Raw genomic sequence first — 72,089 nt, 5'->3', positions numbered from 1 at the left:
CTTATGAGTTCTCTCTCTCTGAAAACCCCTCTCCTAGCAACAAAGACAACATTGTCACTTGGTCTATAGAAGAGATAGCCAAAAGACTTCTGTGGGTAGCCGATGAAATAACACTTCTCACTACGAGGTTCTAGCTTGTCGTGAGTCTCTCGTCTTACGAAAGCTTCACAACCCCAAACCTTGATATGTGCTAACGAGGGAGCTTTCCCTGTCCACATCTCGTGAGGTGTTTTGGCAACCTTCTTGGTGGGAACTAAGTTAAGGATATGGGCGGCAGTCTCTAAGGCATACCCCCAGAATGAGATTGGTAACGAAGCACGACTCATCATAGAACGAACCATGTCCAACAAGGTTCGATTACGTCTCTCAGCCACACCATTCAATTGTGGCGTTCTAGGAGGCGTCAATTGCGAAACTATTCTGCATTCTTTTAAATAGTCGTGAAACTCAAGACTTAGGTACTCTCCTCCTCGATCAGATCGAAGCATCTTGATTTTCCTGCCCAACTGATTCTCCACTTCATTCTTGAACTCTTTAAACTTTTCAAAGGTTTCTGACTTCTGCTTGATTAAGTAGATATATCCATATCTGCTATAATCATCTGTAAAAGTCACGTAGAAGCGACATGCGTCCCTTGTGGTGGATCTAAATGGTCCACATACATCTGTATGTATGAGATCCAATACACCCTCACCCCTTTCACATGAGCCAGTAAAGGGTGACTTGGTCATCTTCCCAAGTAAACAAGACTCACACACGTCATCGTCCCTAAGGTCGAATGACTCCAAGACTCCATCCTTTTGGAGTTGGGCTATGCGTTTCTTGTTAACATGGCCAAGGCGACAATGCCACAAGCATGCTTTGTCCAAACTTGTGGACGAATCAATATTCAAAACATCATTTCCTAAATTATCTATAATTAACACATATTCATAAATCCCATTACAAGGTAATGCATTGAAATAAAAGACACCATTCAAATAAGTATTAATAGAACCATTACTATTATCAAACGAATATCTGAAACCTTGTCTAAACAATCCATGAAAAGAAATGATGTTTCTTGCCATATCTGGCGAATAGCAACATTTATTTAAATCTAGCCCTAACCCATTACTCAACACTAAGGAATAAACTCCGATCTTGGTTACTGGTGAAGACTTCTTGTTTCCCATGATCAAGTTTATCCTTCCATGCTCCACTTCCCTACTTTTTCTTAGCCCCTGCAAATCAGAACAAATGTGGTAACCACATCCAGTATCAAGGACCCATGAAGTAGCAAGTGATGAGTTATTAGATTTAATTAAATACATACCTGCGAAGGTGGGCTTTATCTTCCCATCCTTAATGTACTGCAGATATTTTGGGCAGCTTCATTTCCAGTGGCCCTTCTGGTGGCAATAGAAGCATTCTGCTTCCTTGGGGTCAGAAGAGGGCTTAACAGAACCTGCTTTGGTCCCACTAGAAGAGGAACCATCTTGGGTCTTACCCTTATGGTGGCTCTTAGAAGGAGCCTTCCTCTTCTTTCCCTTTCCTTGGCCAATTGCCAACACAGGAGCAGCTACAGTAGAGGATGATGCAATAGATTTGTCCTTGAAGTTGCTCTCAGCTGTCCTCAGGAGCCCTTGAAGCTTACTTAGGGTGACCTCTTCCTTATTCATGTGGTAGGTCATTCTGAACTGGTTGTAGCAGGAAGGCAAGGAGTGGAGGATGATGTCGATAGCCAAATCCTCATCAAACTTAACATTAAGTTTGAGAAGACGATCAACATACCTTTGCATTCTTTGCAAATGAGCAGTTAGGGATTCTCCACTCCCCATCCTAGCGGTGATCATGTTGGTGATGATCTCATAGCGCTCTTGCCTCGCGCTCTGGTTGTACCTGTCCAACAAATCTTGATGCATCTCATATGGATACATGTCCTCATAGGACTTTTGGAGTTCGAGGTTCATGGTGGCCAACATGATGCAATGAACTTTCGTTGCATCACGCTCGTGGGCCTCAAAGGCGGCCATTTCTTCAGGAGTAGCTTCTTCTGGGTTGATCTTCTCTAGCTTCTCGTCGAGGACATATTCTTTGTCCTCGTAACGAGTTATCATGCGAATGTATCTCATCCATTCGTTGAAGTTCGAGCCATCAAATGTCACCTTTTGACATATGTTCATCAACGAGAATGACCCAGAAGTGTTGTTGTTTGCGTTTGCGTTAGACATCTGAAATAGAAAGAAACAAAGTTTGATTAGAAATGAATCCCCAATTAAACACCCAAATGAGAAATTAGGGCTAGGATCCAACAACATTATTTACAACTTAGAAAAGGGATGTCGTAATCTAAAAGTAAATAATTTGAAGGTAAGTGAATGACGATTCACTAATTTTCACCATGAAAAACGAAAAGAGATTAAGTTTTAAATGTATTTGAAAATTCCTAGATTTCTTTTGAGATTCATTGAACATTTCAATGGCATGTTTAAATCTCGATATGCACTTCAAATTTGCGACTGGGATGCCGAGAATCGCAAACAAGTTGTGAATAACCATGCGAATCAACATGGTGCACCCAATGTCTCTATCACCTAATCAATGTGCCGGTTAGCCACGCACGCTCCATTGAACTATGATAAACATCGAGCCACCCTTTGTCACCAATATTAATCCCAAATTAGTGTGTCGGTTAGCCACTCACGCTCCACTAACGTTTGACAGGGGTACAAAGTGTAATTCCATGGAATAGCATCATTTTCACATTTTACCCTAAAGTAACTAAGATTGGGAATTTATAAAACAATGTAGTTACTTTAATATTTCATTATACTTATAATGAGGAATTAAGTGCCCTATCCTATCCGTTCGGCTAACGACCCTCCACCAGTCAAGCAAGCGGTAGGTGTGAGTGTACACCCATTAAGCGCCATTTTATAGGCAGCAACCTTATACCCACCTTATAGACTGGCTTCGTAAATGAGGCCTACTAGCGATAAGACTAGCTTATTCTTATACATATATATTAATTAATCTTGTAATAATATAATAGTATAGGGTTGAATTTTAAACTTGTAAAATTCTAAGGGTTTGAAATTTAAATCATTCAAAATTAAACTTTTAATCACAAAATTTAAATTTCAAAACTTGAGGACAAGTTTTGAACTTTTCAAAACACAAGGGATCAAATAACAAATAATATAAATCAAACAATTAATTTAGTGATTATCTATATTTGACCTAATTCAATTCTTGCAAGATAAGTTACCCAATTAATACAAATAATCAATTTTAATCATATAAGGAATTTATTATCTAATCAATTGGTAAATATCTTTTGTTTTTGGCAAGGATAGTCTCACAAAATCATTAAAATTCGAATTTTATCAGTAAAAACAGATTAGGCAACTATTCCATAGCAAAAACAGCAAGAAATCCTGATATATCCTCTGTCAGACGATCCGACTCGCCGAGCCACTCATGGACTCGCCGAGTAGGGCCGACTCGCCGAGTGCATGAAGTGACTCGCCGAGTGCCTGAAGTGACTCGCCGAGTCCAGTCGAACAGAAGCCAGAAAAACGATTTTCAGCATGCAAACAGTTAAAGCATCACATACAACAGAAACCAATCAAGGCTCTGATACCACTGATGGGTTTTATGCATACGAACAATCCTATGTGTTCATACAAACCCTAATGCTTGGATCTAGGTTTCTCTATTGTACATGCTTTGAATCCAAGACTTGCAAACCCTAATCTAGCATACATAATATCAAAATAACAAATAACATCAGATCTAGATGTTTACCTCTTCAATCATAGCTTGAATCTTCTTTTCTTGAGCTTAGAATCACAATTGTAATTCCTCTAATGGATCACAAACACCACACAAGCAAGAAGGTAACTTGAGAGAGGAGGGAGGATGCTTAATTTCGGCCCTAGGGTTTCTCTTGGGAACAAGTGGCCGAAAATTGAAGCCTTTGGGTCTTATTTATACTGTAGGGTGCTAGGGTTTCAGTCTAAACCCTAATGGATAGCTTAGCCACCAAGCAGCCCAAGGAACCTTCTGGAATGAGGCCTTGGACGAAAATATGATGATCCTTCATCATAATTTCGTTCCCCCTTAGTCCATTAGGTTTCCAAGCCCAAAACTCAACTATCACACATTTGACAGTTTATGCCCCTTTATTTAATTAATCTCTTTTAGTCACCAAATTAATTCCTAATTAACTTATGACTAATAAATGTGATTTCTCCTTTAATATATTATTCTTATAATATATTAATAAACCATAATATCCTCTCTCTCATATCAAATTACCTTGTCAAGTTGCTTTGGTGAAGGCAACCCAAAAGGACCATGCATAACCGGGTCACGTACATACCAAATATAGTTACGGGCTTAGACACTAATCCAACAGCTCCATGGATGCTCCATGGTGTTTTTGTACCCATGGATCATGGAAATGAAAGGCCATGACAAATAGGGTTTACATGGTGTAACCCTAATTGTGACACATTATATAAGCATCTTATTCTTCCCAAAAATTGGACACTATGAATGAATGGTGAGGGCTAGCCGATTTCATGAAGTGTTTCATTTCTCTCTAAGTTATTCCAAGTGCATTTGATGTTGTGTGAACCATTTGAGGTGTCACACTTGATGCACTAGGATCTTAAGCTCCATGGAATCAAGTTGCATCAAAAGGTATGTCTTCTAACGTGATTTATTACATATGAATCAATGTTTTGTATGCTAGTTAGGATAATACCTTGGAATATTCATATTTGCATGTGTAATAGAGAAAACATAGATCCAAGGTATTTAGGGTTGCATGTACACTTAGGAGTGTTAGAATGCTCAAAACCCAACATTATAAAGTCTCGAACTTTATCACTTTGGACGTCCAGAAAGTTCTTAACACATGGTCTTAATCCATTAAGACCTTCCTACTTCATGCATGAGACAAATCTAGCTATTGGGACACCATCTTTATCACTTAGGACCTCTTCTAAGGTCTGAAAGGACAGCTCATTTCGTCCAAATCATAACATGCACCATTTTGGGACTTTTGGGACAAGAAAGCTTCCATAAAGCTAAAATGGCTAGATCCATCTCATACAAGTATAAAGTTCCAAGTTTTTTACCTTCTGGAGCTTTTAGGGCACAAACCAACTTCAGATCTACAAGGTTGATCTTCTTCTCCAACTCCTTGATGCAACACCTTCTTCTTAAAACACTCAAGAACACTCAAAAGCTCAAACACTCAAGGAAATGGCTAGGGTTTGGGGAAAACGACTCTAAGCAGTGGAGGCTGGGGTACGGGAGGGTCTTGTGCTCATATATTACCCTAAATTTTACAATACATATATTACCCTAAATTTTATTTTCTTTTAAACTAATCCATTTCCTTTAATCATATAAATTGATCTTCCGTTTAACATATTATTCCAAGTTACCTTTACATCCAAACTAAACATGTATCATAACCATCACCTAGGGGATTCATTCAGTTGATTTACTTGGATTTTAGTTTTTCATTTGGTTCAATTTTGTAGAATTTTAACAATTTTAAGTTACCACATCCAAGCCTAATATATTTGGTATAATTGATTTTGGATTATTCGGTTTTGTTTATCATTTAAACCGAATAAGCTCTCATATATTTTAGACCAAATGGTTTTAATGTTAAAAGATAATTGCTAACCACAATAGAGTTTAATCCAAATCGAGAAGATGTTTGGAATTTTTTAGAATGACTTGGTAGATTCTAAAATAGACTAGAAGACCTTAGAATATCCTAGACCTTTCTAGGAAATGTTGAAATGTCCTAGAATCATATTTATCCTTATAGATATTTATTGAGTAAGAACATTTTAGAGGACTTATAAATGTACCAAAATGGTAGGAAATTCTAGAACCTTCCCTTAAGGAAGCATAAGACACCTATAAATAAGATGGGAACTCATTCGCTCGTGCCATCTATGAACCAATCCAACAAAGCACAATGTAGTTGCATCTTTGAATATAATTTATTCTTATGTGATCTTAATAAAAAAAATATTGGTGTTTCCAACAAAAGAGTTGTACTCAACATTTCATTTACAAATGAGTAAATTAATATTGTTTTTTTTGTTGAAGTATTATGTTTTATGTTATAGTAATTATTCAATTGGTCACTATATTAAGTTGATACTTTATTAAGTAATAATACTTTACATTTAATCAAGTTTTTCTATTTATTAACATTATTTAGGATTGATTCGGCTTTGTAAACTTATAAAATTAATATTAGACTTGTTATTTAATCCAAAAAAAATCAAACCAAAATAAAACACAAGTTTATGTTTTAAAAATGTTAATTTATAAAACTAAATTTTAATTTTTTTTATTTGGATTATTTGATTAATCTGAATAAAGATTAAATTAGTCGAACTCAAACCAAATAAGGTTATTCTTTCTCAGTTAACCGAACTGAATAACTCAAAAATCGAATAATCCCAACCAAATAACTCAAACATCCTGTAGTTCGGATGGGTTATAAGATTTAGTTTTTTATGACACTTCTACCACCCCTTGTCTAATTTCCCATATCATGGAAACACCAATACTCCACATGTTACCCTTAATATGTGATGTATAATCGTCGCTTTCCTAATACTTTGTCTTCAATATCCCATATGGGTGAAATTTACATAATTTATAATGAATAAGCAACATAGAGACATTAAGAACATAATAAATGAAATTTTGGTGATTGTAGAAGACAAATAAAATAAGAGAACAAAAACTACACTGAATGAAGATTTTATAAGGTCATGGAACAATAATAAAAAATATTACTTGTTTGTATGCATAACATTTTGTAAGTCATAAAATACACAGTATTCAGGTCTACTTAATTTAATGCTCTTATCTCCCAAAATACGTATCATAGTTTACCATCCTTCATCAGATCATTGTGGTGGTTACTCATTCTCCATCTACATAATTGAGAAGAAACGATGATAAGAGATTCTTATCGATGCAATTATAGATATATTAGTATGGATGTATACAGATCAATTACCTTGTCAACTTGTTTGCGTGATCTCTCATTCTCCACTGGTTCGTCCGCAATCAACTGATTCTCCACTAGTTTAATCATCATTAACTGATTCCCCTTCCCAATTAGTTTTCGTGATGTCTTACTCTCCCCTGCTTCAACCTTCAATTGCCTATAGAATGAGCTACAAATCGCTGTAACTCCCATGGATTTTGCTCGGAATGATAAAGGGGAAACATGAAGCATTTTGGTCTATATTTGGAAAACCGAATCGATAGAGTAAAATAAGAAGCTGGAAGAAAACAAACTTAATAGAGAGAAAGTTAGGAACTTAGGCATTTAGACTTTCCCTAAATAATCCAAACTTTTTATAAAAAAATTATTGTTCATTAATTTCTTCAGTTCCCCCCCCCCCCCATGTGGCAAGCGTTTCAGTTATTTCTCAAAGAATTAAATGTCTTATTTTAAAAAAAATTACATATATATCTAGCACTGGTTTTTGAAACTCAAAGTTATAAAAAGGAATGATGGCTACTCAAATGAAGGGATTACCTTTGTATAAAATAATGCAAAAAGTGACTATTTAGATGATTATAATATTAGGACTAACACATAGTGGCAATCATCTTCCTAGAAAATATTCTAAGTTCCAACTATTATATATGAAAAGTAACAATTCATTATAGATTGTTTGCTATGTAAGCACTACAAATATGAAGTCAAGAAACACATATATCCAACAACTAAACAACAATGAAGTTGTAACATCCCAATGTTAAGGTACTTCTAATTTAAATCCTTTAAATTTATTATATTGCATTTTGGTCCCTAAGCCCAATAAATTGTGCATTGGAGCCCTAGTAGCATTTTCGTAATTCTGGCAGGGAGGAGTACGCCATGTGTACTAGTGTGTACGCTGAGCATACTAGGGCGCGCCCTAGTACACTGGGCGTACATCTATGTACGCGGGGCGTACTTGCTAAATCAGGAAACCCTAATTTTTAGGGGTTGGGTGGTATTTAAGCATCCTTATGGCCTCATTTCCCTTCACCTTAACATCCTGCACCCTCTCTTTCGTGATTATAGCCCTAGAACCACCTTGTGAAGCCATTTCAGACATTAAAGTGTGTGTTTGTGTGGTTAGAAGAAGAAGGAAGGAACCAAGCTCATCTTGGAGGGAAGAAGCATCTTGGATCTGGAAGTTTTGCATCATTCTCCATCATTTCAAGGTATAAAGTTCATACCTTCATGGCTAGTTTGCTAGATCTTATTTATGGGTGTTTTTGTGTTACTTTTGGTCCCAAAGGTATCATCTTGAGCATGCCATGTTCTGGATGTTTTGAGTTGTCCTTTCAGTCCCTAGGAAGGGTCCTTAGCCATAAAAATGAAGTCCCGTTGGTTAGAATTGCTTCATGCATCTTGTAGAAGGTCATACTGGATTAACACCTCGAGTTATGCTCTTATTAGGTGTGTAAAGTCATAAAGTTGGAAACTTTATGACTCTAGATTGTGTTTTGGCCATGGATCTGAAGTTGGGACGTAAGAGCTTAAGCCATTAAGCTCTTAATCAGGTTTTAGACTTTGCGAGGGTACGCCTCGCGTACTCGGAGTACGCCCCGCATACGAGGTCAACCACCCCGTTGGTGGTCAACTGCGAGAGTTGGAGTACGCCCCGCGTACTCGCATTGAGTCAGCTCGGTTGGGTTGACTCGGTGGAGTTGACTCGGCTGGGTTGACTCATTTGACTTAATGGGTTTGACCAGTTGACTTTGGCCAAGTCTGACCAAGTTTGACCTTAAGGGTATTTTGGGTATTTTGGAAATTCTGATTGGTTTGGTCACTTGGTTGGAATAGGAGGCAGTCGGAGCTAAGATTCGGAGTCGGGACCTTATCAGCTTCTGTTCAGTTTGCGAGGTGAGTTTTCCTCACCGTACTTACGGTTCGAAGGCACCAAGACCGGCCCATTGGTTTGATAACCTGATATTCATTGATATGCTGAGTAGGGAATCGATATGCATGCTAGTTTTGGTATGCTAGTCTGGTAGATTGGTAGGAATACATGTGATACTGTCTGTATGATTATCTGTATATGTTAGTATATGTTATATGTCGACATATTGTGTGGGTTGGGCCGAGGTTGTACTTCTCCGTGCGGTAGCCAACAAACCCTGGAGCATTCCAGATATGAGCTGAGGGTCGGGTAGGGCATGTCAGACTCATACTAGGGGAACATGAGCATTCTAGATGCGAGCTGAGGGTCGGATAGGGCATGCCAGACTCGTATTGGGGGCTTGGTGGTGTTCAGTCTGAGGACTGATCTGGTCGGGGAGCAAGCTAGACATAAGATGTGGGCCCCGAGGGCATGCCAGACTTATGTTGTGGGCTCAGGGGTAATCCGGTCTTTTAGCTGTGGATCCATTGCATGCTGTTATTGTATATGTGATATTTGATTATGTGTTGGTACTTTGGGTGAAATCACTAAGCTTTGGGCTTACAGTTTTGGGTTATGTTTCAGGTACTTCAGAAGATCGCGGGAAGGTGAAGGTGTGACCGTACGCATCCTCGTGTTTTTGACTTATGATTTTGGGACCTCTGAAATTGAACATGTTTTGAAAACTATATTATAAAAAATTTATGATTTTAGGTTGGTTTTAAAAGTTTAAATTTTTGATGATTTTTATGGATGTTACAACTTGGAAGTCATAACTTCTAAAAGATGGAAGAAATGAATAAATAGAAAACCAAACCATCCCATTACAAGTTTACAACTTCCTGCAATCTATTACCGACAAAGAGATGCATTCATGATTCACGAAATTTTGGCCAAGAACTACAATGTATATATGATTTTGTACTTGCAATTTTCAAATAACTATAAAAGGTGGGAAAGAAAATCATAAATACACATTTCAAGTCTCATCTTTATGAATCTTGAATTCTTGATGTGTAAATTCATACTAGTATCCCTTGAAAGTTGAAACCCTTTTCTCTTTTACATATCAATTGACATAAATTCATTATATAAACAAACATTTTATATGCATTACATACAAAAGCTACATCTTTCAAGGATTGAAAAAAGTAATAAGTGATATAATGGTCAAATACATGACTAAATGTGATTTCACTACAAAATGAACACCATAAACCTAAATTCGGGCCAATAAACTCATCAAAAGCTGAAAGAGTAAACAAATAGAATTATCACCACGATTCATTGAAATAAAACTAAAAATGAGACCCCGTCTAATTTTGTCAAAATCCCATCAACAACAATTACATCTGAAACTAAAAGTCAGCCCAATAAAAAAATCAATAGCATGAACAAAATCGAAACTCAAATCTAATAATATGTTGCAGATGCAGAATAGAGTTTGGAGTTCCTATCATTCTTGTTTCCTTTTTCATAATCGCTCCAAAGTCCAAACCGTGTGAAAAAACTATGTTTGATTTTAGATCCCTTCCGTTTTCCGATGCTACATGAAAACCATTCTTACGAATTTGGGCCCTCCTACGAGATTTGGGTCCTATGCGGTTGCACACCCTCAGGGTCGGCCAACGAACTCGAAGAACATGCATCACAGAAGACGACCCACGTTTCAACCCCCTCATAAATCATAGTTGGGATGATATAACTCAAAGCTTCGTTAGGTGATTATCAACTGAAAGAGAACATTTTACCAATGAAGAGAATAAGGATTAAGGGAGAAAAGAGACGAACATAAAATATAGAGGAACATCGAAAATATCCCAAGGGTGTCCGGATCCTAAGAGAATTCCAACCGGGTCCAATATTTCAAATGAAAAAAGTTGATTCCCAAATTTAACATACAATCTTGGCGACTAAAAGGAACCATTTGATCCATTCAGTGACAATTAATTAAGAAACTTTTCATTTCATGTCTATTCATAACTTACTTAAATAGCAAAAGCCACTTTTTTTATTGTGATATTCATATATCTTTTTCAATTAAGACATAATATTTTCTGATTTGTTTTAATTGGTAGAGGCTTCGTCTCTTAGATTGGAGGTCTCGAATTTTAATCCAAACGTTGATGGTTTCGTGATACTAAGTGCTTTCGTGATATTAAATGCTAACCAATACCCCCGCCGTTCAAAAAAAAGCTACTTTTTACTTTTTTTTTTCTTGTGATATTCATATATCTTTTTCAGTTAAGACATAATATTTTTTGATTTGTTTTAATCTTTGACCATATAATCGATTATCCGGTTGTTAATTTCGTAAACCTCTAATACACCCTTGCCAGATCAGTGATGCTCATTAACCCCTCTGTCTCATTAACTTGTTTCCCAAATAACTCCACTGAAGCATCGTATTGAATACCCTAATTTATTAGGGTTTTTTTTTCATTATGGTAGAATTAAGAGAGGATCAAGTGAACTTGACGCAGGTAGTAATGGAGGAACCAACATCTTCCAATGAGTATACATCTCCTATCACTATTTTTGACATATGTCCTCTATCGCTATTTTTAACATATGTCTCCTATCATTATTTTCACATGTATTTTTTTTATTAAACTTATATGGTGGTTGTCAAGGACAACAAATAAATAACTCAAATAATCTAACACGTAAAATGTGTATACCAATTATAAGGGATCCACGGAAACTGACTTAATTTTCAATATATGCAATCTATTTGCAAAAGTGAATTTTAAACAAAATAAGACAAAGAGTTGGGTTTGTTTGATTGAAATCTAGTCTAAAAGTCAAGGATGTTTGTAGAACAAAAAAATGGAATAAGTTGTAAAAATATATTGAGTAAATTACATGAATGGTCCCTATGGTTTGGGGTAATTTGCACGTTTGGTACTTATCTTATTTTTTTAACTCGGAAGGTCCCTATAGTTTGTTTTTGTTGCGCGTTTGGTCCCTGTCTTACCTAAAAAGACTATTTTGCCATTGATTTTTTAATTTATTTAAATAAACACACACCAACCTCACTTCCACCTCACCTTACCTTACCTTACCTACACCACATTATTTAAATAAATTAAAAAATCAAGGGCAAAATAGTCTTTTTAGGTAAGACAGGGACCAAGCGCGCAATAAAAACAAACTGTAAGGACCTTCCGAATTAAAAAAAAATAATAAGTTAGGGACCAAAATGCAAATTACTCCAAACCATAGGGACCATTCGTGTAATTTACTCAAATATATTATGAGAGATGATCTCTAACACTGAGCATTCTTCATAAATTCAAGTAGTTAATTAGTCATTAAGCCTTATGGTGCAATGGGTTTTAGTTTATTTTAATTTGGCTATTGTTTAATGAAAGCTCACAATAACATATAGGTTCTTCGTTAGTTTAAGGAATTTGGATATGTTCTCAAAGATTTCTTAAGCATACAGATAAACTAAATAAGCTTACATAGAATGATTAACATTAGTTTCAAATAACCACCAAATCTAATTGTAATTTCAAAAGCTCAAAAATTAATTAGAAGATACAAACTAAGGTTTGAAGATATAGTAAGGATCTTCTTTTCAAACCATTTGTCACTAGATTTGTTTAACAAATTGATTTATGTAATTTTGGGAAACAAATTACAAAAATCATTATGGTATTTTGAATCAAAAGTTTGACTATAAACATAAGAATAATCTAGATGTTCTTATAAATTTGCGTTCATGATATAGAAAATAAAACCCTCATAAATCTTTATTAACTAACCACTTGTTTTTTGGATTTACCCAATGTTAGATACAAGAAACTTAACTACACATAATCTTAAACAAAAAATAAAATGTACCAAGCAACCCACAAGTTCACAAGTTTCAAGCTTACAAAAATGTCTTTAAAAACCTTCAAAACTCAAGAGAAAAATGCTCCAAAACCTCTATGTTCAATTTAGGAAAAAACCCACTTAACATGCCACAAATAACAATCAAAATGCGAAATAAATAAACACCCCTTAAGTACTTACTTAAGTACTTAGACGAATCGACTAGGTTGGAGTGTAAAATCCTACTCGGACCAAGTATTCCCATCGGCTCCGGATTTTGCGCCCTCATGTCCTTTTTCGATAAGATTAGGCATGTCTCTTTTTGACTTATTTGGACTAACCATTTAATCCATCTTTAGCGTACCATTTTTGGCCCAACCATTTGACCCATCTTTTGTTTCTTCATGATGTCCAAGTCCACTTCATTTGCCTACAAAGTGTTAACCTAAGTTTTCTTTTTCAATCTCTTCATCTTAACCTAATTTGCACAATCTCACCCATCATCTCCCGTATTTTCTCTGGTCTTCTAAAATTTTGAAATTAAGCACAAAAACTATAAAGTACCTAAAGTAGTCAGTAAAAAATAAAAATACGCATGATGATTTACACAAAAACGAACAGAAATATGCAAAAATAAAATATAAAGAAGTAAATAAAATGCAAGTGTCATTACATCACAATACTCTTGTTTTCTATGTGATTAATATATGTATATTGTTGCATCCATAGAACCTATTGAAAAGGGTTTTCTTTGGAAAATACTATATATGATTGAAAACGTATTTAAGGCATCCTACTTGTTGCATATCGCATAGGACGGATTGAATTAAATGTTTCCAACACTCATAGGAATTTACTCCCATTTTTGTCTTCGTGACTATACATAATATAACATTTTAGTTTAATTAATTAAATGTTTCGAGATCTATAAACGAAGTATTCCATATTTAACATTATTTCTCAAGTAATACATTAGACCGCAAAAATGCTTTTGCCTTTTGGGATGAGGGGGGATTTTATTTACATAAAATTAAGTCATTTATTGTTTTTATGCATTGTTTTTATGAAAAAATATTGAATACTGTAGCAAAATAACATAAATAATAATAATGCTCTGCCATAAATGATAAATCTAGTAGACAGGGAGACTAACTTCTGAACCCAACATACAATTTGGTCCCTTATTGGGTTAGCAATTCAACCAATGTAGCCCATAACATGTTATCATGCAGCGTCACCAAATTTCCACTTTATTTATATTTATATTTATATTTATATAATATTAAATGGGTAACTTTTCATGTAAAAAGTTGCGTATCTTTTTTAACTTTACAAAAGAGTATGAAATTTAAATACAATAAAAGATAGAAAATGTACAATTAAGCTCAAAGGAATACTTAGTTGCTTAAATATATTTTTTTGTTAATTAATTAAACTTAAATATATACAATGTGCTCTCATTTACTTAAATATTTCTATAATGCTATTTATATAGACTGGCATTGAATGATAAAAGAGAAAACATGAAACCCTAGAACAAAGACATCGAATATATCCGATATATGTAATTTTTTATAAATAATTTGAACCCATAATACTCTAAAAATCATATGTGAACAGATGGTTCATTTTTGGTTGTTTGTGCCTTTGTTGGTTCTTATGCATTAGAAGAAGAATGGAAGTGCTACATTGCTATGTAAAGGTCATGTTTTATGGGTGTGTGGGCCTAAAAGGTCTCCTTTCATGTGTCATACATATAACATAGGCATGGAATATGGATGGTGTTAAAACATGTTTTAAAACAACTTAGGTCATATCAAACTATAGTCCAAATAAAATAAATAAAGATAATACAAGTAACTGTACCCAATCCAATTGTGGTTTAGAATTTGCTCTCAAATGGACCAAAGTGTATATAGTCCATACCCTCGTAATGTTTCTTTTTTATGACAAAAATTCAAAAATGGTCCCTGTGGTTTTCGAAAATCTGAAGTTTAGTCCCTAATCTTTAAAAACCTCACAGATGGTCCTTGTGGTTTCAAAACTTTTAACAAATGGTCCTTTTCGTTAACTCCGTTAGCTTTTGGCCGTTAAGTGAAGGCATTTCTGTCATTTCACTGCCACTGGGACCATTTATGAACATTTGCCTTATTTAAAATAATAAAAAAAATTATTTAATATTACAGGGTCCCACATCTCTCTCTCTCTCTCTCTCTCATCCTCGACAAAGCTCAATCCACATCTCCATGTGTGCTCTCCTCATCTTCCTGAACACTCTGCTCGTCTTCACCCTCTCCACTTTTGAACCCAATAACAATTTCATCAGATCCTCTCATCATGATCATTATCTGTAACGATCCAAATTTTACAAAGAAATTTTTCATTTTTAAGTAGTCAACCATATTTCATAAAACATGAAAATCCAAATAATTGTTTTCAAAACCACCATCATTACAACATTATTATTTTCAAACATCAGAGTGTCCCCCAACCCATATCGGAAAAGATAGATAGAGTGCACGCCGCATCATCACACATTGCATTTGCCCTTGGGCTCCGAAGTACCTGAAACAAGTCCACAAACGGTAAGCTGAAAGCTTAGTGAGTCCCCCAGAGCATACCCCACACAAACCACATATCACATTAGTTATAAAGCTATCTCTACCACATATCAAACGTTAATAACTATGAAGCTATCTATACCACTAGCCACAAGGCTATCTCTACCACTAGCCACAAGGCTATCTCTACCATCAACCATAAAGGTTGTCTCTACCATTAGCCCTAACGGGCTATCTCTACCGCATACCATGCATACACACATATCACACCTCTACAACGCAAGTAATCCAACTAACGTAAAATGGGCCGGCCTTGGTGCCTGATACCCATTGGTATGGTGAGAAAACTCACCTTACAAAGCTGAAACGGAAACTGAATTCAGATATGTCATGCTGCTCTTCCCAAACTGTCTATAACCAATAAGTAAATTAACTCAGTCCCTAAGGCACCTCTGAGTCAATCCAGGTCAAAGTCTAGGTCTATAGTCAAGGTCAACAGTCCATATTGACCTTGACTCAACGAGTACAATCAGTCACTCGTCAGGTCCCTGCTTAACTCATCGACTCACCGAGTCAACAAAGGGACTCATCGAGTTCCTTAATGTTCATGGTCGTAAACCACCAACCGAACACCCTTTACCGTAAACCCTTGGCCGTAAGCCCTTAACCGTGAACCTTGGCCGTGAACCTGTGGCTGTGAACCCTTGGCCGTGAACCTTGGTCGTGATCATTGGTCGTGAACCTGTGGCCGTGAACCCTTGGTCGTGATCCTTGGCCGTGAACCCTCGGCCGTGATCCTTGGTCGTGAACCTGTGGTCGTGAACCCTTGGCCGTGATCCTTGGCCGTGAACCCTAGACCGTGATCCTTGGCCGTGAACCTGTTCCAGTGGTACTCAGGGTCCCAAACTTTAGATCTATCCTCTACTAGTGCAGATAACACGTAAAGTTGCAAACTTACGTGCATGCAAGGCCTCTCATGGCCATAATACTCAAAAGAATTTCTTAAACTGAAAATGATAGATTGATACCTCAAACGAATGCCCAACACGAAATAGATGCTTGATCTAGTGTTTTTCCTCTTGGTACTTCCTCTTCAAGCTTGGAATTTTCCCCAAAATCCAAAAGATAGCCCCCAAATGCACTCACTTCACACCTTCGAGAGTTTGCGGCCGTAAACAATCTTTTATCGTGATAAGGGAAGCCACAAAGGTTTATAATGATGTTTATATAGGGGGTAAACCCCAAAATTAGGGTCTTCTTTCAGCCGCTCGGACTCGCCGAGTCGACCCTCTGACTTGCCGAGTCGGTCCCGTCCACGTTTCATAATTTCGCGACTCTACTCGACGAGTTGGGCTCCCAACTCGTCGAGTTCATGCATAAATCCTTCCCAATTCAGACTATGTGTTACATTATCGCTGGCACTTCTCACAGGTCTAGTTTGCACATAAAATCAGACCTTCTCTTCATCTTCTCCTGTTAGTGATGGCTACAAATCTCACCCCCATCAGTAGATATCTAATGTTAAATTTAGCATTAGAACGTATTTAAGAAGATATTTATCACATTCTTTACATCCCATTCTCTTTGAATCGCTTGAGACCAGTTGTGTGGGTTTGTATGTATTCTCAAAGAACAGAGGTGTTGTGGTTCCCCCAAGAACTTCAAAAAATCAAAAGAAAAACTTCACCATTTTCTGAATCGTTCAATGTAACGCCCGTAGATCCGGGCTAGTCAATTTAGAGATAATAGGGGTCGAAAACGACTTTTCGACAAAAGATTATTTAGAATAAATAATCTTAACCAAGTTGTAGAATATGTCTCAAGGCTTCCGTACATATAAAGAACGCCGAAATCCGAGTTATAAGGAAGAAGTTATGGCATGTCGAAGTTTTTCGGCAAAACCGGCACGGCACCGGGAGACGTAAATAGTGAATTTACGATAGAGAACTTTTTGGCCTTATTAATCTAAACCAAATTCGTAGAATATGTTAAACCGACAACATCCATAAAAAGAACGCCCAAATCTGACTTCGTATGAGGAAGTTATGATTTTTCTAAGATTCGGCTTAGCAGTGCACGGCCCGAAACTCGAATTTTAGATCGAGCGATTTTTAGCCGAGACATCCTAAATGAGAATTGAATATCTCATTAATAGGAGTTCAACGATAAAAATACAGTCGAAAACGGAGTCCGTATGTAGAAGTTATGAATTCTACACGGTCGTTTAGCAGTGTAATCTTCTCATACTGATAAATTTAAGATCAGTCGAGAATTAGCCGATAGAGTCAAAAGGAAAGTTGTAGATCTTGTTTTTACCTACGCGTAGATATAAAGAACGTCGAAAACGGAGCTCATATGCGAAAGTTATGGGGTTTAGAAGTCGTAAGGGTGTTGCAGCGAAGTGGGTGACGTGGCACAATCTGATGACGAAACGTGGCACCGACTCGACGAGTTGGACCAGCAACTCGACGAGTTGGGGGTCAGAAACTCGACGAGTTGGGCCAGAAACTCGACGAGTTCACCCCTTTTCCAGCCTATAAATACCACCCGAGAGCCCCTTCGTTTCTCACACTTTTTACCCTTTCTTTCCCTCTCTACTTACTCTCTAACACCCCCCAAACCCCCCAAAAAGCCTAGGAAAACCTCCTAGCATTAGAAGAAAGCCTTGGAGAGCCCGGAGGCTCCAAGAAAAAGAGTTTTTCGGTTTGAAACTCTGCCCGCACGGAGCCCGGTTTTCAAGCAAACTTCCTGGTTTCGTCAAAGAAGATTATTTTTAGAAGCGAAGTGCTGTCTGAATCACTCCGTATCAGGTGAGTGCATAGTCCCTTTCATCTTACACATAGATATGAAGTATTTTATATAAATTATGTGCTATGTGTATATATATGTTATCTGTTTACCTGAGATGTTTGCTGGATGAAAGATCTATACTTCTTTCTTTCAGATCTGAAACTTTTTCCTTCAGATCTACACTTTCTCATCTCAGATCTAAACTTTTTCTTCAGATCTAAACTGTATACTTTGAGATCTATGTTTGATGAAAGATCTGAACTTCTTTCCTTTAGATCTGAACTTTTTCTTCAGATCTGAACTTTTTCTTCAGATCTAGACCATATATATATTTTATGCTTCGAAAGTTATGCTAGATGAAAGATGTAAACATTATTTGTCAGATCTAGACTGTATAAATATTTTATGCTTTGAAAGTTATGTTGGATGAAGGATGTAAACATTGTTTTTCAGATCTGGACTATATATGTATTTTATGCTTTAAAAGTTATGCTGGATAAAAGATGTAAAGCTTTATTTTACAGATCTGGACCATGTATGTATTTATATCTACATAATATGTTGGGGTAAAACATGGGTAGATGAAATATGAGTTGGATGACGAGTTGAGAGGTGATATAGACCATGAGGTAAGGCTGAGAGGTGGACGATGTGAGAAGCCTTGTTCCCACATGCTGGCCCCGTCATCTAGCAGAGTATGGATGACAACCACAGACTATTCTAGACAGTCCAGTGGAACACTAGCAGGCTCGCAACCTGTAGGTGTTGTGAACGATGTGTTCACCCGGTGTACTCTAAACCCTGGCGATCATGCAGACTTGGTGCCTAAACCTTGGCGATCATGCAGACTTGGTGCCAAAACCCTGGCGACTATGCGGACTTAGTGCTTGTTGTATAAAACCTTGGTGACTATGCGGACTTAGTGCCTGTTGTATAAATCCTGGCGACTATGCAGACTTAGTGCCTAAACCCCGGTGATGATAGACTTCGTGCCGATTCCTTAGGATGATCCTTAGGAATGAATGAACAAGAGATAGGTGATTCTTAGGGTAGATCCTTAAGAGTAAATAAGATAATGGGGATGGGTAATTGGGTTAATTGTTTGATGATTAAACCTAATAATTATATTATTGTGGGTTGAAAACCCTATGTACTCACCAGGTTTCCCAACCTGACCCACTCAGTTTATTTGTATCACAGGTGTCGATATGAAGTTAATTTATACTGAGAGATTTAAAAGAGATATAGATCACTAGTGTAAATGAATGTAAGTTTTGTTTATGCTTATGTTTCTATATTGACGATGACATCCCAAATGTTTTAAAATGAATAAAAATACATTTCTTCGGAAATGCTTTGATAACGTATTTATCATGTTTTTCTGGGAACAAATTCCGCAAGATTTTTATTAAAAGAAGTAATCTGATTTTTATAAAGCATAAAAAAAATCGGTTTTTTTCTGGCCGTGAAAATGGGGATGTCACATTCACCCAGAAGGCCAGATCTTGAAATATGATTCACAACAAGTGTGGTGATGGTTGGTGTTAGTGTCTGCCTAGAAACGAAATTGAAATTGTGTGTGCCCAAAAATGAAATCGAAAACAATTACCATAAAACCAGTCCAGAAACTCGATGAGGTGCCATTTGCTTGGTTCCTAAGCTCCGGTAACCAAAACAACAAAGTCGATCGGAAATTTACATCATCCCATCATGAATTGCAATTGTTTCAGTTATACCTAGGAAGTCTGGTAGAGGCCAACTCATATCACCTGGTTCCGATGTCTCTAACTCCGGCACCTCCTCTTTGTTCCCAGCTAGAGGCCCTGTTGTACTCCAGAACCATACCGAAGCAAAGTTATTGTGACATCCCCATTTTCACGGCCAGAAAAAAACCGATTTTGTTTATGCTTTATAAAAATAAGAGTACCTATTTTAATAAAAATGTTGCGGAATTTGTTCCCAGAAAAACATGATAAATAGGTTATCAAAGCATTTCCGAATAAATGTATTTTTGTTCATTTTAAAACATTTGGGATGTCATCATCAATACAGAAACATAAGCATAAACAGAACTCACATTCATTTACACTAGTGATCTACATCTCTTTAATCTCTCAGTGTAATGTAGCTTCATATCGACAACTGTGATACAAATAAGCTTGAGTGGGTCAGGTTGGGAAACCTGGTGAGTACATAGGTTTTCAACCCACAATAATATAATTATTATGTTAAACATAAAACAATCAACCCAATTACCCATCCCCATTATCTTCTTTACTCTTAAGGATCTACCCTAAGATTCAGCTATTCCTCGTTCATTCATTCCTAAGGATCATCCTCAGGAAACGACACGAAGTCCATCGTTGCCAATGACACGGTTGTCAAGCGCAGCTGCTAATTTTATCACTTAGGCGCAACTGCCAGAATTGTGACATTCCTTATGAGGCGCATCTGCCGGTATTGTCCTTTAGGCGCATCTACCGAGGTTATGATGTTCTCTATTAGGTGCTTCTGCCGGTAGAGTCCTTTAGGCGCATCTGTCAGGGTTATCTCGTTTATTGACATTATCGTTTTTCGAGAGTCCCCTCACAATACAGGTCAATGGGTTTTTAGAGTACACCGGTGAACACATCGTTCACAACACCTACAGGTTGCGAGCCTGCTAGTGTTCCACTGGACTGTCTAGAATAGTCTGTGGTTGTCATCCATACTCTGCTAGATGACGGGGCCATCATTTGGGAAAAAGGCTTCTCACATCGTCCACCTCTCACCCTCACCTCATGGTCTATATTACCTCTCAACTTATCGTCCAACTCATATTTCATCTACCCATGTTTTACCCAACATATTATGTAGATATAAATAAGTATACAGTTTAAATCATTTAAAACTTGTATAAAATCGTTCATCCAGCATAGATAGCAAGTATACAGATAATATGCACACATATCACGTAGTTTATATAAAATACTTCATATCTATGTGTAAGATGAAAGTAATTATGCACTCACCTGATAAGGTGGTGACTCGGTACTCGGACAACACTTCGTTTACGTAAAACAACTTCCTTGGACAAAACCTAGTATCATTACCATCAGAGTTTAGTCTAATGTTAACCGAGACTAATTAATAGTCCTGCTATTATTACTATTATATAAGCGTTAAAACAATACTCTTCACCCACTATGTACAGACACGGGCCAGACATGGAACACCGGAGGGCAGGACCATTTTGGCATATAACACTTCTGAAATCCAGCAACCCAAGCGGCCCTCCAAACCAGATTCCCCGTACCGCGAGTGGTTAAAAAGATATTATAACGACACTTATATAACTCATAATAATAGCCCAAATACTCATTATAAGGTCCTAATAACATTACTATATTGAAACATAAGTTATACTAAAGTTAGAGTAGGCGTAGCTCACTTACAGCGGGTTTTTTTCTCAAAACCGGGCTCCGCTTGGAGCAGCGTTTCTGAGCCGAAAGGCTCTTTTCTTGGGGCTTCGGGAGCCTCGGGGCTTCCTTCGGGTGCTAGGGGGTTTACCTAGACTTTAGGGGGCTTAAGGGGAGCTAGAGAGAGGTTCTAGAGAGAGAAAGAGAAGTTGGAAGGTGTGAGAAATGAGGGTGCCCCGACACTCTATTTATAGGCTGGAAATCACCAAAACTCATCGAGTTGGCCTCCAACTCGTCGAGTTCCTGACCAGGTGTCACCATCTGGTGGCTAGCCTTGGGGAGGAAGCAACAACCAGGATTTCGCCACGTCACCCGATTTCGCACAGGAGCCTCCCGACTTAGAAAAATCATAACTCTCGCATACAAGCTCCGTTTTCGACGTTCTTTATATCCACGCGTAGGTAAAAACAAGATCTATAACTTTAATTTTGACTCTGTTGGCTAACTCTCGACCGATCTTAAATTTAACAGTAGGAAGAGATTAGACTGTTAAATCACCGCGAAGAATTCGTAACTCCTTCATACAAACTCTGTTTTCGTCTGTCTTTTTATCGTTGAGTTACTATTAATGAGATCTTCAACTCTCATTTAGGTCGCGTAGGCCAAAAACCGCTCGAACTAAAATTCGAGTTTCGGGTCGTGCACTGCTATGCCAAATCTTAGAAAATTCATAACTTCGTCATACGAAGTCAGATTTGGGCGTTCTTTTTTTGTATGTTCTCGGTTTAACGTATACTGAAAATTTTGTTTAGATTACTAAGGCTAAAAACTCATCTATCGTAAATTCACTATTTACGTCTCCCGGTGCCGTGCCGGTTTTGCCGTAAAACTTCGACGAGTCATAACTTCTTCGTTATAACTCGGATTTCGGCGTTTTTTATATGTACGGAATCTTTGTAACATATACTACCACTTGGTTAAGATTACTCCTTCTAAATAATCCTCCATCAAAAAGTCATTTTTGATGCTTATTGTCTTTAAATTGACTAGCCCAGATCTGCGGGCGTTACAGTTATGGCCTGGAGGATGGTAATCACAACAAGAATCTGGAACTACGATACCTAATTCTACCAGAAAAATGAGCGACGAGAGAAGTTTTTTTAGGGATTTCACTATATATTCCGAATTTCTGAATGTTTTCTTCAAAATCGCCATCAGCTCTAGCAGATTCATGACGAGATGGAGTGCAAGCTTTAAATTTTGCTCGAGTAATGATTTATATGGAGTTTATGTGTGTTTGATTAGCATATAGAAAGAGATAGTTCAGTTTATAGTCAATCGTTCCGAGAGAGAGAGAGAGAGAGAGAGAGAGAGAGAGAGAGAGAGAGAGATGGGGTGGGACCCCTTGCATATTAAATATTATTTATTTATTTATTTAAAAAAAAGTAATTAAAAACCTCATAAATAGTCCCTGTGTAGTGAAATGACAAAAATACCCCTGACTTAACGGCTAACTATCAAATGTTAAAAGTTTTGAAACCATAGGGACGATCCGTGAGTTTTTTATAAATTAAGGACCAAACTTCAGATTTTTGGAAACCATAGGGACCATTTTTGAAGTTTTGTCTTTTTTTTTATTAAGACAGACCTAATATTGAAGTTTGTGCCTTTGTGGGATTTAAACATGTGTTTACTATATTTTGGAGTGATTTATATCATCAGACGATCACCACTAATCCATATTGATGGTGGTAGACTGATAATGATTTTTTTTAACTTTGGAACTGAAAAGCAAGTTGAATATATTTGAATATGGTATGTCCTAATTGTGCTATGATAGTTTATCATCGAATATGTAATGTGCGAACTAGGATTGAAGCACCCACTTTATAGTTTATATTACTAGATAAACATTTTTTTCTTTTTTATATTTTATTATTTACGTATGGATGAGTTTTGGACATCACGCTTCTAGTATTTTCTAATTTTCTTGCAACTAAAAGTCTAAAATCTCTTACTATGAGATCTATCATTGTCCAACTTGGACTTCGTGCGATCTTTGTTGCTTATCTAAAAAAAGTATTTTATTGAAAACGGTTATGAGATCCCACTCAAACGAAACCCTAGGGAAATTGTTTGAATTTCTTTAATGAAAAACAATAGCAAACAAATTTGTATAATATTGTAAGTTGTCTATCCTCTTAGGCTGAGGGAGTAGAGTCTGCAAAAGCTCGGTATTGGTTTAGTCAGCTCGGCAAACACCATCCTTTTGTTGAGCTCGACAACCCAATTTGGAAGCCACTCGTGGAGTTTTTCTCCTCCCTCTCTTCTCCCCACACTCCCTTGTCATGGTAGTGGTCTCAACATGTCTACCACCAGCTGAGGTGGAGGGTTGTTTGGTTGAGATAGAACTCGTGAGCCCAACATCACTCCATCCAGTCTTAACCGTTGCTGCAAAATCCTCATTGACCATAAAATTAATATTTGAGGCTAAATTATTGTTTTAATTCGATTAACATGTGTAAAAAGAAAAACAAAAAAAAATATGAAACTCTTTACACGTTTTTTAAAAAGTTTAACAGTTTTTTGTTTACTAAAACTTCATTTCAAAATCCAAAATTGTTGATGTTGGAAAACTATACAAATAATGTGATTTTGGACCATTTAATTAAAACAATGCTTCCTGTATCTTATACATATATTAATTTATCTTCATATATATTGCATATTTTATATGTCTATGAAAAACGTTGTTTTGTTTATATTTTAATGTCATGTATATAATTTTTTTTTCTTTAAATATGAGGTGTGATTAAAAAACCAGAAATTAGATTATGACATTTTATAAAATATTTCATATACATGAAGACAAGATAAATTAGTCGTGCTTTAGAAAAACCTCTTGAAGAGTTAATCTTTTGAATATGCTTGTGATAACAACTATTTATTAAATTAAACTGATAAAATAAAAAATAACAGGTCATTGAAAAAACTAAAACATTAGACCATCTACGTTTTACAACGGTTGTCAAAATGAGTTAGCAACAATGTTTTAAAAATTAGATTGAACTGGCTGGTCGATCCGGTTGGACCGAAACCGGATAAAAAAGCGGTTCAGCTAGCACCAAATTTATATCTATTTCTAAATAAAAACAAATCGGTCGGATTTTACAAAACTCAGTTGAATTTTATTAAATTGAATAAAACACATAAAAATGAAATATTTTACATAACAAATTTTGGTGGTCTTTTCATATTTAATTAGAAATCTCTTAAATTAAATAAAAACACATGATAAATGTTATGAAACTTTTTGATGCATTTGTATTCATTTAAAATTATATTTTGTTTCAGTAATTTATTTTCTTTTTAGTGTATGTGTATGTGTTGGGGTGTGTGTGTGCGCGTGTGTCAAAAAAAAACATGAAAATTCTAGAAACTTATTTGATTTGGCGGTCGAACCGGTTAAACCAGAATCGACCACCATATCGATTCCACTAAAAAACCCGTTTTTAAAAGATTGATTAACAAATTGTCTTTCAAACTTTCAAGCCTTGCTGAACATAGATGACAATCAATTAATTTAGAGGATATCATGTATTCTTATATTATTATACTTTTTTAATCATTTATATATACTTATTATATTCATTTATGATTATATAAATATATTTATGTACTAAAAATCTTTAGTTTATATATTATTGCTATTTGTTTAACTAAAACTTAAATTCTAAAATATATATTTAATTAGTACAAATAAATAGAATATATATTAAGATAGTTGTTGAATGTTAGTGGTGACCATCTTTGAAAATGTTGGTAATGCATTGATGATGATAATTTGAGTATATGCACATAACTTAATTAAAAGATGAGTTCAATTAAATAGATATGGATGACATTATTAAAAGTTGAGTGGACTTAAACCGATGTGGATGACTTTAGGGATGAGGGAGTCATTCCCTCCCAACCCATTAAATCCATTGTCACGTCAATTTTTGTCTCTTATTTTTCTTTATCTTTCCCAACCCACAACACACGGAAATCATATCTTTCTGTAACACTCAAAATTTTCATGCCAAATTAAAACTTTTTCAAAACATTTAAAACACATGGTTATTACAAACTTGTTTTCAAAATAGTATATTGTCAGAGTATCCCAGAATCAAATCATAAAATCATAAAATGTGAGGAGCAGTACGATCACACATTTGCCTTCCTGCGATCATCAGAAGTACCTGAAACAATAATCGATAAATGTAAGCTCGAAGGCTTAGTGAGTTACCCCCAAAATACCAACGTCACACAATCATAATCATATCATATAAACCATCAGCATGCATAATAAGCCTTCAGCCCATCCGGACCGCTCTCCGAGCCTTCGGCACGTCTGGACCGCCTTGCAGGGCCTACAGCCTATCCGGACCGCTCGTCGGGCCTTCGGTCTGACTGACATGCCCTCCTGGGCCTATAGTCTATCCGGACCGCCCTGGGTATGTTGGCCTTCAGCACAAAGCAGGTCCGCCTCAACCCAACCCCCAATCAAACAACATGTACACATAATATCATACGCTAACTCATATCATATAACAGTCAAACTGATCTAACAGATCACTAACATAACATCATCCTATAACTAGGAAACTGACCTAACCAGGTCACTAAGCATAAGCATACCACCATCCTAACTACCAGGATGTAATCAACAAACATGTTATACCATAATCCAGATACAAATATAAAAAAAGGGCCGACCTTGGTGCCTTAGACCCTGTTGATATAGTGAGGATAACTCACCTCGCAAGTAGCTCGGAAGGTAGTGCCAAACTCTTCCAAAAGTAGCTCTAACTCCAACACCTATATTCACCAATGTCTTTTGCTATCAATATTCAAACTACCCTCAGAAGTCAACCGGTCAACCCTTGGTCAAGGTCAAAGCCAATTATCAAGGTCAACAGTCCATGTTAACCTCAACTCGTCGAGTACCCTTGGCTATTCGCCGAGTTCCTGTCATGACTCGCCAACTCGCCGAGTCACTTGAGTGACTCGCCGAGTTCCTAGTGTCAGTGGCCATAACTCCGTGGCTACCTCGCTGAGTTTTCCCCTTACAACTCGTCGCGTTCATACGTGTCCAAAGGTTGGGAAAACCCTGGCCGACTCGCCGAGTCATTCGACTAACTCGCCGAGTCCAAGACAATCTTCATCGGACTCGCTGAGTTGTTCATCCAACTCGTCGAGTACAGGACCATCTTCATGTGGCTCATCGAGTTGACTATGCAACTCGCCAAGTCTCTTCAGACCTTCATCCATACAGGTACTTTTTAAGACATGCAGCGGCTCCATATTGCAGATCCAAGCTTCTAAGGCATGTTTATCACGTAAAGTTGCAAACTTTACGTGCATGCAAGGCCCTAGAGACTCTAAATGACCAATCTAAGCTTCTAATGGAGCTTTACACCTTAGGAGAGTCTCATTCTTGCAAAATCTGGAAACTTTATAGACTTAGAGACCCAAGAGAGTTCAGATCTGAGGTTGCAACCTCAGATCTTAGCTCAAACATAAGAAAGGCTTCCTAATTAGTTATAAAAGCCCTAAAATCCACCCAAAATAGATCTAGAATGAAAAGAGGTCAAGGTTACAACTTGATACCTTCCAAAAGATGCTAACTGAGGTAGATATCAGATCCCCACACGTTCCTTTCTCCTAGCCTCTTGCCCTCCAAGCTCTTCTTACAAAGATCCACTTTCCAAAGCTTAAAACACACAAGAATGAAGCACCACACAAATTAGGGTTTTCTGGACTCTCAAGAGACTGTAAAGAGGCTGAAGGAGGCTTATGATTCTTTAAATAGGGTGCAAAACCCCAAGATTTAGGGTTTCATATGCCAACTCTTACTCGTCGAGTCCCTTCTTGGACTCAGCGAGTAGGTCACTAAAATACGTGGACCAACCCATTGCTACTCAACGAGTAGGGCGACCAACTCGTCGAGTAGACCTTGAAATCAAAGAAATTCTTATTTAAATCAATACCTGAGAATCGGGGCGTTACACTTTCTCAACCCACTCAATTAAAAAAAATACAACTCAATTAAGGTACAAATTTTAAAACACATGATACAAGAGAAAATGATATAGAGAAAGTAGAGAGAAATGATGAAGTGGGTTAGTGAAACCAATTAAACAACCCGCTGAAACGGAAGTGGTACCGGCGGTAACTCTATTGCTAATTAAGATTTTACCTTGATTGTTTTGTATTTTTTTTAATTGAATGGGTTGAGTGGTTTCAAAAATATAGGGATTCCGTGTGTTGTGGGGTGGGAAAGATGAAGAAAAATGAAAGAGAAAAAGTGATGTGACAGCGAGTTCAGTGGGTTGGGAGGGAATGACTCCTTCCTCCCTTATGGATGATCATCTTTGAAAAGGTCGGTATTGCACTAATGTTGATGATAAATGATACATGTTGAAAAACACAACGAATATATATATATATATATATATATATATATATATATATATATATATGCAGAAAAACCTTTATATTATTTTTATGTTTAAAAAACCATTATATTAATAGTTATCATACGAAAAATACCAAAATACGAGTTTTTAAGAGAAATTGACGATTACAAATACGATGTTGCTTACATTTTTGTTTTTAATATGACATTGATGTTAATTATGATAAAAACGATTAGTTAAGGAAGGAAAAATCAATCATATAATTCAATATGGAGAACACAATCGAGCAAAAGTAATCGAAATAAATGTATGTTTTAACATGTTTTTGCATACAATCAAGGAAATATAAGGAATATGTATGTTACATCATATATTTTAGCTGATCATTTCTCTTAAATATTTACAATTTGGTTCTATTTGAAACGTAAGTAATAATATAAGGGTTTTTCTCTAACATAAAAATAATATAATGGTTTTTCTGTAGTATATATATGTATAATTAATTATGTTTTTCTACATATATTCCTAATGATAATTGTAAAAACTGATATTACATAAGGGTGGAAATAAACCCAAATGGATGATATAATTAAAAGATGAGTAGAATTAAACGGATATAGATGACCTAATTAGAAGATGAGTGAAATTAAACCAATGTTAATGGCTTATGAATAATCTAAAATCCAGCATATCTTCATCTTTATCATCATTTTAATGTGTTATTTTTGTTTTCTTTTTTCTTCAAATGGAAATTGAAAATATATTTAACAATTATAAAATTAGAATACAACTTACAAAAATATTTGATCAAATCATGGCTTTTACCAAACTACCCTTAAAGTAAAGGAGTGGTCCACATACATGTAACGAAACATTCAGCCAAAAAAGGCTAAAAACGTGGATTACTATTCGAACAAAGTCATAAAATTCTAATATTCAACCATCCACCCACAAAACAAATCCAAATAAAAAGGAGAGGTAAAAGAAATCAGAAGGTCAAATTCAGTTCAATTGGGGAAGAAAAATAAACCCTTATTGCTAACAATTTCTAGAGTTTTTCTCCTTTCTTTAAAAACCTCATCAGCCCATCATCTCCGAGATCTCAAATTTACAAAGATTGTCTGCCAAAAAACGCCAAAAACCCTGCCTTCTTCATCTGATCCATGAACATACTCTGTCAAAAAATCAAAATCTTATGGGTTTTACAGCTAAGGATGTTCTTGAAAAGGGACAAATAAATAAGAGGTATAGGGTATGTACTTGAAGAACACATCTCCATATTCTCTGAACTCCATTAAAGACAGTTGTTTTCTTGTCCTTTGAGTCACACTAGATTCGTTTTTAGGCAATTTTGACCCATACCCATTTTGCCCCCTTTTGCATTTCTTGACATTAATGGTGTCTAGTCCTTTTATCTCTTGTGGGTCTTTTATAAATTCAAGAATCTTGGTCGTTGGATTAGAACATAAGCAAAAACTGGAGCTTAGATTGACTTTACGTTTGAGTCTTGATCATAATTCGATAAACATATTGTTTGCTGGTTGTTTTGGATGATAGAAATTTCGATAATGTATTTGGATTAATCTGATTGGTGAAAACATATAAGTAATATTTATGCTAAAGTTTCATGTGGGGTAATAGTTATAGCTATTTAGATATGATGAAACCTTTTTGGAGACCATGTGTTGGGGGTGCACAAAGTGGAAGAACAGATGGGTTGTTGTGGTATAAAGATTTGGGGGCTCATGTTAATGGAGAGTTTTCAATGGCTGTGGTTCAAGCTAACAGTTTGATGGAGGATCAAAGCCAGATCGAATCAGGACCGTTGGATTCGATGAATTTAGGGCTATACGGGACGTTTATTGGGGTCTATGATGGACATGGTGGACCAGAAGCATCACGGTTTGTCAACGAAAATATGTTCTCCAATCTCAAGAGTAAGTTGCCAATTCTTATATTGAACCCTTTTTATTTGATTCAAGAATGATTTGATATGAGCTAATGTGTGTCAATTTTTTCTTTTATCTTTTTGTGTACCCCTGAATGTTTTTCTTTTGTTTGCGTGTTTAATTGACTATGGTCATGATTTTATGACTATGGTTATGATTTTATGACTAGTTAGTCTAAAAAGAAGGTTTACGTGCATAAAATAGCAATATATTTACGTTGGTTTGTTTATTCTAGCATCCATATTTTCATTATTTCATATTATAACATTGTATTTTGAAAAATCTATCGAATTATAGCAATGTCATCAAAATACAAACAATTTTTAAGTACAACTCCGTGATAATCAAAAAAAGAAAAAATACAATGCTATGATTGGACAAATCTTTCAAAGTACAATGACAAAATAGGAAAAAAGTTTCGAAATTACAAAGCAATTCCCACTTGCTATAATTTGTAGATATTTCTAAGTATAATCTCCTAATAAAAGAAGTTTTAAAATACAATGTTATAATAGGGTAGTTCTTTCAAAGTACAATGTCATAATAAGTAATTAAAAAAATTTGGAAGTACAATATTGTAACATGAAGAAACGAAAGTAGAGTCAAATAGAAGTTATTTGTTTGTGTGATTTCAGTTAGTTATGTTATTTATCTATTTAGATTTCTAAATCTATTTTAGATATTTTCTTAGAGATAGATATGTATAGATAAAAGTTCCATTCATAAAAAAAACTACAATGCAAAAATAAATGAAAGTACGTTGCTATTTCTTGCTTTTAGCCCACGAAAGGTAAACTTACAAGAAGTTACTCTAAGAAAAAACTACCGTTTAGATCAATATAAAATTAATTACCTACGCATCCCCTAGCTATAATGAATTAATTATTTATTTATCTGATTATCTGATTTTGATTTCAGAGTTTGTATCCGAAGATGAAGAAATGTCGGGGGATGCCATTAGAAAGGCATTCTTATCAACTGAGCACCAATTTATATCTCTTGTTAGAGATCAATGGCGCACGTGCCCGCAATTTGCGTGTGTGGGCACATGTTGTTTGGTTGGAGTTATTGTTGATGGGGTCATTTACACTGCGAATGCGGGGGATTCACGTGTGGTTTTGGGGAGAGTAGATAAGGATAGTGGTGGCGTCTCTGCTATTCAATTATCTCAAGAACATAATGTGAACCATGAGTGCGTTAGAGATGAGCTTCGTTCTTTACATCCCGATGATCCAAAAATTGTGGTTATGAAACATAACGTTTGGCGTGTTAAAGGACTCATACAGGTATAAGACTTGTCTTAATTCATTCAGATATATCATATATGTATGTAGTTGTTTCATTTAGCATCTTTTTAGACTTAATGTAGAAAGATCACTTAATCTTTTAAGGAATTTAGGGTTTCTCAATTAGGTTTAACTTTATACAAATTTTGTCCCATTTATTTTTCCCTTTCTATTTTCCCAAATGAGCATCAAGAAGTTAAATTCATTTGAAACAAATACGATTTGATTATGTTGATGAATTTTCTCTCAGGTTTCGAGATCGATAGGCGATGCGTATCTGAAGAATCCGGAGTTCAATCGAGCCCCACTTTTGCCAAAGTTTAGGATTCCACAATCGTTTTCAAAGCAAATTCTTAGTCCTGAGCCAACAATCTCCATACAAAAAGTTGATCCAAATGACGAATTTCTCATATTCGCATCCGATGGTCTATGGGAGCAGCTCAGCAATGAAGAAGCCGTCGATATTGTCCACACTTACCCACGTAACGTAAGTTCATAATCTATTTCCCAGAGAAAACGCCTGCATACCTGAGGAACTGAATCGAATAAGAACATCATTTTCACTGTTAAGTTGTTCTATTGGATTAAGCATCTTTACTTTCTGTTTTGTTGCAGGGAATCGCAAGAAGGTTAGTGAAGGCGGCGCTTCAAGCAGCAGCGAAGAAAAGAGAAGTGAGATATTTGGACCTGAAGAAGATCGAAAGAGGGGTGAGGAGACATTTTCACGATGATATTACAGTTGTGGTCGTTTTTCTTAATTCCTCATTGACGAACCCTAGTTCAAGTGTCTCGATGAAAGGGGGCGTAGGGTTACCGGCGACTAAAAAATTCTGAGGTAAGGCATGGAATGTTGGGCTTGGACCTGACCCGGCCCAAAGTGAATGTTACATGAGAATTGAGCCCATTTGATTTCAATTCCATTTATAAACAACTTTATAGAAAGTCTTTGCATGCATTTGAGTTCGACCTATTTATGTAATAGTATATTAATTTGATATGTTCTATTGTCAACATTTCAAATACATAAAAGGAAAGGTTTAGTTGTAAAGAAAAATGGAGCAAATGTCTTTGTACTCTTAGGGGTCATTTGATAGTTGCTAACTAACTTAAAACTGATTGGGTTAGAAGCTAACTGGGTTAGAACTTCTGACCGAATTAACTTCTGACTGAAACTTGTTATTTGATTTTACATTCGACTGAATACACACAATGACCATATTACCCTCAAATAACATTTTTACCATTTTATTTATAATATTACATTTAAAAAAAAACATTAAAACTATCAAAATGATGTAAATTACAAAAACATGTAGTTCAAGGAATAAGGATCAGTTCATCATACAACACCATCTTTACTAATCAAATTCACCCTAAAGCTACGATTTTGATACATAAGAAAATAAAACACACACACATATACATAACACCCTCAAACTGCATTTAAAGTCCTAAGCTTTTGTCTTTCATTATTTTCTCTTACTCCATAGAGCTGCAGGTTGTTCTTCAAAGCTTGTTGATGAACTAGATTTCACATAGTCCCAATAAAACATGGTGTGAAACAGGATGACTAATTGCCTATGAATCATTGTTGCATAAAAACACAATCACAACTCTTATAATAAGCACAATAAATGATCCAAAAGCAAACAAAAACCTGCGAATAGACCATAAATTCTGATGAAGTAATTGATTTTCCATCATGTGCTTTAGATGAAACCCACTCAAATGATTTATAATAAACACAATCAACAAACACCGATGCAATGAATAAAAGGGATCATGAATAAGGTATTTTAATCCAATCGACATAACCAGGAACAAACATCAATTCAATCATGATTTCTTAAAATTCGGACTCACCTGCAAAACCTTAACTCATTGACTTTCAAATCCAAACTTGATTTAAGTTTCAACATTAACCATATCGATCTTCTTCTTCGTTCTTGGTTTTCTATTGAGGCCAAAACTAAAAACTGATATAAGATACCAAAATTCGATCTTCAAATCGATCTTTAAATCCAAAACTGATTTAAGATATCTGAAATTGACTTCCCTTCCGAACCAAGAACGAAGAAAGATGAAAGAGAGTGTATGATCGATTAAAGGAGACGAGGGCAAGGCGTGTCATTTGGGGCCAACTGAAGGCCAAAACTCGGACCGAAGGTTTTGAGATGAGGACCGAATCCTCAGATTTCTTTGGACCGATTCCTTTCTTTGGACCGAGTCTGACGATAAAACACCCAAATCAAACACAACAACTTCTGATTGAGGACCGAGTCACCCTTTCTGACTGGGTTAGCATGAATATCAAACAACCCCTTAATCTACTCTCAATCTACTAATATGTTAATAATAAGAAATGCATATGTGGTTATGGAATTTAATGATAGAAAATATTGAAAAATAGTTGAAAACATTTTACATATTAATTTGAATCGACCATTATAACTTGCAAACAAATAATCTGTAAATTAATAAATGTTTGAAAATAATTGATTAATGATTATGCCTGTGAAGTATTAACATTATTTTAATTTCCTAACCGTGGTCCACTGGTTATAACCTAGTTTCATATACTAGTGTCTAGTTATATATGATAACTAACAACAATAAAAATTGTTGTGGGTTCGAATGTGCTTCACACAATCCATTCCAAATCGAAGATAGTTTACAAATTTAAATCTAAACTTATTTTGAGCGGTTATTATTAAACATGTATAGGAACCTTATGTCCAAAAACTGTCAACAAAGTATGGTCCTAGGAAATTTATGGGAAAAAAAATTCCTAAGAAATTCCTCAAAGATATAATTCCCCGAAACTCCCTACAAGATGGGTGTATGGGAAAAGTGTGGTGACTTCCGACAAAAGAAGCTCCTTGAAAATGCATAAGGTTCCTTGGAAGTCGATCAGAATTAGCTTCATATGAGACATTTTCCTTGGAATTTCTTCGAAACACCTGTTTCTCAAGAATATGGGAGGAATGTGTTCCTATGAAAAACACTTTATTTTAGTTGTGATTTGACCCTTTGTCACTTTCCTAACAATGTGCACTTCTGATGTTAGTTTACATTTCCTTCAGGGGATTCCAGATTTTTACTTTTGATCAAATTTCTAGCAATTAAGAGAAACATTAAATATTATTTATTATCTTTAAATACACAAAAAAATCATATATTAAAATTATATCATATATTTAGAGCATTTTCAATGGTTTACCTATACTATAACTCAAAATAAATATCACGTCATCATCCCTTTAGCTTTAACCCAAAATTAAATAGCAGCTTCAATAGTTAACCTAATATATAACCCCCCCCCCCTTATTTATTTATAAATTTAACTAATTTTTCCCAACTATCTAAAATATTTTATAAAACTCCTTCATATGTATTAAAATTTACTACAAGTATTAATGTGTTTGCTATGGTTTGTATTCAACTTTATATGATTTTTAATATATAATAATTGCCATATATGGGTATTTAATAGAATAACTAAACATTAGAAAATAAAAAATATTCAAAACTTTAATATAATTAAAAGGGTAGTATGACATATAATTAAAAAGAAATGGGTTAGATGTTCAAATCAACATAGTATATTGACCATTCAATATATATTGATTGGTCACTAAAAAAATCAAATAAGTTATGTACTCGAATAGGGATGAGTGTTTATTAAAAATAATAATAATAATAATAAGTCATAACAAAATCTTCATTAGCGTTGAAAGCTCAATAAACACAAGGGAACACGATGTAAGGCATAACATAAATGAAACCGCTGATCATTTCATAAAACATATATGCTTGACCTTTCTCGATGCTTTTTTTGGGTGACTCGCCAACCGACGACACAATAGTGATTGATGACAAAATGGTACAAACAAATCAAAGTCATTGGATTTGGTAGTCTCCATGGACATCTCTCTTTAGCCCTTCGTATATGTTCATAAATGGGTGTGCACCTCCAGATGGGCCGGGGCCACCCTCCCACTCTCTTATCTTATGCAACATTTATTATCGGTTGGGTGGATCGTGCAATAAGCCTCTCTCGACCCTCCAGGAGAAGAACAACAAACACATTTGGAGGCAAAATGTAACGTCCCAAAAATAAGACCGAAAATTTTCATTTTTCAATTTTATAAAAACAGTAATCCAAACATTGCCATACAACCCAAAAAGACCAAAGTATGTCACTACATCATATCATATCAGAGTAAATCTCAAAATGCGGAAAAATATGGTGTGTGCTATGCAATCATACCGGGCTCTTCCCTTTCAATCCCAGAGTACCTGAAACATAAACTGAAAACCGTAAGCCCAAAGCTTAGTGAGTTCCCCAAATTACCACTTACCATACGTAATAAACACGTATTGGGCCCCCGCCCCACATCAGGCCTCACTCGGCATCGAGTCCCACTCGGCCTCGGGCCCCGCCCAACATCGAGCCCCGCTTGGATTGCAGATCTGTCACTGATTAGGCCCCGCCTGAAATCGGGACCCGCTCGGTACATAATAAACATATAAACATATAATCATGCTAACACATGTGATAATCACAAAGGCAATAGCATACAATACAGTCATCGGGCCTCGCCCGGCATCGAGCCTCGCTCGGTATACATACTAGCACACAACACATGCAAGATTCATGCAGACATCTAGCATCCTATCATAATAATCATGGGTCCGCATTGGTGCCTTCGACCCGCTTAACACAGTGAGGAAACTCACCTCAGACGGCTGAATCTCACAGATAAATCTCTGACTGTTGGCCCGCTAAAATCCCCACGCTATAATCACAAAATAACATCCAATTAATAATTGGATCCCGATCACACTAAGAGTCCAAACTAGGGTAAAAGACCTTTTTACCCTTTCCCTTACTTGGCCCAAGGCCAAGGCCCAATCCAACTGTCCAAAAAGCCCAAATTCCAAAATAATCACCCAAAGCCCAAATATGGCCCAATTTGGAAATTTGGGCCCAAATCCCTTCATGGGCCTTCAACCAAAAGAGTCCAGTAAAATAGCATCAGCCCAAAATAGAATTATGATGGCCCAATCAGGTCCAAGACTATTGAGCTCCAACATGGGCCCAAAACCGAGAAGCCCACAATTTTGAAAGCCACTGATGAGTATGCAGGGTGTACTCAACTTGTATGCTTAGCGTACTCGCTTTGGGGCTTGTACGCGCAACGTACTAGCTTGTACGCCCAACGTACTCCCCAGCTTGACCAACTTCCATCATTCAGCTCTTAACCGATTAAGTCTTCAACCCAACACTCAGATCCGACTTCCTTAAAGTGGTTTATCACGTAAAGTTGGCAACTTTACGTGCATGCATGACTTAATGGGGCCCTAGAGCTCAAAAGAGCTTAACAAATGACTTAACACATGCATGAGTCCACAAACACCATAAAGTTTGCATCTTTAGGCTAAAGGAACCCTTACTATGTACAGATCTAAAAGGCTAAACTCCATAAACGACCTTAGCTCACAAGAACCAACCAAAAGGGACCAAAATAGCCAAAAACAAGCCAAGGAATAGATCTATGAATAGAGTTGACAAACTTTGAACTTTATACCTCAAAAGCCACGAAATGGAGGTGCTAAAGTTGGATCCTTAAGCTCCTCTTCAAAGGATGAGTCTTCAATCTTCTCCTTCCTCTTCAAAATGCACAAGCACACCCAAAAATGCTTCACAGGAGCTCAAAAGCACTACACAAAGGCTAAGGAACGAAATTAGGGTTTGAGGATGTGGAGGTTGGTCTAAAATGCCTAGAGGTGGGTTAATGTTGCTTAAATAGGGCACAAACCCTAAAAATTAGGGTTTGCCCCTGGCCAGCGTACGTGGTCGATACTCGCGATAAATCTCCAGCCAGTACGCCAAGCGTACTCTATAGTACGCCCCGCGTACTAGCTAAAAGGAACAAAATTGCAATGCTTTAAATAAGAAGGATTAAATATGAACATACCAAATTCAAGTGTTACACAAAATTCACTCCAAACCTGGGAAAATGTGACAACCCGAAATTTCTATCTTGTAAAGTCAATCAATTCAATCAAAAGTCAGACTTGTTTTTGTTATCTTTTAGTCTGTTAATGGTATGTTTGAGAGTTTCTAAGCCTAGTACACTCAAGGATTGTATGTTAGGAAGTGTTAGCTTGAATTCATTGAGTTTCAATCGAGTCGGAAACACCATAAAAAAGGAGTTCACGGTCGTGAATCCATCTTTGGGCCGTGAACATCCTTCATACATATAGAGTTGCCTCATTTTTACTTCACTTCTTCAACTCTAGCCGTGAACAACACCCATTCTCTCTCAACTTTCTTCAACCGTGAACACTCCAAAGGCTTCCAATAAGTAAGTATCTCATCCATCTTCTTCTTGTCCATTAGAAACACTTGATTCCTCCATGAAACAAACACTTATATGCATGAATCTTCAATAGTTCACGGCCGTGAACCCTTCATAGGGCCGTGAACCCTTCTTAGATGCAAGTTTGCCCGTGAACCCTCCATCCATGGCCGTGAACCCTCCATAGGATCAAGGTTGGGTCGTGAACACATCATGTGTTCTATGGCCGTGAACCATTCTAAGGCCGTGAACATTCCTTGTTTGGCCGTGAACACCCTTCATTCAATCATATGTGATTCTAACACTCCATTGAGAGTGTTTCCTGGTTCATAAGGTTGTTTCCTTTACATGTTAGTTGTTATATACACTAATTATATACATATATGTGTTATTATATGCTTAATAGGATCCGTTTGTGCTCGAGACTTCACTTGGCATACTTAGCATCCTATATCGATATTTCATTCGAATCACTCGCTACAGGTGAGTTCATACCCCTAAAACTACACTTTTAAATGCTTTTAGGGGGGGGGGAATACAAGTAGAACACAATGAAATTGTGTTAACCATTTACATGTGAAAACAACATCCAAAAGGATTTCTTATACTCAACACTTGTTAAAACTCTTTTAAAGCTTTTATAAACTTCTTTTATATCAAATCATATTTGTCTATCTATTTACGTATAAGTATGCTTTAACAGACTTAGGACTATTGCTAGATACCTTGAATCTTGTTCCTTGTTTGGTTGTGGGCTCGGGGTAGGATCACTAGTCCGAATGTCGGTTAAATCATAGTTATACTTATTAAATACATATGTGGATATTAAACCCATTTTTAAGGTTCATTCTTAACTTAGTTGCTATTGAGTCTGTTCTATAAATCAGTAACAGTCAAACAATCATACTAGTAAACTATAATAGGTATAGTTTAGAGGATTACTACTTACTACTTCTAGAACAGTGAAACTTACATGAGTCAGTTCAAACATACTATAACTAGAACAAGAAGGAACATACTATAACTATAACAAGAACAGGAAAGGAACATACATACTTGTTGTGTCACGTTTTGTAACCAAAGTCTTCTGGAGGGAGAGCGTGAGTTTGTGTATAGATCTATTTGTGATTGACCATCCTACACCTTACTGCTAGCTACAGTGGGACCTGCAGGTCTATGGGTGACAAATGTCATACCATTTCGATGTCTTTAGAACGTCGTGTTTTATACTAGTCAATCAAGCATGGTTATAACCTCATCACATTTTTCCTTAATTTAACTAATTGGTTTTAAGGTAGTTAGTACTTTAGTTTTTACTTTATACAATACTGCTGTACATCTTCATTTTCCCATTACATTCATATAGTGATTTTCTCACATAAAAGGTAATGCAAACTATTTTCTAGTAAAGATAGTCATAAACTTTGGGAAAACATTCATTTTTACAAAAGAACAAACATACAAAACAGTCGGGTCTTGGTAGAAGACTACTTTCCATTTTAGTAGAAAATATAGGATTTTCTAGGAAGTATACAAACATTTACAATAAAACACTTACAAACATTTACATCAAAACACTTCCAAACATTTTCATCAAACTAATGAAATCATTTGACACAAAAATACTTATGAACTCACCAGCTTAAATGCTGATCTACTCTTTCAAAATAACTTGTATTCTCAGGTCACCAGTAGACAAGTACACTGGACCAGGTTTTGAGAAGACGGAGCATGTTCAAGACTCGTCTTTTATTTTGATATATATATATATATATATATATATATTTGGTGTCTTAAAAATACATTCAGAACACACATGTATAAACTATATTATTAATGCAATGGATGATGTTGTTGCTTGTTTTACTATTGTGCATTGTTATGATACTGTACATGATGTCCTCCGCCCCCGAACGTTTCCGCCGTTCTGGTTTGGGGGTGTGACAGAAAACTGCTATCAATAGCAATGACATTCTTAATTAGTCTTAGTTTCCACAAAAAACACCCATTTTTAAGGGGCAACCATTTGTTCCAAAGATTTTGATAAAGAGATCTCTAGTCAGTCTCTTCTTTTGAGAGGACAACTCAATCAACTCAGTGGGTCCCCTCTTGTCCAAATACAGAAAACGAGAGTGAAACATGTGTTTCATTTACATTCTAACTATTTTACCATAGTTAATAGAGTTAAGACGATCTTCATTTTCTTTTTCCCTAAGCCCCAGTCATCCGTGGAGCCTTTTCATAGCTAGGCCTCCTCTTTTTCGATGACTTGGAAGGGAAATTCTCTTCTCGCAATTAGGAGTCAGTGCATGACATCCCATTCTACGAGTTTAGTTACGGCTGGAGTAAGCAGAGAGTCAAAAAAGTCCATGGAAGCTGTTCAAGTAGGATTCGAACCTACGCTCGATTAGTCAGTTACCAGTCGACTGCTCTACCACTGAGATTGAAATAAAAAAGGGTTTTTTCGGTCGGAAGGTAATACCAGGAAACTAAGAACAAATCTTTGCTTCGTAGCCAACCGATCTAGCTTTTGAATATGAGTGAAAAATAGCTTCTGCTTCGCTATTAAATCCCTCACTTTCTAAGAAGATCAAGGGCAAGCCCTCCTACGATTACGATGATTGTAACGGAGTCTCAAAAGATATAGAAACTCTTTCTTTACACGAGAGGAGGAACCATACGACAATGGTTCTATACTCGTAACCACATAACATGTAGATGACAGAATACGAGAATAGGCTTTGTTAGGGGATAATAGAAAGACATCCAAAGATGCTCTTAGATTAATTAACTTCAAGCTTATTTAGAAAATGTATTGCTTTTAATCATTTATAATAAATTTACATTAAAAAAATGTTCAAGAATTCCACAACACTTTATTATGGACTCCTCATTTTTGTCTGAAACTATTAAAGAACTTATGAGACGTGACATATAGTAATAAAATTTGACATGTTAGAGTGAATGTACATTACATATCGATGCCTCTTACATTATGGATTTGATATTATGAAAAGTTAATTCAAAAGGTCATATGGGTTTAAAGCTTTACTCGTAAGTTTTATCTCAATACACCATTATTTTATTGAGAATAAGTTAATATAATCAGTTTTTAAGAGTTCCTACCTGTAGTGGATGACAATGTCAGCAAATGAATGACATTATGTAGTATATGACACCAGATTACAAATGATATGGTGTGGATTTAACCTATGATATCAACTTTTGTGGGTTTGACAACTCAGTTTCTTCCAAGTCATGGATACAAATAATTAATGATAATGATGTAAAATATTTTGTTAGTATTGTCACTAATATATCTTCACATCCAATGCAATTTTTTGTTGTAATATCGTAAATGGTGTTTACCAATTACTTACAAAGAAATCTAACATATCATGTTATTCATTTAAATATGTATCATACTTCAATAAACACACTTTTCATTTAAATAAGAAATAATAAAACAAATGAATACCAAAACTTTAATACTTTCACTATGTGATGAAATATAACAGTCATCCTAAACCCTAAACCCTAAACCATTGGATCAAACCCTACTCAATAGAGTTAAGTGATAATGTTTCTTCCTCTTAAAAACGTAAGTCTACAACTATGATTTTTATGTACCGAGACCATAACTCGTTGTTGCCTACACAATCTGTAGTTCTTGAATGTGCACCAAGGTCTAGGACTAGAAAAATTAAAACAATCATCATAGACAAAAACTAACTTTTCAAAATTCTTCTTGATAAGCGACCACTTTTCAGATTTTTTACACTTCGAATTTAAGTACGTACATATATTAAAAGACAAATGATTGGCTTTAGTTTTAGTAAATAAAATATGTGGATTTAATATATCTAATTGTTTTGGAATGGCCGAAATAAATGATCATTTGGTAACTACCTGAAATGTTAATCATATCCAATAAATCATATAAATCATGGATAAGTTGTGGTCATTGTGTTGATATTCCAAATAAAAATAATATACCAAATATTGGTGTATTTTAAACTATGTGTTTAGATAGAATAACGAGGGGAGCAAAGTGAATATTTTTCAATTTTTCGGTGGATCATAACCACTAGCGACGGTGGACACCCGTCTCATATCAACAACCCAAAACCCCCTGTGCGTCTCACATTCATCTGCAACCGTATTCCGTTGATTATAACACGAATTGAATTTCGAGCCATGAAATTAGCTTCGATAATTCAAAATGGGATGCATCACCCGCTTAAATTTGATTTGGGAGTGGGATTGCTTAGATTTACTCCAGTTTCAACTTCTACTCGGTATCCCAAATGGGTTCATCTTCAAATCACTCATTTCCCCAATCGTTCGTTCAGTTCAGGTAACGTTACTATTTGAATGTTGAGGGTGATGGATGTAAGAGACGATAATTTTTTCCTCTGAAAAACAAAATTTGATTGCAGGTGTTTGTCGAAATCGTTGGACGCGGAAGTTATCGATTGTACGCTCGAAAGGAGTTGAACAAGAAGAAGGATCTGTTTCTTCAGGTGAGAAAATAAACATCTAATGTTTCTAATGCGAAATTCAGAATAAACAAATGCCTACGTACATATACATATACGTCTACACTTACACATACATACACATATACATATCATAATACTATTGATCTTTGCGAAATGAATGGGTTTACCATAAATTACTCACTATTTGTTGCACAACATGATCTTACTGGCAGAGAGGGAGACATCCTCCTCCAATCCATTCGATGACACCACCAAATCTAAAGGCCATCTCATTATTGATGATGTTCTAGAAGAAAAGACCAAAGATGTTGAAAATTACAAGACATCTGTTAAAACTGTAGCCTTGTGCGTAAGTATAACCTCACTATAAGTTCAAATTCATGAAGTTTTAATTACCCTCGTTTAAAGGTCAAAATAGTATTTTCATTGTATTAGGTGTTCTCAGCTGTAGCATTTGGTGTTGGTCTGGGATTGAAAGATGGAGTTGGAAAAGCATCAGAGTTCTTTGCAGGGTATGAGATTGAATTTCTTTTTTTGCTCATGAAAGTATATCAATTATTTTAGTTATATTATCATTTCTTGATTTTTTATTTTTTTTTATTTTTATTTTATTTTTTTTTTTTTTTTGAAATTCACATAGGTACCTACTTGAACAAAGCTTATCAGTGGATAATCTTTTCGTGTTTGTTTTGATATTCAAATACTTCAAAGTTCCACTTCCTTATCAGGTAGGTTAATAAACTTTCTTATCAATCAAAGTCAAATTACTTAATAAATAATCATTTATTGATATTTGTTCATGTTGTAATTACAGAATCGAGTGCTTTCATATGGTATTTCTGGTGCAGTAATCTTTCGATTGTCATTAATACTTCTTGGAACTGCAACACTTCAGGTAATTTTTTACATTAAATAAATAAAAATACTCAGTTTGTTTTTATGAAAATTGCAACAAATCAATATAAAAAGTTACTAAAACTATTAATGTAAACATTTTAGAGGTTTGAGGCTGTTAACTTGCTACTGGCATCAATACTTCTGTACTCATCCTTTAAGGTAATGTTTCTTTCCTTATATAATTAAATAGTTAATACATTAAAAATGATTAAAGAAAGTATTTACTAAAGTTTATTCTAGTTTCCAGTTTAAACAATGATCATAACATTTCCATCTCTTTCTATAGCTGTTTTTTACTGGTGAAGATGATGATGAGGATCTATCAGAAAATTTTATAGTGAAGACATGCCAAAAGATTATTCCTGTAACATGTAATAATTAATTTCTTTTCAATTGTCAGAAGTTATAATTTTTTGATTTGGAAAGATGCTAACTTTCTGCATTGTTCTTCAAGGGTAAATCTGGTATTGATTTCATTCATTCTTTTTCCTGATTTGGCAGCTCAATATGATGGCAATAGGTTTTTTACAGTTGTGAATGGAGCTTGGAAAGTAAGTTAAAAGATATGGTTTTTTTTTTTTGTTTGTTAATATGGTTAAAAACACGTGCAATTTTTTTTAAATGGGAATCTTTTCTTGATTCTTTTTTTTTTTACTCAAAAAGTGTCATCTTGAATTGTTGGTTTCTAACAGGCATCAAACATTTTGGGCAGGCTACACCTTTGCTTCTAACTGTAGCAGTAATTGAACTCAGTGACATTGCATTTGCTGTAAGTTTATTTCCCCAACTCAAAAATTAACATATTTTTATAAAATTCTAAAACTTCTGTTCACTTATTTTATGTAATTTTTTTTTTCTAGGTTGACTCTATACCTGCAGTTTTTGGTGTGACAAGAGATCCCTTCATTGTTTTTTCATCTAATCTCTTTGCTATTTTAGGTAAAGTATGATGCCACAGTTGACTTTTATCTAATTGGTCAAACACAAAAAAATTTGGGCTGAATTTTTTGCTTCTGATGCAGGTCTAAGATCTCTATATACACTGATTTCAGAAAGCATGGCAGAATTAGAGTATCTACAGGTAAGTTTTTTTGTTTAAAAAGTTTTCATGTTAAATGACCTATTTGCCCATGTCCATTGTTATGAATGAATTGGTAGTATAGTATCTATCTACTTGGGAGTCATGCCTTGAATTTTGGAAGGTTTTCATGTTAGGATTTGCTTGTTTATCCATGTTTGACATTACAAATAAATTGATGTTAGGTCAACATTTTCTTCTATATCTTTGTGTTTGAATTTACATATTTGCCCATTATTAACATTAGAAATGAGTCAATGGTGTATTGATTTTGCTTCAAGATTTCTTTTTTGGTAATTTATAATTTTTTTTTTCAAACCAATAATATGTTACCATTGTTTGCTATGATCATCAGCCCTCCATTGGCATAGTTCTGGGCTTCATTGGATGCAAAATGATCCTAGATTTCTTTGGTAAGTGTCTTATTGATTAGGTCACTCATAATCAAAGATAATTCCTTATGGTTCCATTTATGAGGGCAAATACGTCTTTTGCAGGGTATCATGTATCAACTGAGGTTTCTCTAGGATGCGTAGCCACTACTCTTAGTGCTGGGGTTCTGCTGAGTTTGTTGAAGAAATCAGCTTAGAATTTGGTCATTCTTGAAAGAAACTAAAAAAAAAGTAGTGATCTATTGAATAGAAAGAGAATTTTGAGAGATTGTTAAATCTTCATTTTGTGAAAACATGTGATGAAGCATGACAAGCATCTTGCTGATCTCTTCTATAATAATAATAATAATATTATAATAATAATGCATTTTTGTCTGTTAATAATATGATGGATACATCTTGCTAAACATTATTTTCTTTATTTTAAATGCGGAAATAGGGCGTGTGTAAGTAGTACTTGTTATTCATAGTTGGATTGACTAAACATATCATGCATATTATTTAGTTTATAATTGACCAAATTGATCATTTTAAATCCAAAAAATCATAAATCATAAATCAAAATAAATTTAACATCAGACTCTACCAAACTAATTATTGTAAATTAACCACCGAAATAATTTTTTCTTGTTTTAACCAGTGTTGCAGAAATCACCCTTGGCGACCGATTAATCGACGATTAATCGCTTGGCGGCCTCAAACCGATTACGGTTAGGGTGCTTGGCGGAAATTGGTCAAAATCGGTCAAACTCAGGCTTGGCGGTCCTTGGCGGTCATAGACGGGAAATACTTAAAAAATTCAAAAAAAAAAAAAAATAATAATTTTCAAATATTACACCAAAATTTAAAATTTTGAATTTTTAAGCTTTCAAATTTAAAAAATTATACTAAAATTTTAAAAAATTCAAAATTTTAAAATTTAAAATTTTCAAATACTTAATTTTTTAGGAAAGATTAATTTCTTAAATAATTTTATTAATAATTTAGAGTCCCCGATTAATCGCCGATTATTCCCCGCCGAGTCTGATTAATCGCTTATCGCCAGTCGACCGCCGAGCGATTTTTACAACCTTGGTTTTAATCGCCGAGAGTTTTTTTTTTTTTTTTTTTTTTTTTTCAAAAATACCATAGTAAGTTTTTCTCGGTAACAAATTGCAAAAATGATTGGAAGAATACTTTTCCGGTTGGAGTTGTTCTGTTTAGAAAAGGAAAAAACCAAACTATAATAGTTAAATCATAAGAAAAATCTTTTGGATGGTTAAAATCAACACAATCTAATTTTTATAGAATTCAAAATTTATGAGCAACAGGGGAGGAGATTCTTTTAGGGACAGAAGGGGTTGTGTCTCCCTTGTTTTTTTGGTTAGAAGTATAAATTTAAAATATATTAGGCCTAAAAATATAAAATTTGGGCTGTGATCCTCATATTCTCCGATCTTTATATATATATAATACTTTTGGCCCTCCTAAATCAAAAATTCAAACTCCGCCACTGATGAGTAGTTTTTTCAGAAATAAAAAATGCAAACTCTTAATGGCTAAACAAGAAAAAAAAACACTCTTCCAATCATTAAACAAGAAAATAAAAATCAAATCATAATAGTTTTTATGGAATTTGACCTACAAAATATATAAAAGAATTGATAAAACGATAAAAAAGTTCTTTGCCTTTTTCTTTGCATCAACAGTTTGACACTGCTCGTTGATGTTAGCAATTTTGGGTTAATTTGTATATTTCTATTTTGTTCCGCTTAATATAACTCATTCGGTCTTTTCAACCGAACTCAGAAGAAGATGATCGACAATGGGAGTTGAATGGTGCTATTGGGTTCACGGTGATGAAGTTAGAAAACATATTGATTTTGAGTATTTTCCGGATAACACACATACGACTAGGTGAAATCGTTTTGTCCCTATAAAAGTAAACATCTTTATTTGGATGTTGTTAGTAGATAGATTACCTACCATGTAATATCTTAGCATCAAAGACTTGGATATTCCTTCGTTGCTTTGCCATTTATATGATAAACATATGGAAAAATAGATCATGTTTTTTATTATGTGAAGAAGTACGTGTTATTTTGGCAAATGGTGTTTAAATGGGTGGATTTGATGCTAACGGGTGCAAATATTTTACGAGATTTATTTTCTTGGATCGATACAATTTCGCTCTCGATTAATAAAAAGACGGTTTTTGAGACTATTATGTAGACGACTTTATGGATGATTTGGAGATATCGTAATGGTATTATTTTTTGAGACTCTAATCCGGTTAAGAATTGTATTTTTGATGATATAGTAGATTTTTCTTATAATTGATTTACTTTTCGAAATGTAAAAATTAATGGTAATTTAGTTGATTGGTTTAAAAATCCAATTCTAGCTACTTCCTTGCTTCTTGTTAGTTTTTATAATGATATCTGGCTGTTAAAAAAATAACATATATAATAAAATTACATATAATTTTATTGTTTCATGTGATAGAGCTAGGTTCAAATGTGGATTGACATCTATTGTGCTGACGTATGGACAATACTATTCTGTGAGAATGACAAAAAAATATGTTGTTTGGTGATGTGCATACGTTCAATCTTACATAACTATTGTCATTATCACATATTCTCACTAATTAAATCGTCTGTAAGGTTATTATAGATTTTTTTTTTATTATTCTCATTTTGTCAGAATGTTTATCGAGTCGTATTCTGTAAGAATTAAAATGAGTAAAAAACGATGCGTGAGAACAAAAATGAATAAAAATTAGTGAGAATGCATGAAAATGACTATAGTTGTGTAAGGTTGAACGTATCTATATTAACAAACCATCTATTCTCTTAATAATTCTCATAGAATAATTGTCCATCCACGTTATAACCTAGCCTTTATATGATATATCCTTATCAACTATTCAATATTATAACCTTATATCTCTTATCATTCTATGTAAATGTTATATAAGGATCATAAGGATGTTATATAAAATTATAATTTTATTATATAGTATGTTTTTAGATTTTATATCAATGTATTAATTTTGTTATAATTAACCCTTTAAATTTTGCTTAATCATCAATATTTTCCATATAATCAAATAAGGGATAATGGCATAAAAAACCTTAAGTTTGGCAGAAAATGTCGGTTTTACCCTTCGACAGATTTTTTGTTCGTTTATACCACAAACTTGTCATTTTTTTGCCGGATTTGCCATTTTTACCTGCAATAGCAGGTTTCCAGGTTACCATGATTTATTTTTTGCGAAAAAACCCTTAAGTTTACAAATATTTTGCAAAAAAACCCTTATGATTATAAACATATAAAATATAAATATATATTCAAAATTTGATAAAACTAAGTAGTTTTTCTAAAAATTAAATGTCAAAAGTTTATATCAAACTAATATAAGTTTTATTGAACTTATATTATGAAACCAAAATTGAAACATATTTTTAACTTTACATACGGTAAATTTTATATTGGTTTGATATAAACCTTTTATATATAAATTTTAAAAAAGTTACCTAGTTTTATTAAAATTTGAATATATTTTTTAATTAATACTTCAACTTTTCAAAGCAAAATAAAAAAAACGTCTGATAGTTAATAATTAATTATGCTAAAATAGTTAAACATATGAATAATATGACATCAATTACATTCAATTAATTTTTTTAAAAGGTAAACAAAAATATTTTATATGTTTAAAAGGTTTGTATTTCAGAAATAATAATGTATCATATTTTTTATATGTTTAAATACATAATAATATTATCATATATTTTTTTATAAAAATATTATAAACATTTTAAACATAAAAAATAAACATAAACATTTTAAACATATAAATATATTTGTCTAATTTATTATATAAATATATTTATTTTTATAAAAAATATGATAGTTTATTATTTCTAAAATACAAACCTTTTAAACATATACAATATTTTTATTTTCCTTTTAAAAAAATTAATTGAATTTAACTAATGTCATATTATTCATATGTTTAACTGTTTTAGCATAGTTAATTATTAGCTAACAGACGTTTTTTAATGTTTCTTTGAAAAGTTTAAGTATTAATTAATAAATATATTCAAATTTTGATAAAACTAGGTAACTTTTTTAAAATTTAAATATAAAAACTTTATATCGAACCAATATAAAATTTACCGTACGTAAAGCTAAAAATATGTTTCAGTAGAAAACTATTTAGTTTTATCAAAATTTGAATATATATTTATAATTTATATGTTTATAATCTTAAGGGTTTTTTTGCAAAATATTTGTAAACTTATGGGTTTTTTCGCAAAAAAATAATTCATGGTAACCTGGAAACCTGCTATTGCAGGTAAAAAGGGCAAAACCGACAAAAAAATGACAAGTTTGCGGTATAAACGAACAAAAAATCTGCCGAAGGGTAAAACCGACATTTTCTGCCAAACTTAAGGCTTTTTATGACATTATCCCGTTATCCCATCAAATAAAGTGTTAAATTGTACAATTTGGGGATATAAAGCGATAAACCCTTTTTAATTCTCTAGAACAAGATCTACTCTTCAAATCTCACCAAATCACCACCTCAAACTGAATCATAACTTCGGGGATTTCGTGAGGAACAAGTCCGTCGCCCTCGCCGTGGCTCTCGCTCTCACTGTCTTCAATCACTACACTGTAATTTCTTCTTCTCTTTTCCGATTTGAGAATGTTTTCTTCTAAACTTGGCTTTGTCAGGTAATAGTATAAATTTGTCTGTCTGAACTCGTAATTTGACTGGTGATCTCAGTCTCATGGGCCTTTGGTTTATAATTGCATCATCCGATCCCCCAAATCGTCATCATTTTAGCTTAGAGTTTCCTCTATTGTACTTTCCAAATTCAAGTTGTAAATAGGTTTATTTCTTCTGTCTAAAACGTTTATAGAGATCTAATTGAAATTGAATTTGAAACAAACCAGTTTTTGGTTATAAAGTCACTTATGATGAGATCTAATTGTCATGAGTCATGATGTCTTGTTAATTACTACTTCCGTCAACTTCTTGTGCAGTAAATTGAGACAAAGCTAAATCAAATGGATGAGCTAAAGACAGCTATGAATGGGCACATGGATCAAATGCAAGAACTTGTTGAGAAACTTTCATCTGAGCTTCGAATTGGAATGCAACCAGCAATGGATAACTTCATTGGCTTCTTTCATGCCATTGATTGGAAGGTAAGGTAACACCTTTCCACAAAGTACACTAAATTACCAGCTAAGTTTTATATAACACAACCTAATCTAACCTAACCTAGAAAAACTTCAATTTGGTACTTGTGATGTGTTTGTTGTTCTTTAAGCTGCTTGCTTTCTGTTCTATATGTATCTCTCAGGAACCATGGTTAGTGGGGTTGATGGTGTTCCACGTTGTGACACTTATAATAATCCTCACTTCAAGGAAAAATATCAACTTTCAGATGTCCCTGTTCCTTCTGTCATGTAAGTTTACTATGGTATCCCTTGAGCAACAAAACAAATATATAGGTTAAGGAAACTGTTAACTGGTGAAATGTCTATAATACCCTTCCTTCAATCTTGATGCAGTGGTTGGTGTGTACTTTGCTGAAAGACTAAACACTGTTTTGAGTGATAACTGGAAAAGCTTTGCTGGTCAAAATTATTTTGATCGCCATGGAGTCTTCCTCTCTGTGCTCTGGTCTGGTCCTCTTCTTGTTTTCTCATTGATTATTCTGGTAATTTACTTTTGAATGTTCTTAATTTTATTATTGTCAATATTGCACAATTCACTATTTTTTAATCTTATAGTTAAAGTTTTAGTATTATAAGATTACCTATTGCCTATTGTTTTTGCAGGTGAACACACTGTTTTCTTTATGTCAACTTATGGTGAAGTGGAAAAGAGCAGAACTCAGGCACCGAGCTAAACTTTCTACTACCAAACAGGATTGATCTTCATGATTTCTATCTAGCCTTTTAGGGGTAGTTACTTCATTAATCGTTAATGGTGTAGATCTTCATGATAGTTTTTATATACTTTTAATCATGTTTTGGAAGATTTCAGTTTGTTGCTTATATTATATTATATGTTTTTCATACACAAATTGAAGTTCACCCCTCCGCTTCTTTTGTTGTGATATTGATTTTGCAATTAATGGGTCAAAAGAGGTTTGGTTAGATCCGTATGTCCACTTTTTGTATTTTATATTAGGGAAAACACGATTATGTTATTTTTGTGTGTATTAAAACCATTATATGATATAATTATATAATGAAACAAGGAATAGTAATCAATAGGCGAAGATAACATTGGACATCTTTAATAGCAAAAATCTATTCAAATACTATGTATGTTACACAAGCTTTTCGGTTATAATTAATTATTATAAGATATTAAATAACAATTGTGATTGTTCAAATTATATAAACCTGAACACGACCCATATAGATAATCATGTGGTATTGTTCCAACCCTAACTTGGATATGCCAAACCCAAACACAATCCATCTGACCTGTTTAACTATATTGGTTCTGGGTTCACAGGTTAGTGGGTCATATAATCGGGTTGGTGGGTCATTTTTATTTAATTAGAGAAAATTCCAGAAAAAAAAAACTGCTAAACACATCCAAAATCTAGAAAAATAATTGATACATATATCCAAATAAAAAAGTTAACAATATTCGTTCAAACACACAAATGAACACATCTAAATAAAAAGTAAAAACCTTCATGCAAACACACAAATGAACACATCCAAATCCAAGATACGAATAAAAAATAAAAAAACATTAATGAAAAAGAGACATGGCTACAATTCCAATTTTTCTCCAAACAAATTCCTTTGTCGCTTAGTATGATACATGCCGTGTTCTTGGCAAATAGTTTCATGGATTGACCAACCAACCCGTTTATTTCATTAGATAAAATTTTTATTTACTCATTTATTTAATAAATAAATATTTTATTTTTTTAATCTAACAAAATAAACGGATTAGCAGGCCAATCCGTGAAACTATTTGCCAACAAGAACACGACCCGTATAATAAACGGGTCGAAAAACTAAACCCAAACCCATTTATTTCCGTGGCCCTACTTTTGATTATAGTTGTTATCATCATATTATTATTAGAGTAAATTACAGTTGATCCTGTGGTTGGCAGTTTTGGTTCTAGTTTTGCAAATTTGACACCAATTGTCCCGGTGGTTGGCAATTTCATTAGTTTTGCAAACCAAAAATTTGTGCCAACCACAAGGACCAAACTGTAATTTACTCTTATTATTATTGCTTGTGAAAGAAAAAAAGCATTTCTCATTGATTTAAGCAATTGAGTATAAACTTTTACTTTCTCCTATCTCTTCTTTGTCTCCTTCGACACTCCAAACAATCATTACATGTATACATATTTGTACCTGAATAGTACCCATTCACTTTAAACTTATCAGGTGAAATTTTCAAGTCTTCCACTAATATTTCTCGAAGCTTCTCATTTTCTTCCTTAAGTTTCTCAAGAGCAAGTTGTTGTTTTAAAACCTACAACATGAATATTCAATGATTTTACTTGCTACTTTTCATGTTCATAACTTCAAAAATTCATCCAACATTAAAATTGAAAGTTTGTTTTCGCTTCAAAAGTCAACAAAACCATACCAATTCAATGACCTCCTCCTTAGAATGCAAGGGACCCACCTACAAATAATACATGACTTAAAAAGCATCAAGCCACAAGTAGTTGTAAACATTTCAAGAAAAAAAAAAAGTTACATTTTTGCATACCTGATTCTTCGCTTCACCTTCTAGAAGAGGATTTTTCAAGAAGTTGTTGATAACCTTCTCTGTATGATTCGCATATGATGAAGTCAATGGAGGTTTTGATGACACATTTTCTTGTGTCATAGTTGTGTTTATGGTCTTAGTCTTACTACCACTTTGTAATTGTAATGATTGGGGAAACATGCCTCCAGTAACACTTGATAAGTTGGGTGTCATTCCAAATTTCATCATCAACTTTGTAGCTGTTTGCTGGAGAATATTTGAAATGTTGTCATATAATTAAGATGCAAAAACTTTGGGTTTATAGAAAACACAATAGACTAGATGATGATTATGTTCAAGAGAAGTGACATACTACAAGGCTTGTTTGTATTTGCTGTAACACCCAAGGCTTTATACCAAGACCTGCAATGAAAATAGAATATTATTATTATTATTGTTTTTGATTTTTTGATTAACAAAAAGGGTAAAATAAATTTCTAAAAAATCAATATCATCACAATAGGTAATATATAAAATCCATACCAACTCCAAAACCATGGCCAAAACCAACTCCACACCCAATGCCTACTTTAATGTTTTTCGCTCCCACTTTATTCAACTGAAATGGATTTGATTATTATTAGTATTTTATGATCTAATAATAATATAGAAAAGTAAGTATACAACCTAAATGAGCTTACAGAGTTGTTAACATGTCTTCCAACACCTGAAAAAACATCTGTTGCTCCTCTAGCAGCACCCATTACTTGATTTAATACTGGTATTGCACCTGTTAAATTCAAACATAACCAGTAATGCATCCAAAATTGTAATAGAATGAGAAAGTATAGAGGAAGCAAATGAACATTACAACATTTAATTTATGTTAAAATCATAAGCAAATGAACATTAGAACAATCAACATTATGCAATCCTAAGTATAAACATTAAGCCAATCTTTTCTTGGAAACTATAACCTAAAGGGACAGATAAAGCTATATATTGCAACCGGAATAACATAACTATATCTTCAAGGGACATACTTTGCAATCAAAATTCAACAACAAAACAAACCCACATTTCAAAATGGCTAAACATGCAGGAATTAAATAACTGAAAAAAAAAAAACCGGCATACTAGTATCATGGTTTTCCCTCTCTATAGGTTTAAAAATTCCCCCAAATTTCATCGTGTTATTGAACAACATAGATGAAGAGCAATTACCTAGATTTATAGGCCTGCCAACGCCGATACCAGCACCACAGCCGACGCCAAATCCAGTGAATACTTTACCCACCTTCAAAGTAAATGGATTCTGCATCCCTTTTGATACAACTACGCCTCCGCTACTACTTTCCATATTTTAGAAATTCACAAGAAGCTTGTCTAAATTGTGGTTGATAACTCAAAAGATGGCGGCTTTGTTGGGGGTGTGTAGTTGGCGATGGATCCGTAGAATTGGATAAATGAGGCAGCAGTCAAAGACCTTCTATTTTTCACAGAAATTGATGTCCCATTGATGTACTTACTGTAGTGTTATCGGCTTTTCTTGTGTAAGCATCCATTGTCTCAATCCGGTTTGGAAAGAAAACCGGTCAAGTTGAACTTTTGAAATTGTCTCGGCCCACAAGAAGTGTTTTCCTTATAATTTCAAAAGCCTGTTTGTGTGGTTTTGGGGCTTAGTGTTTGGCCCAAGGAGAAATCAAAAATAAAAAGTGAATGTGAACTGTGGGAGTGAGTAAAACTTGAAGGCATGAGACATTTTTTTGGGAGCAATTTTCTTTTTCATTTTTTTGGTTATAGAAATAAATAAAAGATTAAAACAATACATCTTCCACATAAAAACATAAAACCTCAAACATAATTGTCATCACAGTACTTGTTTTTCTTTTTCTCATATTTTTTTTGGTTATTTTGACCGTTCGTAGTCACTGTTATTTGGATTTATTATTCTTCTTCCATGTTGCACGATTCACATTTATAAGAAAACTCTTATATAGTAAGTGGTACAGACATTTTCATCATTATTTCTTCCTCATGAATTTCTTGTTCAATCCTCAACAATTTCAAGTGGTTAAATATTTTAATTATATTTAATAATTTTAAGCAAATTATATTATTGTTTTCGTTAATAATTATTATTTAGAAAAATAGGACGTTACATCGCTTCATAATTTTCCATATATTGGGATTTACTCGATGAACAATAATGCAAAAGTATGAATTCAACACATCATGTGGAGCCGTCCAAACATCACAAGTTAATATCGGTTTCTAGAAATTAAAATCCTAAAATCATTTCATTTTTTGCGTTTCCACAATTCTATGCAATCACATCTAAAGGTTGAACGACTTACATGAGAATAATGTGGTTGGAGGGTTTCTTGGATGAGTTTTGTCAAATCACAGATTGTCGAAGTGGTCAAAAGAAAAACTCTCTTGAATCATGAACTTCACCATCCTATTTTGAACTCGAGTCGCTTCGTAATGCCACAATGTAGCACCATTCCTCATTGTTGTTTGATTATGTCCCGTCCCAAATTTCACCGCTTTGCAAAGTTGAATTTTCATTTTCCTAAAGAAATAAAAACTACCACGTTTCTTGCATCGTGCCTTTCTCAGACTGCTCAACATTTCACACATATGATAATTACACCAATTTGTTGGATTTATTGTCGTCATTTTGATGGCAACAATCATAATATTGCATAACGATTCTCCAACACCAGTGGAAGATTATGATTACCCACATCCAGACGCCTTTGCTTGAGAGCGTTTTTGTGTTTTAAGAATGTTTTTGAGTTGGGTGATTAAACCTCAAGATCCAATACCTATATATACAATCAATTGAGGGGAAAATGGACTTTTAGGCCAAAATGACCATAAAAGCTGAAAACAGTCATGTGATCGTTCCTCGAGGCGACAAAAAATGACTAGTATTCTTCTTGGAATAAACGATTTCAAAACGGATTGAAAACCGGTTCGCCAAACCGGTTTGTGAAAAATTAGTCTCAAACGATGCTAATAACTATAATATCAAACTAGATCGAACTGCCAGATCAGATTAAGAACCGATCTGGTTTCACCAAAACTGGTTTAGGAGCAGATCGACTTCGGATTCAAAACCAATTTCGGATCATGAACCAATTTTTTGTTGGAGGATATATAGGGTGACGGTGGAAAACCAAATTCTTTATGGATCATGTATGTTCACTTTCCGAACTGATATTCCATCTTATGTCTAGGTTACATGAAATTCAGTCTAGGATAATCTAAGATGACACTTGTGTATCTAGGAACAGAAATACAAGCCAAATCGCCAGAGAGTTCTAAGTTCGTTTAGAAGAAGGAGAGCTAAAGAAAAGGTTATGTCCACGGCTCAAAAGTGGAGTTGTATATATACATGACTGAATCGGGTTAATCTTCTAAATTAGTTATACAAATCTTGACATTAATGGCATAATCGATGGTTACCAAAATCGACAAGATTTGTCAATCTTACCACAATTTCCCACTTCGGATTTTCCATAAAAAACTAATTTAAATTTCCGAAGACCTTTTGGGGTGCAACCCCTCGACCCCGCCCACCAGGGGTTCTGCCCCTTGGACCCCGCTAGGTGCACTTTCTCTAGGACCTTGTAAGGGGGCGCGACCCCCTTGACCCCTGCCTTTCAGTCGTACCGACTTATAATTCTATTTTATATATGCATGCACTCTGCAGTCACCAAAAATATAATATAGAGTACAAACGATAAGTCTCTGAGCTCATATGTCAGTTTCAATTACACAAAATGTCAGGTGACACTAAAAGCACCAATATTTTTTGTCCACCTCTAGTCTAGAACAGTGGTGAATATTACGATGGCAAAGGAGTCTCAACAACTACGAATTAGTCTCGGTCTGTCCCATCTTACTCGATCTATATTCTAGATGAGAGTCCAACGGTCCTAAATCAGCCAACAGAGCTACAACCTTCGACCCAATGCAACCTATAAAAGCACCAAGTAATTTTCTTCTTTCCTTAGATGTCCGGTGCCAAAACCAAACCCTCTTCTCTTTGTCTTTCACCCCATCTCAAAATTTCCTAGATCTAACACCTATCAAACTTGTTTGTAAGAAATGTCAACTTTAAACTTTGAATCCAAACCCTAAAAGATTCCCTTCCCTAGTATCTTTTACTGTGATTATCAGCGATAACCTCTTTCCGTGGATACCCACCACCTTTTAATCGGCTTAGTAATGATTTGGATGCAATCACATTTTTGAATAAGTGTGTTTGTCAACAAATTTATAGACTTGAAAAACTTCAACATATATATGTACATTTTCACCAATAACTATTTCCTTAAACCTTTATTTTGTATATATTTTGATACTTTATTGATAACCCTTTTGAACACATTTGAATCCAAATAGCTAGTCGAAGATCTTTGTTTTTTGACGTTTGTAGGTGTTACCTTTATGATGGTACTACAAGTTAATAAACTAGGGTCGGATATGGTATTGTGGGGGATCATACCGTAGATAAATGTTTTTATTTCATCACCAACGTCTTCATCTTCCGACAAGCCATCCTCGCAATTACTTTTTTTTTCAATGTTAAATATCCGCGAACAATATTTTAAAGGCTCTCCATGAGGAGATCTATTAAAATCATAAACAAGAAGAAGCACGTTTCAATAATGATAATCCCTACATGTAGCAACATCACCATCAACACATATAACAACGTCGTCATCACCAACATACTTATAATTCTCTGAAGAAACCTGAATATGTTTATTGGTTTCTTGTAACATCCCAAAAATCAAGGATAAAAAATTTCATTTTATTTATAATCAAAACACTATTGTAACTTTGTCCAAACATTGAAAAACATTTCAAATAAAACAATTATCAGAGTTCATTCCCAAGGATCACATATTGCGAAAACCACGGGTGTATGCACTGCGATCGTCCCAAGCTCTTTCATTTGAAAACTGGAGTACCTTAAACATAAACTGAAAATCGTAAGCACAAAGCTTAGTGAGTTCCCCAAATACCACATACCATATATATAGTGCAATAATGAGATACGGGCCCCGCCCACACGCGGTGAGATACGGACCCCGCCCATAGTCGGTGAGATACGGGCCCCGTCCACACTTGGTGAGATATGGGCCGCGCCCATACTCGAATAACAATGAGATATGGGCCCCATCCAAACTCGGATAATCATGAGATACGGGCCCCGCCCACACTCGCATAACGGTGAGATACGGGCCCCTCCCACACTCGGATAATCATGAGATACGGGTCCTGCCCACACTCGCTTAACGGTGAGATACGGGCCCCGCCCACACTCGGATAATCATGAGATACGGGCCCCGCCTACACTCGCATAACGGGCCCCACCCAACAGACATACATATACAAGCATATACAAGTATCACGCAGACAACAAGTACAATAACCTAACAAACGAGGGTCGGCCTTGGTGCCTTAGACCCGTTAAACCAGTGAGGAAACTCACCTCGAATGCAGAAGCACACTGAAAGAAATCCCTAGCTGCTGCCCTAACGACACCTCCGAACTGTCAGATCAAAACAGAACTGTTAACACGTTGTCGCGCACATATTAAACAAATAAATTTATCACTACTGGTTGCACTAAAAATATAACACGGGGAAGCAGGGTCGAATCCTCAGGGACACAGCCTAAAAGTCAATGCCTTTTTGCATTAGGCACATCTAGTCAATAATCAGAATATAAAAGGGGGTTTTAATTATAAACTAAAAACTAAAAATGCAGTGATATTAAATTAAACGAAAATCAATAATAAAAAAACGATTTCAGTTCTGCTGCGACTTTCCTAATCATGTAACTGATCCACATCTGATTATTTGAGATGCGTTCTATCTAAGCTGGTACTGAGAAAAACTAACAAACTCTAATATAATCTCTTTTACCTTATTTAGTTAACCAAAACAAGCTCTTCAATTAACCCTAACTTTTTACTGTTCAATTAAACAAGCTCTTAATTAAATCAGAAAAGCAGCTTTATGATCTGTGTAAAATTCCCAGCAATATCCAATACTTCTCACAAGCTCGGAAGCGTAAAGATATGATTTTTACAGTTTATAATAAAGTCAAATCCCAAACATGGAACCAATTTATTAGTTGTTACTTATTACCAGTTGACAAGAACAATTACGTATTCTGTAACATCCGGATTTCCAGGGACATTATTGTGTATGTTAATCTTGAGATTTAAGGAGGGACTCGACGAGTTGAGGGACCAACTCGCCGAGTCGAGTCGAGATTGCCGCGTGGATTTAATGAATGGACTCGACGAGTCAGAGGAGGGACTCGTCGAGTAGGTGCTGGGCAGAGAAACCCTAATTTCCCGGGTTTGGGACCTATTTAAAGGCATTTATAGCCTCAATTGCAGCTACCTTCCCCTGAGAGCAAACCCTATTTGCTATTATAGCTAGAGAGTGAGAGAGAAGCTCATATTGTGGTTCTTGGTGCATTTCTATGGAGAAGGATGAAGAGCTTCTTGATGGGGAACAAAGGAAGGCAGTGGATCTGTGGTATTGAGTGTTTCAGCTGCTAAGAGAAGGTACAAAGTTCTCATCTTGTTCATTCTTTGTACTAGATCTCATTTTGGGAGTTTTAGGGCTTTGCTTCCATTCTTTTGAATCTATGAGTCGAATGAGACCTGGTTGTGGTTGGAAACCTCAGATCTGGACCTCCTAAGGTCCTTAGAGTCTAGATGTCTCAGCTTTAGTGGTCCAAATGAGGGTTGATGAGCAAAAACCTTCATGAAGAGCATGTATTGGTGTTTTGAAGCAATAGCATCATATATGAACGTAAAGATCTAAGCTTTACGTAATTATTGAGCCTTGGGATGATAGATCTATAGTTTAGAGTGATAGATCTGTTGAAATCGTCTGAATGAGAAATCAGATCAAAGGGACTCGCCGAGTCCATGACCTGACTCGACGAGTCGGCAAGGGTTTGTCCCGATGGATTGATTGTGCGATAACTCGGCGAGTTGGGGGTCAACTCGACGAGTTGAGCTGGACTTTTGAGACTTCTGAGGATACGAGGGGACTCGACGAGTCGCAGGAGTGCAATCGACGAGTCGGGTCAAACTTGGACTGTTGACTCGAGTTTGACTTCTGTTGACCATGGGGTTTTGGTCAACATATGTGATGAAGACCTTGGAGGGGGTAAAATGGTCTTTTACCCACTTTAATGAGTTAGAAAGAGAAAGACCCGCCTTCGATTATCTGAGTTGTGAGAAGAGTATTAATAAGAGATATTCATCCTTTGTGTTAGGAGGAGACTAGTTCGAGATCCGAGCACGAGGTTATTTGCTCACCTGCTAGCCGAGGTGAGTCTTCTCACTATACATTACCTAGAGTGGTATCTATGTGTAGACCGAAGGGTCTTGTGTGCTATGTGTATGTATGAGATTATGTGCATTGTGATATATGTATGCAATGTGTTGTATAGACCGGACCGGAGGGTCCAACGATATAGACCAGACCGAAGGGTCCAACGATATAGACCGGACCGAAGGGTCCAACGAGCTATGACCGGACCAGAGGGTCCAACGAGCTACGGGACTGGAGGGTCCCGCTGAGACACATCGACCGGAGGGTCGTACTGTAGCCTCGAGTGGCGTATGTGTTGTATGTGGTATTTTGGGGAACTCACTAAGCATTTATGCTTACCGTGTTATGTGATATGTGTTTCAGGTATCAGCGAGGGTCGCGGGAAGGCGCCAGCATGATTTGTACACACTGGCAGAAGATTCTGTGTTGAGATACTGGGATATGTTTTATTGTGATGACATTGATACATGAGATTTTGAGAATATTATATGAGATTTATTATGTTTGAAAAATGAAAAATTGTTTTAAAATTTACGTCGTTACAAGTTGGTATCAAAGCCTTGGTTTGAGGGATTCGGATGTACCTTCGGGCGTATCTGAACTCAAACTGAGGATTTGAGGGAATTTTCATAAAAGAAACAATTTTTCTAAAAAGAGTAAAAGATTTTTGAGAAAATCAGAACGGAGCAGTGTGTACGATCAGCCAGCGCCCGAACGGTGATTTCCTAAAATATCCTTACATTATGTGTTATGAGATATTATGTGATATGCTATGCATGCTAGAGATAGGCTAGGTATTCATATTTTAGGACTAGAGTGGCCTGATTTGTGATGTCTTAGCCTAGGAGTTGCTGTTATATGTGACGTGCCTTCGAGTATGTGCTGAGTATGAGTATCCAGCAGGAATCCTTTTAGAGAGGGATCTGAGTAGAGGAGTAATCTAGGAGAGATACCTAGATGAGCATTTGAGGAGTCTACTGAGAGAGTAGTCAGATGCCCGCGTGGGGTAAAGTTGCTTGAGTTCGGTGATATCCTTTGAGTATCAGGAGAGTAAGTGGGTAATAACCTAGAGTGGTTTTACATGTTGGTAGAAATTATTCGATGCCCAAATGCTGCTTGCTTTGTGCTTTGTGGAACTCTTGATGATGGGAGTCACCTACTAAGTGAATATGACGATATTCAGGAGGTAGATGGCTGGCATCATAAGGAGTTCTTCAACAGCTGATGGCGGAGAAGTGTGAGAACCTAGGAAGAGCCTAGGAAAGGGTCACCCTAGTCAGATGAGTACGCTGACAAGAGTAGAGCATTTCGCAGAGGAGCGAACACACGTGACAGGATTGGTGATCGAGAAGGTTGAGCAGCTACTTAGGAACTCGGGGATGGTCCGTGCAGAAAGTATGGGTAGATGTGGCAGGTAGTATGGGCCCGTACTACTGAAAGTAGAGGACCCATACTCGATACAGGGAACATTCCGGAGGATCTAAGTAGCAGATCGAGAGGTGATTTCATGGTTCGAGTACCATGATTTGTAGCAGAACGAGAGGTGATTTCATGGTTCGAGTACCATGATTTGTAGCAGAACGAGAGGTGATTTCATGGTTCAAGTATCATGATTCGTAGCGGATTGAGAAGGGAGAACATGGTTCGAGTACCATGATTCGTAACGGATTGAGAAGAGACAACGTGGTTCGGGTACCATGATTCATAGCAGATCAAGAGGTGGCCACATGGTTCGAGTACCCTGACTCGTGGCGGTTAGTGCTTCTGGTTTACAGATTATTCTGTGGTGATTGTCTAGACTGAGATCAGATGTGAAAGAGTATGGGGTCAGAGGGCCATGATGAACGAGTTTTAGTGGAGCATCCCTTGAAAGGGGAATCGAGTTAGCTCCGAGGGATTTTTGGTGGGATGCCAATTGGAGTCGCAAGACTCAGGGATGAGTAGGGATGGTGCGTTATTGGAGAATACGGTGTGGGTTGAGCGATCGGACGATAGTGGAGATGTCATTTTCTGTGACCTGAGCGCTGCTATTTCTGTTCCAGTGGGAAACAGGAGAGATATTGAGATTTTCGGTTTCCGAGGTTGGGGGTGAGCCCTGTGGCGTAGTTTTGGTTACGATCTTTCATCAGAGTATCTGGGCAGTATGTCTGCCGCGAGGTAAGGATATAGCATGAGTAGGTTGTCAGTGGGGACTGAGATGGTCAAGGACCAGGATACACCCTATTTGAGCATAGTAGGGCATGTGTTAGCTGCAGCAACGGACGGTCAAGAGGAGTATATCGGAGCGGTGGCTCTTATTGTCTATGATGGGTATCGAGTTTGGAAATGAGGTCTCTGCTCTTATGATAATTCACGTGATGGGACGTCAGTTGAGGAGTCGAGGATGAGGAGCATGTTAGTTCATTATTTTCAGACTGAGGGTCAGTATTACTACTGGACAGTTGAGATGTCCGGTAGTGGGATGGTACGAGATTCTGAATGACTAGAGGCAGTCATGATGAGAAGTTTCTGAGGATTTCATCTGAGATTCGGGGTAGTTAGAGTTGTTTTATCTCCATCGGGGAGATCATCGAGCATTGTGTATCACCTTCCAAGGGTAGGTGCGATGTTACTGGTAAAAACAGTCTATGGGATAGATTGTTGGTGAACCAATTGGTGATGGTTCGAACCCTGAGTGGGGGAGAACCGGGTACCTTTGAGGAGATTAGAGGTTGTTCAAGAGTGGTTGGAGAACTGGATATAGAGACCTGCGGTGCGGATTCCTGAGACCAGGGTTATTGGTGGTCAAGGCGAAGTGCAGAGCGAGATAGTGCATGTGGTATGTGTTAAGGAAAGGATGAGTGTCTCCACGGCAAGTGGCTGTCGATCGCAGACCGTATGTAGCATGAAGATTAGTGGTGAATCCTGAAGGAACGCATTGTTGTATCTGTGTATGATGTGGTAAGTAGGAGATCAGTGGTTGAGACAGGACATCATGAGGTTCTGTGATGGTGTACCGAGGTATCCGAGTATGATGTTCTAAATTTCGGACTATTTTGAGACTTGAGTTATGGGATGACGAGTGGTGTATCAGGTGTCTACGGTTCCAGTGGGAGCCCTTTCAGCTAGTTGACATCAAACGGGATTATTCGAGAATGTGGATTGCAGCAGGGAAAGGTGTTTTGTTAAGGCAGATGTCGTCAGAAATAGCAATGCATAATTTGGGTAAGTATGTACACCTATGGTTGGTCCGCAGGGCATGAGTTAATGATCGCAGTGTGGCGTCGACCTGAGGATGAGATTGTGAAGTGGTAAGAGCAAGGGTGGTGATGCTACGGGGAGCCGTAGTACTCACTATTCAGTGAGAGGTTGTGGTGATGCTACGGGGAGCCGTAGTACTCACTATTCAGTGAGAGGTTGTGGTGATGCTACGGGGAGCCGTAGTACTCATTATTCAGTGAGAGGTTGTGGTGATGCTGCGGGGAGCCGTAGTACTCATTATTCAGTGAGAGGTTGTGGTGATGTTGCGGGGAGCCGTAGTACTCACTATTCAGTGAGAGGTTGTGGTGATGCTACGGGGAGCCGTAGTACTCACTATTCAGTGAGAGGTTGTGGTGATGCTACGGGGAGCCGTAGTACTCACTATTCAGTGAGAGGTTGTGGTGATGCTATGGGGAGCCGTAGTACTCACTATTCAGTGAGAGGTTGTGGTGATGCTGCGGGGAGCCGTAGTACTCATTATTCAGTGAGAGGTTGTGGTGATGCTGCGGGGAGCCGTAGTACTCACTATTCAGTGAGAGGTTGTTGTGATGCTGCGGGGAGCCGTAGTACTCACTATTCAGTGAGAGGTTGTTGTGATACTGCGGGGAGCCGTAGTACCCACTAGTCAGCAAGAGAATGTTGCGACGAAGTACTCTCTGATCAGAGCGTGAGACAGAGGAGTTTTGGGATTGGGTAGCCCTAATAGTTGAGTTTTGTGGGAGCCTGGTGGTCGAATCAAGGGTGAGACTGGGATCTCCATAATTGTCGGGAGTTGTTATATTCTGAATTGAGTAATGGTTGTCGCAACCAAAGGGAAGTGGATAAGTGAAGAACGCATGAGTTGCGGGTCATGAGTCATGAGTTGAGTGGTTCGTTGGGATGAGTGGTTCCAATTCTATGCCGGATCAGACTCTCGAGTTGAGTTCGATTCTAGTAGTGTATCGAGTAGACAGAATGAGATTCCAGATTCAGAGATGCATTTCATTTGGAAGGGGGTATTGTTCCATATGGTGTCTTGGACTGGAGTGGGTCAATTCGTTGGTATGAGAAAACTGTGAAACGCATGGAGCTAATGAGTAGTGGACGACAGAGATCGAGAGTGAGTCGAATTCAGTATTCGCTTGAGGTACAGCGAACTCCGTGACTGGTGTGTGTCACACTGGGCCGAGATAGTTGTTGTGGAAAGGAAGTAGACGAGATGTTTTGGGACATGCAAGGGGTAACCTTTAGAGGTTCAGCTGCTGGGTCGGGTGAGGACCCGGTGCTCAGTTTTGAGAGGGGAGTTGAGGTTTATGTTTGTTAGATGTCGGAGGACGCTTCAGAACAAGCATGATCATTATCTGTGTTTGAGGTCAGGGTGTTGAGGATTCGTTGTTCAAATGGATTTGATTACAGTACAGTGGATGAGTCCCTGGTGTGATGTAATCCTTCCATTCCTTGGTATATGATCTGGGTTGTTTATCATGTCTGGGACGAGTGATCGGTAGCCAGTTTTGGGCATGGACTTGTTTTTATAGGTCCCCACCAGAGAATCAGAGGTGCAGTGAGCTATCAGGGTTTATTATTCGAGGAGCGAATAACGAGGTGACACCTGCAGAGAGCGGTCTGGCTGTGTATCGAGATACTAGAGTTTCCAGACTCTTGAGAGTCAGGAAGGGTAGCGTAGTGGCAGTGAGTCTGTCCTTTTCCAGGGAGGAGTTCCTGTTGGATTTAGGTGCCCAGAGAGAAAGATAGTTGTGTGGTATGAGATCCTTTGGATGGTGCTGTTCGATTATTGGATTAGATCTATATGTTGTTGAGAAGCGATTTCGAGGGTGAAATCTAATTCAAGTGGGGGAGAATTGTAACATCCGGATTTTCAGGGACATTATTGTGTATGTTAATCTTGAGATTTAAGGAGGGACTCGACGAGTTGAGGGACCAACTCGCCGAGTCGAGTCGAGATTGCCGCGTGGATTTAATGAATGGACTCGACGAGTCAGAGGAGGGACTCGTCGAGTAGGTGCTAGGCAGAGAAACCCTAATTTCCCGGGTTTGGGACCTATTTAAAGGCATTTATAGCCTCAAATAAAACAATTATCAGAGTTCATTCCCAAGGATCACATATTGCGAAAACCACGGGTGTATGCACTGCGATCGTCCCAAGCTCTTTCATTTGAAAACTGGAGTACCTTAAACATAAACTGAAAACCGTAAGCACAAAGCTTAGTGAGTTCCCCAAATACCACATACCATATATATAGTGCAATAATGAGATACGGGCCCCGCCCACACGCGGTGAGATACGGACCCCGCCCATAGTCGGTGAGATACGGGCCCCGTCCACACTTGGTGAGATATGGGCCGCGCCCATACTCGAATAACAATGAGATATGGGCCCCATCCAAACTCGGATAATCATGAGATACGGGCCCCGCCCACACTCGCATAACGGTGAGATACGGGCCCCTCCCACACTCGGATAATCATGAGATACGGGTCCTGCCCACACTCGCTTAACGGTGAGATACGGGCCCCGCCCACACTCGGATAATCATGAGATACGGGCCCCGCCTACACTCGCATAACGGGCCCCACCCAACAGACATACATATACAAGCATATACAAGTATCACGCAGACAACAAGTACAATAACCTAACAAACGAGGGTCGGCCTTGGTGCCTTAGACCCGTTAAACCAGTGAGGAAACTCACCTCGAATGCAGAAGCACACTGAAAGAAATCCCTAGCTGCTGCCCTAACGACACCTCCGAACTGTCAGATCAAAACAGAACTGTTAACACGTTGTCGCGCACATATTAAACAAATAAATTTATCACTGCTGGTTGCACTAAAAATATAACACGGGGAAGCAGGGTCGAATCCTCAGGGACACAGCCTAAAAGTCAATGCCTTTTTGCATTAGGCACATCTAGTCAATAATCAGAATATAAAAGGGGGTTTTAATTATAAACTAAAAACTAAAAATGCAGTGATATTAAATTAAACGAAAATCAATAATAAAAAAACGATTTCAGTTCTGCTGCGACTTTCCTAATCATGTAACTGATCCACATCTAATTATTTGAGATGCGTTCTATCTAAGCTGGTACTGAGAAAAACTAACAAGCTCTAATATAATCTCTTTTACCTTATTTAGTTAACCAAAACAAGCTCTTCAATTAACCCTAACTTTTTACTGTTCAATTAAACAAGCTCTTAATTAAATCAGAAAAGCAGCTTTATGATCTGTGTAAAATTCCCAGCAATATCTAATACTTCTCACAAGCTCGGAAGCGTAAAGATATGATTTTTACAGTTTATAATAAAGTCAAATCCCAAACATGGAACCAATTTATTAGTTGTTACTTATTACCAGTTGACAAGAACAATTACGTATTCTGTAACATCCGGATTTCCAGGGACATTATTGTGTATGTTAATCTTGAGATTTAAGGAGGGACTCGACGAGTTGAGGGACCAACTCGCCGAGTCGAGTCGAGATTGCCGCGTGGATTTAATGAATGGACTCGACGAGTCAGAGGAGGGACTCGTCGAGTAGGTGCTGGGCAGAGAAACCCTAATTTCCCGGGTTTGGGACCTATTTAAAGGCATTTATAGCCTCAATTGCAGCTACCTTCCCCTGAGAGCAAACCCTATTTGCTATTATAGCTAGAGAGTGAGAGAGAAGCTCATATTGTGGTTCTTGGTGCATTTCTATGGAGAAGGATGAAGAGCTTCTTGATGGGGAACAAAGGAAGGCAGTGGATCTGTGGTATTGAGTGTTTCAGCTGCTAAGAGAAGGTACAAAGTTCTCATCTTGTTCATTCCTTGTACTAGATCTCATTTTGGGAGTTTTAGGGCTTTGCTTCCATTCTTTTGAATCTATGAGTCGAATGAGACCTGGTTGTGGTTGGAAACCTCAGATCTGGACCTCCTAAGGTCCTTAGAGTCTAGATGTCTTAGCTTTAGTGGTCCAAATGAGGGTTGATGAGCAAAAACCTTCATGAAGAGCATGTATTGGTGTTTTGAAGCAATAGCATCATATATGAACGTAAAGATCTAAGCTTTACGTAATTATTGAGCCTTGGGATGATAGATCTATAGTTTAGAGTGATAGATCTGGTTGAAATCGTCTGAATGAGAAATCAGATCAAAGGGACTCGCCGAGTCCATGACCTGACTCGACGAGTCGGCAAGGGTTTGTCCCGATGGATTGATTGTGCGATAACTCGGCGAGTTGGGGGTCAACTCGACGAGTTGAGCCGGACTTTTGAGACTTATGAGGATACGAGGGGACTCGACGAGTCGCAGGAGTGCACTCGACGAGTCGGGTCAAACTTGGACTGTTGACTCGAGTTTGACTTCTGTTGACCATGAGGTTTTGGTCAACATATGTGATGGAGACCTTGGAGGGGGTAAAATGGCCTTTTACCCACTTTAATGAGTTAGAAAGAGGAAGACCCGCCTTCGATTATCTGAGTTGTGAGAAGAGTATTAATAAGAGATATTCATCCTTTGTGTTAGGAGGAGACTAGTTCGAGATCCGAGCACGAGGTTATTTGCTCACCTGCTAGTTGAGGTGAGTCTTCTCACTATACATTACCTAGAGTGGTATCTATGTGTAGACCGAAGGGTATTGTGTGCTATGCGTATGTATGAGATTATGTGCATTGTGATATATGTATGCAATGTGTTGTATAGACCGGACCGGAGGGTCCAACGATATAGACCGGACCGAAGGGTCCAACGATATAGACCGGACCGAAGGGTCCACGATACAGACCGGACCGAAGGGTCCAACGAGTTATGACCGGACCAGAGGGTCCAACGAGCTACGGGACTGGAGGGTCCCGCTGAGACACATCGACCGGAGGGTCGTACTGTAGCCTCGAGTGGCGTATGTGTTGTATGTGGTATTTTGGGGAACTCACTAAGCATTTATGCTTACCGTGTTATGTGATATGTGTTTCAGGTATCAGCGAGGGTCGCGGGAAGGCGTCGGCATGATTTGTATACACTGGCAGAAGATTCTGTGTTGAGATACTGGGATATGTTTTATTGTGATGACATTGATACATGAGATTTTGAGAATATTATATGAGATTTATTATGTTTGAAAAATGAAAAATTGTTTTAAAATTTACGTCGTTACATATTCTATAACTGATTAACTGGAATGATAAAACCCTAGTTAGGTGATCAGACTAACAAGAATCAAAATTAAACATTCATCACGAACAAAACTGAAGAATCTAGATAGAAACATAAATCAAAAACAAGATCTAATGATCAATCACATGAAAAGTACTTGTCTTTGCAAAAGTGAAAACTAAGGTTTTAGCTAGATCTAATGACTACAGGCCGGGTGTTGAAGGTAGTATTGGGCCCGTACTACTGAAAACACCAGATCTGTATGCAACCCAAGTAAGAATCCTTAGGAAACTAAGGAACAAGTAAGGATGGGTGATCAAGTGTGAGTATGCTCGAGTGAGTCTCTGATGATTTTTGTGTTGTGTTTCAGAGAGAGGCATCATGGTGGGTACACGAATGCATCCAGCTGCTCCCAAAGCACTTTAGATTGCATATTCTATCTTCGTGTGATCAATTCGATCAAATTTTTCTTGACCAAAGCATCTTTCAAACAATCCTCATAATCCTTCATAAGTCCCAAGCTCCATTTTAAGCTCCACACATGCATCCAGCTGCTCCCAATGCACTGCTCCACTCGAACTATCTGAAATTGACATAAAAACATGAGCAGTACGGAAATTCTAACGAAATACATGAGCTGAACATTATTTAAATAAATGACATGCAAATGTACAAAATATGATGCTAAAATGATAATAAAAACTACCCTATAAGATGCAAAAAATTACATCTAACAAATTTCCCCAAGCTTAAACCTTACTTGCCCTCAAGTAAGAAAACGATAAAACATTATAAACAAATGGAAAGATGTAGATAACCTAAAAAGAAATTAGAATAAAAAGAAAATAAAAACTTAAACTAAAATACTTCACTCTTTTTTTTGTTCGCATGATCAAATTTCACAACGAGGAAGCTCCAATGAAATCACTACCTAGACAACAGTCTCACTACTTTATATTAACGATTCATATTTCATATTTAATAAGTCAAACCAAGCTTGAGAAAATAATTTTTACGCCGAATTAAATTTGTGAAAACAGTGTATTTTTAAAAACAATTTCACGAAAATTCGTTTATAAAAACTTAGTTAATTTGACCAACCCCTCCTTTTTTTTCCGAACTCATCCAGTAAACGCGGTAAGCTCCATTATGGACAGAAAATCCAAGCTTACCCCTATGATTCCACTATCGAGGGATCAATCTCATTATAACACACGTCTTCTTTGTCTTGATCAACTCTTCAGATTTAACTTGTTTGCTTCTTGATTTCGACTTGAACTTGACTTGGATTTGACTTTGACTTGCAGATTTCTTCAAGTTTCTCGATGTACCATTTCTAACATATATATATATATATATATATATATATATTGACTGTGCGCGAATTTTACTTTGAGGCCCACCATATCTTCAATACTTCAAAAATGATAATAATTTGTGGGTATAACAAGAGTTCCCTCCCAACCTCAAAAGGCGCAGAAACTATAGGGTTCAGTACTTAAATGAATGATAAGGGTTATCCAATCTAGGTTCTTTTTAAGGCATTCAAGGAAACTATTTTCAAAACACTGTTCGTTTTCCATCCCACACTTTCATTGCAAAAATTATCTGACTCATATGTTGGTTCTTATTAAAAACATTTAAAGCACTTGAAAAGATAATTCTTAAAATTGATTGTAATGAGACTGTTATTTTCGGTAACTATCACACTTCATCTTAACAGAGTTATCGAATGTAAAAAGATATCCTCATCTCATGTAAAAATTTTATTTTTTTTTTTATTTTTTATTTTTTTAAATTTTCTGGTATTTTTAAATGCAGAAAATAAAAATAACTAGAAATAAAAAACTTTTTGGGTTTTTTTATTAATGCAGGAAAATAAAATATTTTTTTTGGATTTTTTCAGATTTTTATATGCAAATGCAATAGAATAAAATGCAAAAAGAAAAATAAAATTTGAAAAATTTAAATGAAAAACTGAAAAATTAATTTTTTTTTACAAAAATGCAAATTTCTATACTAACCCCCTCCCCAAGCTTAAAATGATGCATTGTCCTCAATGCTCAGAGAGGAATGAATAACTCAATAAAGAAAATAAACAAAAATATGCAGCCAGGAAAGAATGTGCCTGATAAGTTTGCAGAAATCTGATTTTGACGATGAATGTTGACGAAAAATTTGGATTTCAGCAACTTTGAAGATCTTCTGATTTTTCCAAGCTTGCTTGGAACTGCGACCATCTCTTTATTGAAAGCATAAAAACTAAAAACTACTCATCGGGTTGCCTCCCGGAAAGCCGCCATTTTTTAAGGTCGTTGGCTCGACCATGCCTGAAAACTAGATTACCTGTACGTAAAGATTTTGGCATAAAACAATTAGCAGTACTGTGTCCCCGTCAACGACGCCAATTTGTTAATACGCTGTCGCGCACGTATTAAACAAATAAATTTATCACTGCTGGTTGCACTAAAAATATAACACAGGGAAGCAGGGTCGAATCCTCAGGGACACAGCCTAAAAGTCAATGCCTTTTTGCATCAGGCACATCTAGTCAAGAATCAGAATATAAAAGCGGGTTTTAATTATAAACTAAAAACTAAAAAATGCAGTGATATTAAATTAAACGAAAATCAATAATAAAAAAACGATTTCAGTTCTGCTGCGACTTTCCTAATCATGTAACTGATCCAGATCTGATTATTTGAGATGCGTTCTATCTAAGCTGATACTGAGAAAAACTAACAAGCTCTAGTATAATCTCTTTTACCTTATTTAGTTAACCAAAACAAGCTCTTCAAGTAACCCTTTTTACTGTTCAATTAAACAAGCTCTTAATTAAATCAGAAAAGCAACTTTATGATCTGTGTAAAATTCCCAGCAATATCCAATACTTCTCACAAGCTCGGAAGCGTAAAGATATGATTTTTACAGTTTATAATAAAGTCAAATACCAAACATGGAACCAATTGATTATTTGTTACTTATTACCAGTTGACAAGAACAATTACGTATTCTATAACTGATTAACTAGAATGATAAAACCCTAGCTAGGTGATCAGAGTAACAAGAATCAAAATTAAACATTCATCACGAACAAAACTGAAGAATCTAGATAAAACACAAATAAAAAACAAGATCTAATAATCAATCACATGAAAAGTACTTGTCTTTGCAGAACTGAAAACTAAGGTGTTAGCCAGACATGGCTAAAATCTGATAAAAACAAACGAAAAGAGATATCAAGCAACTAATCTTACTAATCTACTTGAAGGAGATGACCCACAGTCTTCAGATCTTCAGAAATCGTTGAAATCAGAGAAGAAACGCCTCCAAAATCGTATTTTCGTCGTCTGGATCCTCTGGAATCGCCAACTTAGGTTACTGGAATGCTATCAGGATCTATTTATACGTCAAACAGCAAAAAACGACGCGCATGCGATCGCATGTAGACAACTTGCGATCGCATGTATTACCTAAAACGTGTCACGAGCCTTTTAAATGAAGTACAATACCATTTCGAGAAATTTTGGCCAACCTGCGATCGCATGGGCACAACCTGCGATCGCATGTTTTGAATTTTTCACTTCCGGATGAATTTTTGGCACAAAAAAACCTCGAAGACAAACTGCGACCAAAGTTGCGATCGCATAAAGGCCCCATGCGATCGCATGGACCATAGTTGCGATCGCATGTTTTGCTTAAGACGTCCGAAATTTCGTCTACTTTTCAGATCATTTTGAATCGCATCAATCGGAGTTACGGTTCATGAGATATGGTCAAAATACTGACAGGGGGTCAAAGCTGCCAACAACATCCTTTAACTTTAGATTGCAGATTCTATCTTCGTGTGATCAATTCGATCGAATTTTTCTTGACCATGTAACAACCGACTTTTGAGGATTGAATTATTAATTATTTCCTAAAATTATAGTTGGGTCAAATATAGATAAAAGGACTATTGGATTGGACTTAAGCAAAGGGGCCAAGGAATTGGGCCGCCCATAAGACGTACGTTGGGCGTAGCCTTGGCGTACGCGGGGTGTAGAGGCATGCATCAGATACGGGGGGCGCGCACACGTATGCGCAGCGTACGTGAGCAGATGTCAAACCCTAATTTTTAGGGTTTAATACATAT

General features: G+C 36.2%; 4 protein-coding genes across 6 annotated transcripts; 3 read left to right on the top strand and 1 right to left on the bottom strand.

The window, feature by feature from the left end:
* Window positions 1–28,943: 28,943 nt before the first annotated feature.
* On the top strand, window positions 28,944–32,278 carry LOC145153514 (putative protein phosphatase 2C 38). 2 transcript variants are annotated; one of them, XM_079075477.1, is made up of 5 exons: window positions 28,944–29,245; window positions 29,645–29,926; window positions 30,857–31,224; window positions 31,475–31,711; window positions 31,840–32,278. In XM_079075477.1, exons 1-5 carry the CDS (start codon window positions 29,185–29,187, stop codon window positions 32,056–32,058), a joined length of 1,167 nt encoding a protein of 388 aa, XP_078931603.1. In that variant the 5' UTR covers window positions 28,944–29,184; the 3' UTR covers window positions 32,059–32,278. The 2 variants fall into 2 exon arrangements, with proteins under 2 accessions (XP_078931603.1, XP_078931602.1); XM_079075476.1 differs by lacking the exon at window positions 28,944–29,245 and having other exon boundaries at window positions 29,249–29,926.
* Window positions 32,279–41,612: 9,334 nt separating this feature from the next.
* Window positions 41,613–44,821, top strand: PDE149 (integral membrane TerC family protein). Its single transcript, XM_079075475.1, has 14 exons — window positions 41,613–41,946; window positions 42,029–42,112; window positions 42,304–42,440; window positions 42,527–42,603; window positions 42,732–42,819; window positions 42,906–42,986; window positions 43,091–43,147; window positions 43,275–43,359; window positions 43,490–43,539; window positions 43,701–43,757; window positions 43,849–43,927; window positions 44,011–44,069; window positions 44,422–44,479; window positions 44,564–44,821. Exons 1-14 carry the CDS (start codon window positions 41,787–41,789, stop codon window positions 44,653–44,655), a joined length of 1,164 nt encoding a protein of 387 aa, XP_078931601.1. The 5' UTR covers window positions 41,613–41,786; the 3' UTR covers window positions 44,656–44,821.
* A 4,148-nt stretch (window positions 44,822–48,969) lies between these two features.
* Window positions 48,970–50,620, top strand: LOC145153480 (Tmem18). Its single transcript, XM_079075474.1, has 5 exons — window positions 48,970–49,123; window positions 49,496–49,660; window positions 49,819–49,924; window positions 50,030–50,178; window positions 50,300–50,620. The coding sequence occupies exons 2-5, from the start codon at window positions 49,520–49,522 to the stop codon at window positions 50,393–50,395; spliced, it is 492 nt and encodes a 163-aa protein (XP_078931600.1). The 5' UTR covers window positions 48,970–49,123; window positions 49,496–49,519; the 3' UTR covers window positions 50,396–50,620.
* Window positions 50,621–51,731: 1,111 nt separating this feature from the next.
* Window positions 51,732–53,743, bottom strand: LOC145153454 (dynamin). 2 transcript variants are annotated; one of them, XM_079075472.1, is made up of 7 exons: window positions 53,423–53,743; window positions 52,900–52,988; window positions 52,742–52,817; window positions 52,572–52,621; window positions 52,220–52,465; window positions 52,094–52,132; window positions 51,732–51,976 (listed from the first exon to the last, which is right to left on the bottom strand). In XM_079075472.1, exons 1-7 carry the CDS (start codon window positions 53,556–53,558, stop codon window positions 51,785–51,787), a joined length of 828 nt encoding a protein of 275 aa, XP_078931598.1. In that variant the 5' UTR covers window positions 53,559–53,743; the 3' UTR covers window positions 51,732–51,784. The 2 variants fall into 2 exon arrangements, with proteins under 2 accessions (XP_078931598.1, XP_078931599.1); XM_079075473.1 differs by lacking the exon at window positions 53,423–53,743 and adding an exon at window positions 53,336–53,388.
* Between the last annotated feature and the right edge of the window lie 18,346 nt (window positions 53,744–72,089).

The sequence above is a fragment of the Lactuca virosa genome, chromosome 1 (genome assembly GCF_052849685.1).
Source record: "Lactuca virosa cultivar CGN04683 chromosome 1, Lactuca_virosa_CGN04683_v6, whole genome shotgun sequence".
NCBI lineage: Eukaryota > Viridiplantae > Streptophyta > Magnoliopsida > Asterales > Asteraceae > Lactuca > Lactuca virosa.
This window is presented reverse-complemented; position numbering and strand designations above follow the sequence as displayed.

What these genes read in the sequence shown, in the direction of transcription:
- PDE149 (XM_079075475.1), top strand. Translation starts at nt 41,787, where the DNA reads ATGAAATTAGCTTCGATAATTCAAAATGGGATGCATCACCCGCTTAAA. An exon ending in TTCTGTACTCATCCTTTAAG is followed by an intron (nt 43,148 to 43,274) that starts GTAATGTTTCTT and finishes CTCTTTCTATAG; the next exon opens with CTGTTTTTTACTGGTGAAGA. An exon ending in TTGTGAATGGAGCTTGGAAA is followed by an intron (nt 43,540 to 43,700) that starts GTAAGTTAAAAG and finishes CATTTTGGGCAG; the next exon opens with GCTACACCTTTGCTTCTAAC.
- LOC145153480 (XM_079075474.1), top strand. Translation starts at nt 49,520, where the DNA reads ATGGATGAGCTAAAGACAGCTATGAATGGGCACATGGATCAAATGCAA. An exon ending in TTCATGCCATTGATTGGAAG is followed by an intron (nt 49,661 to 49,818) that starts GTAAGGTAACAC and finishes TGTATCTCTCAG; the next exon opens with GAACCATGGTTAGTGGGGTT. An exon ending in GTCCCTGTTCCTTCTGTCAT is followed by an intron (nt 49,925 to 50,029) that starts GTAAGTTTACTA and finishes ATCTTGATGCAG; the next exon opens with TGGTTGGTGTGTACTTTGCT.
- LOC145153454 (XM_079075472.1), bottom strand. Translation starts at nt 53,558, where the DNA reads ATGGAAAGTAGTAGCGGAGGCGTAGTTGTATCAAAAGGGATGCAGAAT. An exon ending in TGGCAGGCCTATAAATCTAG is followed by an intron (nt 52,989 to 53,422) that starts GTAATTGCTCTT and finishes TGAATTTAACAG; the next exon opens with GTGCAATACCAGTATTAAAT. An exon ending in GAAGACATGTTAACAACTCT is followed by an intron (nt 52,818 to 52,899) that starts GTAAGCTCATTT and finishes AATCCATTTCAG; the next exon opens with TTGAATAAAGTGGGAGCGAA.
- LOC145153514 (XM_079075477.1), top strand. Translation starts at nt 29,185, where the DNA reads ATGGGTTTTACAGCTAAGGATGTTCTTGAAAAGGGACAAATAAATAAG. An exon ending in AAATAAGAGGTATAGGGTAT is followed by an intron (nt 29,246 to 29,644) that starts GTACTTGAAGAA and finishes ATAGCTATTTAG; the next exon opens with ATATGATGAAACCTTTTTGG. An exon ending in TATGTTCTCCAATCTCAAGA is followed by an intron (nt 29,927 to 30,856) that starts GTAAGTTGCCAA and finishes TTTTGATTTCAG; the next exon opens with AGTTTGTATCCGAAGATGAA.